The 60,660-nt window shown below is 32.9% G+C and overlaps 1 protein-coding gene across 5 annotated transcripts; it reads left to right on the top strand.

Moving 5' to 3' along the window:
* Positions 1-7,696: 7,696 nt before the first annotated feature.
* LOC133199460 (protein FAM149B1-like) lies at positions 7,697-54,152 on the top strand. 5 transcript variants are annotated; one of them, XM_061335263.1, is made up of 17 exons: positions 7,697-7,976; positions 38,033-38,137; positions 38,918-39,068; positions 42,721-42,860; positions 44,081-44,221; positions 46,132-46,299; positions 46,394-46,526; positions 46,871-46,922; positions 47,012-47,112; positions 47,204-47,307; positions 47,506-47,668; positions 47,760-47,783; positions 49,076-49,240; positions 49,492-49,608; positions 50,053-50,146; positions 50,277-50,402; positions 52,682-54,150. In XM_061335263.1, the coding sequence occupies exons 1-17, from the start codon at positions 7,930-7,932 to the stop codon at positions 52,747-52,749; spliced, it is 1,899 nt and encodes a 632-aa protein (XP_061191247.1). In that variant the 5' UTR covers positions 7,697-7,929; the 3' UTR covers positions 52,750-54,150. The 5 variants fall into 5 exon arrangements, with proteins under 5 accessions (XP_061191247.1, XP_061191245.1, XP_061191243.1 ...); XM_061335261.1 differs by lacking the exon at positions 7,697-7,976 and adding an exon at positions 16,706-17,737 and having other exon boundaries at positions 52,682-54,151; XM_061335259.1 differs by lacking the exon at positions 7,697-7,976 and adding an exon at positions 35,410-35,666 and having other exon boundaries at positions 52,682-54,151.
* Positions 54,153-60,660: the final 6,508 nt, after the last annotated feature.

Genomic DNA, 60,660 nt, shown 5'->3' with positions numbered 1-60,660 from the left:
TCAGTCAAGATTGCTATCTCTGCCTTCTCCCAATCAATTGCCGTTCTAAACTGTTTGCTTCTGGTGTCATTTCCTTTCCTGTTTGTTAGGAGTCTGGTTTATGATCTGCCTTTTGACGTTTCCTTTCTCAGTCACTAAATTCTCTCCTTATGGTGTACAAATTGCTGGTTAATGCTCGCATCTTCCATTCTACCTTCCTTGTAATTGTCTAGAGGATGTATCTTACTGACATCTTCATTAAAGCTGCCGCACACTACGTCTTTTTCTCCTTTTGGCCATGATATACTAGGTTTCTTTGAAAAATTGTTTTGAATGAAATATGGATATAACGAACAGTATTCAAGCTCAAAGGTCCATTCAAACAATAGAAATCAGGAACAGAACAAACACGGACCTGTAAAACATCGGATTGCCATGGGGGAGTGAGCATTCCCTGCCGTCCGGTCACTTCCGCCATGTGCTCCTTATGATCGGGGAAAAAAACGAAAAAATCCGTAGACAGTTCAGTGTATAAATAATGGCCTAACAATTAGTATGAAAAACGTCAGTCAGCATTTGACTTAATGATAGATTGTATTTGCTGATAAGGTCATTGTATCGACCATAAAACGTACGAAATGATGACTTTAAACGAGATTGTTGATATTCTTGTTTCATCAACTTGTTTGTCAATAGCATACCCTTCTGTATTGAATCAACTGAGAGACATAAACCTCATTTGCAGGTGATAAGGGTATATTGCTACATAAGTAAGGGAAGTTGACGATTTAAAGTTGAAGGCATCTAGTTTATCATAAAGCTTGGTTGTTAGGTTACCATTTGTTTGTTTTTTTCTAGCAAAATATCCAAATATGAAATAAATGTGTCAGACTCTGTGGTATCTTTTATTTCAAGCTCACTGGGATATATCCAGTTATTATATGCAGAAACTATTGTTAATTGATAATACGTTGTCGATAGCCACAGCTAGTGTTTTCTTCTTATATATAAGATTTTGAATAAATTCTTCTTCATATGAATACAAAAATAGGTCTGCTAATAACGGGGCACAATTGGTACCCATGGGAATCCAGACAGATTGTTGGAAGACCTGGTCTCCAAAATCTACATAGATATTGTCAACCAGAAACTCAAGCATCTTTTTAATATCAACTTCAGAGTACTTGTGTGTACAATCAGAATTCTTTTTTCACAAAATAATTTTGCAGGTGACCAATGACAAGGTAATAAATTTATGAGTTCCATTTTTATTGAAAAAGGAGCTGTCAATGATGTCTGGACTTTAATTCATCATGGGGAATGGTTATATAAATTGTTGAAAAGTCGTACGTTTTAATTTTGGTAAAATTTTGTGATTTCAAATTTTCTAAAAGTTCTTAGGAGTTTTTAAGTATCCACATCTGATTTACACATCTTCTCGAATATATTGTTGTACAGTACTCTTGAAGTTTTTCCTTCACTGCTGTTAACATTTTAGTGAGGAGTAAAGAAAGAAGTTGTAGAACATTTACTGGAACCCACTATGTATCTTTGTTTTTAATGGATTTTATGAAGTTCAGGAATTCCGTATATAGGTATGGTAATTCAAATTCATTTTGATTGTTGGGAATATTAAAAATATTTAAAACTGACCTATGATTTTGAAGAATGTCCTCCTTATAAAGGGAGCTATGGGTATAAGTTGTATTACCAGAATTAAATCCCAGTTCCTCTAAAATGCAATTAAAATAATAAGCCTTACAAACAAAGACAATGTTGTTACCTGCTTTGTCATCAGGGACCAGTAAAAACTGATCGGGTAGTCTCTCTAACTCTCTGAATTATTGAACACAGAAGCACAGATGGTTTTCATATTGCCTCTCAATCGATTAATGCGAGATTGCAACATTCATTTGATACTTTTAATCCATTCTGACAAAGTGTCAAGGTACTCTTTTTTCATGTTTGGCCCATCGCCTGGCGTAATCTTCCACAGAATTCATAATATTTATGAAATTATATATGACGCCAGTTGAAAGATCGCGGTTCCCTAAATTTTTAAATAATTTTTTTAAACTTTTAAACTTTTTAAAATAAGTGATTTAAGATCCTCATAGTTATTTTATTAACTATATTTACGTTACCAGTAATAACGTGTCCAGCAGGACTATAGTTGCAGGATGAAGAAGAACATGAACACGTTGGAGGATTATGTTTCAGGTGTTCGATATCTAGACCCTGAAGAGTTTTCTTGTAATTAAAAAGTTTGGAAGCAATAGTCAATATTATATTAACGGCGTCAATTCCTTTGAAGGACTATTAAATTTTAAGGAAAAACGAGTTGTTGTAGCAATATTTCCTTCCGTAAAATGTGGCGGTTCAAAAAGCCTATGATTTGCAATACCCATAATCACAGATTGGAGCCGGTATTCTGGTGAAAAATCCAAAATAGGGACTTTCCCTGACTTTTTCAAATAGACTATTCAAATGTTTCAAAGGGACAGTGTAAAGTTTGGTGAGAATGTGATGAAGACCTAATTGTTTATTTAGTTATTAGTGAATCAAAGGAGACATCGTGTATAATAGGTTTATTTTAACTGATGTTCATGACAACGCTTGCGTCTCTGTGTATTGTTTAAAAGCCCCATCACATTTACATTGCTACATTGTAGACTGAAAAGATTCCTTACACTATCGACATTGTCACTGCATCCATGTGGAAAGGCCGTGTCTAGTTTTCTAATCCAATATTCTTCTCGTTGTCTACGGAAAGGTGTGCTCAGTAATGGGCTATTAGTATGATGGTAAATCTTTTTTCTAGAATTCTAACATTCATTGATAAAATACAATGATCAGGTAAAATAAAGTACTTGTGGAGAAGCTGTTGGCCCCCATAGTTAATTTGAAATCTATGCCCCTACATTCTTCTATTAAGTGAACTCTTGGTTTCACCAACATAAATAAGCCCACAAAGATTACATTCTATTCCGTAGACAACATTAGAAGATTTGCAGTTCAGATTTTCCGAAGTTTTGGTATAGAAACTCTGTCCAGTAAGATTACTAGTAAAAGAAGTGTTAGTAATCAAAACATCACAGGTGTTACAGTTTTTCACAGAACATTTTGAAATAGAAGACCTGGGATTCTGAAGAGGGATCTCAAATATATCTTTAATAGAAACTTTACAGTTCCTTCAATTTCTTTTTGCATATAATAAGCCAAATCATGTAAATGTGCAAAAAGGTTTCGGAACTTGGATCTCTGTCTTGGGTCTCCCAAGAGGTTCATACCGGTATAGTTCCTTATGAAAGTTTCAGGCACGTAGTATCAGGGGGAGCTGTCCACCCCTTTTTTCCAAACACGACTTTTCACAGTTGAAAATGTTCATTGAAAGTCTGGTCGCCCCTTTTTGTTGTGGTATAGTTAAATCATAGTAATGTGTTTATGTATTAATAAAATTTGGTTGTGAAAAAAAGAACCTAACAAGCCCCCCTCCCTTTTATCCCCAACCCCCGAAATAAGATTTTGGATATAATTAATAGTTGAGACAGACCTTTGTCGTAAGATAGTCTTAAGAAAGCTGCCCCAAGCTAATAAATTTCTTTGCTAGGAGGACTGCTTAGTGAGATATTAAACCTGTCGATGAGATATTGGACCGCTATGACGTTTCTAAGGTCACACTGAAGGCAGGATCTGCCATCTCTTATCAATTATCGCAAACATGGAAGCCAGCGCAAGATATGTCAAAATAAAAAGTAAAAGGTATAACAAAACATTCATTGACTGTACTACGTGTTCTCACAGGGACGTATATACTAAGGAGATGGGTGAACATAGCGTGCAGAAAGCCTATAGCTTCAGGTATATAAAAATCATGTTCAGTTTGTGAATTTAGTGTTTAGAGTAAAGTTCTCATTATTGAAATTTATGAAATTATGATAAACAAAACTTTTCTGAGGAAAATTTTCTCGGCAAAATTTATTCTTTTATTAAAAAAATTAATGTATTCGTGGGTTCGAACCCTAGCAATAAAAATCCTGTCTGAGTGAGTATTATTTTCTTTCGAGACTTGCACGCTAACCACTAGACTACACAAGTCCTGATGAATAGTGGCATTTAAATCATGTTTGTGATATGACCCTTGACTTAATGGACTTCAAGTATTTCTCGAAAAGATGCGAATGTTATGTCATAAATGTATATTTTTAAGGTATAGTGGGCCATTGCTCCATATTTTTGGTAACCAAAAAATGTATATTTTTATGCAAACTTTGAGGATTAACTTTCAAAAAGGTGGAGCGAAGACCCACTCATATCGAAAAATAGTATTATAGTATGAGAAAATGACTCTTTTTGCCTGCTTTAGTGTGCGTCTAATGTTTCACAGGCAAATAATTTCAATCTTTGAGGGATTTTTGCAAATTATAGAGATTTTACAAAAAGTATATTTTAATGTTAGACGAAATATCAAGGAAAATTTTGATATAATTGAAATTTAATTTTTCATCTTCATGTTTGTCACACTATAGGCCTATCGCTCGTCATGTTCACCCATCTCCTTAGTATCTCGGGAAAATGCGCTTTGTGGACCCCTCGAACCATACTGTTTGCCTTCGGTCTAACTGTCTCGGACAAACAGTTTGGTCATTGGGTCCGACAAAACGCATATTGCCCTCAAACCCAGTGAATAAAAGTAAAGTACTATTTCTTTTGACTAAATGTTCAAGATGATGAAGGAACCACGCGTTCTTCCAAGGGGAGATAATTACGAATAAGTGAAAAATTAATAGAATCTTTTAAAAATCTTATCACGAACCACTGAGCCAAAAAAGTTGAAACTTATGAGGAACCATCGTCAATAGAATAGAAGATAAACGTACAGGGTAAAATCTTGAAAATCTACACAGCCATGATTAGTCATATTTTTATGCTCAGTATTGTAGATTCAGGTTTATTCAAATAATGACCCCCCACTTCCCCAGACTACTTTTATGTTTAAACTTCAATAATGACTGATATTTGCTTTTTCCTAGCCAAAGTTCTGAGGTGAACGATGTGGCCCATGGGCCTCTTGTTTTGTATATACCATATTTTGTCCAATATCAATCCTTTGTTACGTACAAACAATGGCAAGTGATTCTCTATTGATAAGGCACCATCGGCTCGTGGCGCAGTGGTTAGAGGGTCTGCTCTAGAGTCGAGGAGTAAGGAGTTGATCCTTACGTCGCGGGTTCGAATCCACCGTGGGACGTGGAGACCGGTCCTACGGATGAGACCGTATAAACCGAGGTCCCGTGTCGCAGTAGGTGTTGGTACGAAAAAGATCCCTCACTGCTCAATGGCCCCCAGTACCGAGTATAGGTATAAAATTGCAGCCCTCCATCGACAAGTGGTGGCGTCTCCATATGAGTGAAAAATTCTCGAGAGGGACGTTAAACAACAAACATAAACAAACAAAACCATCTACCACTGTATTGTCTCGTGATAGATTCATTGAATCCAGAGGGGCGTTCTGGGGGTTGGACCCCCCTTTATTTTTTGCCTTGTAGAGAGAGAAAGAGAGAGAGAGAGAGAATATTTTCTGGAATAGATATTTTTATACGTCAAGTACATTTTGAATATAAACATAATTCAAAATAGCTCCACCGGCCTCTCTGCTCATATTTCACTTATTATTGACAGAGTCTCACATATTTCCTTTCTACCATTTACATTCACCATTGCTCCCTTTCAACGTTTTTATTCATAAGTGAACGGTATAAAATATTATACTTATTTCAATATATTATAAGTAACATGCGAGGTTCAGTATATTTGAAATCAGATTCCGGCGATGTTTGACTACATACTATTTTCGTATTATCGTATGAAGGAAGTAACTTTAAAAAGTATTAAAGAGAGTATGGATAATATCACAGTAAACTAATCATTTGTTTTCCTGGCGGGTAAGGTTTTCAGGAAAATCCAGTAAAAACAATATATGTTTGTGAAACACTGATGTCCCCGTATGGCAGCTTATGGCCAAGGTTAAAGTTTCTCAAATGCAAGTCAAACTCCATGCAGGTCAAGAGATAAAAAATGTTGATACCCAAAGAAAGGTCTTGTCTCGAGGAATATACCTGTGAAATATGAAAGCCCTAATAAAAACAGTTGAAAAGTTATGGCGAAGGTTTAAGTTTTTTCAAAGTAAGTAAAACGGAAAGGTCAAGGTCAAATGGTGCCCAAGGGAGGTCTTGTCACAAGTGATACACATGATCGTGAAATGTGAAAGCCCTAGAACCAAACCTTCAATTATTATGGCTAAAGTTAATTTTTTTTAAAAGTTGGTCAAACTCCAAGGTCAAGGTCATTGCCAAAATTGTTGGTATCCAAAGGAAGGTCTTGTCACAAGGAATACACATGTCAAGTATAAAAGCCGTAACACCAATTGTTCAAAAGTTATGGCCAAGGTTAAAGTTTTTCAAAAGTAGGTCAAACTCCAAGATCAAGGTCAAAGGCTCAAAGTTGTTGGTATCTAAAGGAAAGTCTTCTCACAAGGAATGCATTTGTGAAGTATGAAAACCTTAGCACTAACTGTTCAAAACTTATGGCCAAGATTAAAATTTATCAAAATTAAAAAATTATTTACCAAGGCCTATGACGATTTTTCTCTCTCTGTTTGTGTGAATCTATGTTGGGGTGGGGGGGGGTGTATGTTCGTTCGCCCTTGACGCCGTTCGCCCTAAAACTTGTTCGCACAGGGTCCGTTCGCCTTATTTTTATTGCAGAAAGTTGAATAATGAACCAATGGATTTTTTAATAAATTATATGTACGCTGGTACAACAGACGTATGCCATGTATGCATGTGGTCACACTATAAATACCAGTCCTATCAAAGACCCGACAGACCAACAGAAATTAACGTCTCAGTCCTTTAATTGTTTTCAAAACATAACGCAGATTGTATGATCCCCTAAATTACAGTGACGTTATTAAGTATAATTAAACCAATTTAGCATGGTAAAGAGCATAAATATCAAACTTGAATTATTTAATTAAGATTACGGTAAATAAAAAAGAAAACTGTAGCAACATTTGGAAAAAAACACCAAGTCGTAAAATATTGAATAAAATTAATAATAAATGTTGATATTTACTACATGTATATATACATGTACTGTATATATAATAGGGCGAACAAGAATAATGGCGAACGAACCCTGCGCGAACGGACTCATGCGAACAGGTAGATAGGGCGAACGAACCTGATATCTTGGGGGGGGGGGGGATCCTGGATCCGCTCTGAGATTAGCATGAAAATTTGTCTTTTGTATGAAAAAAAGTGCTTTTAGATGGATATTCACTAGATCTGTACTTTTAATTTGAACGGATCCTTGGAATATAACGTTTTTTCCCTTTTCGTGAAAAATTTCGACAGTAGCAAAGGAACGAACGATAACTCTGCGTAAGCGATTGCTTCTGGCGCCGCGATTTCATAATTTAACGCTGGGATTTTTAATCACAAAACCAGAGATGTAATTAAAACACACACATCAATTTATTAAACAATATTACTCATATAGAATACAGAAATTTTTGCCGAGAAAGTCCTTCATAAAACAGTTTACACAGTTACCAAGCAACAGTTTCATTATCTAAATCTGTCTGATGTTATAAGCGGTCGCACCGACTCTACGCAGGCGTAGTGTGTGTTTTGGTGCATTTTGGGATCGGTACGCCATCTTTCCTGTTACAAATATAAACATAGCACGATAGTAGTCTGATTGAATGCTGTGTCAATAATTTAACTCGAAGTAATAGCACAAGCAAGAGCAGAAGAAGTAACTAGTATAAAACGCGAAGTTAATCGACAAAAGCACCACAAAGAGCAGTATTCTATAACCTGACACCATTGCATTTACTCTTAAGACTGTAGACAGAAGCATGACAATTTTTGACACATAGCAGATATGACCATGTTAGGAAGATATGTTAGAAGACAAGTGCCTCTTGAAATGTAAGTAATCAATCAATTAAAATTTGAATAAGGATAAGTCTAATTTATTATTTTAAATACATTTGGACATACTTTTTCATTCAAGTGTTGAACTTTTAACATTGAGTTTTGAACAAAGTCTATGCATATTAATATTATCATATGTCACTATTTGTCAATAGTATCCTTGAAATGAACAATGGATGGAATAGTATTATTGGAGAAGACTATGTGTTTAAAACCATTTCTATATATACATATATGTGGTGATCAGACGGATTCATTCACCAGTGACCAGTAACTGTAGCTCAGTTGATAGAGCAGTCCTGACTAGAGATTCAGGGGGACCAGGTTCGAATCCTGGTCTGGTCTGTTGCATTTTTCTCCTTTCCTGTTACATTTGGTGCCGTGCCATGCCTGGAAGTGCCTGACAGGGAAGAGCCGGGTAGTTAGAATAATCTAACTGTGTCTCAGGACAAGCCCTCACCACAGTTAGAATACGTCCCATATACTTGCAATGTAGCAAATCTGAGTGGATCCATTCCGAAATGACTTTGAAGAATACAAAAGGAGTTGCACTAAAAATAACTACCAAATTAATCATAACAAATCTTTTTGAGATGGTATATGTCTTTTAACCTGAAAAATAATCCATATAAATATGAAAATTCAACTCATTTTCTCAACGTTTTTTCCTCGCTTCAAATTTAACGCTATGTTGACATTCGGAACTCTCTGGATTGTTCATAGAAAATGCACAGAGTACGAGTTATCGCCCGTGTTTATTTTGCAACATTGCCAATACACGGAACGAATTCTATAGTTAAACCGGGTCCATAGGACAATATCATTTTAATGATAGAACATTCTATCTAAGAGCCGGGGTGTGTGTTTTTGGGGACGGAAGACCTTTAAGGAGGAAAGAATGTGGCAGTCAGAGGGGTTTGATCATCAGTGACCAGATAGCTCAGTTGGTAGGGCACGTGACTGGAGATTAAGGGGGCTGGGGTTCAAATCCCTGACTGGTCCATTACATTTTTCTCCTTTCCTGTTATAGATGTATAGATCAGCTTCCATTTTCATTACTGTTGAGTGCTGTATTCTGTATTTGTAGGCATGCAGAGAAAAGTTGGGGAATTTTGAAGCTCATAGCATAGCTATGGACTTTCACTTGCCACATGAGTGATATAACAATTGACCTATGAGTCAAACATGTCTTTTTTTTTTTTTTTACAATTTTTACAATTTTAAACAACAGCATGTTTATCTTAAATATTTGTTTTTTTTTAATACATTTTATTCCCTCAGACTGAAATGTAACACTTTCATTGGTTTAAACATGACACGTGATTGCTGGCTACCTTTCTTTGTGTGGCAGGTGAGAATTTATACCTGGCAATGTGGTCAATGCCTGAACATCTTGATACTTGGAATCATTTATTAAAGAAACCAAATGTGTATAACATTTTTCACATAACAAACTCTATAAGTAATAATATCCCTTTCTCAAAGTGACCTGAATGTATAGTTATGCCTTTGTTTGTCATTCAGCATTTCTTTCAGTAGAGATACTTGAAATTTGGGGGGGGGGGGGGTAGGTGGGAGGGGGCTGCAGATATTAAGTTGAACTTTTGAGTGTGCATGGTTCTGTGATGATGAGTTACAGATCAAAATTTGTTTTATAATCTTGATGTTCCATATTCAAGAAATTACAGCTCTTGAAATTTGAAATTTTTTTTTAGAAAATTATATGTGCATTAGCTTTTTTTTTTTTTTTACTGTTCTTGCTCATATTGAGCTAATTTTGGTTGAAGTTTGTTATATCCTTAAAGTTCAAAACTTTCATCCAAGAACATGAGTAAATTTTGGCCTGTTGAAGTTAATTTTTTTTTTATTATTGATAAATTTACATTGTAATTGTGGTAATTCAGCGTTTTTTTTCCTTATATAACTGGTACCAATAATTGGTACCGTTCCCAATGCCAAAAAACGTTAATTTTTCCCAATTTTGAGACTAAAAATTCCCAATTCAACTGCCAAGCAACAGACTATGATGACATCGTATTTCTTTTTAAATGAAACATTGTACATGTTGTACAAGTTGACTGTTTCACTTCCGCTTGAATCGAAAGTAGAGATTAGTCGTAATATGGCGGGACCTGTGGTGTAGACAGCGTAATGTCATATATCTTGACAAATTGAAAGCATGAAAATGCGAAAACAAGGGACAGTGATATGAAAAACAATAAATACTTGTTGTTTATTCTTTAAAACACAGGTAATATGTAATGAAGTTGGAATAAACTGAAAATATGTTTCATTTGTTTAAATGCCGGAAAATTCTCCTTTGATCTACTTTGATGCTATTTTTCCCAACTGAACAGGTACCGGACCCTTTCCCAATGAGTAGAAAAAAATCACTGTAATTGTAATACTGTAGTAGTGTAAGAAGAAATAGTATATATCATTGACCAGCTTCATCATTTAAAAAGGCCACATAAAATTCAATTTTCAGATTCTCATCTCAACCTTAAATTATCCTGCTGCAGACTGTGTTTTATTTAGTTTACAAAAAATTAACTAACTATTAAAAAGAAATCCCCGCGTCCTGCTTCCCCCCAAAATCATTGTTATTATGTAACAAAAATCATAGCTTTGTGAAATTAAATATCCCCTCTCCTTAAATGCTTTGTGTACACATGTTAGCATTAAAAAAAGGGGGGGGGGGGTAGCAATGATATAGACATTTCAAAGAATAAGAGATAAAATCCAACATAATTTAATGTACAGGTACAAGTATATTTTTTTTAACTTTACGTGATACATTTTTTGTATATTGTGGTATACCTATTACACAGTTTACACCCTAAACATCAAAATAACATACCACTAATTAATAGTGTATTTTAGGTAAAGCATTCCAAAGAAATGTCAACAGATATGAGCTTACTGTGATAGAGAAGTCAAGAGTCATTTGTGTTAAATATGTGTGGCATTTGTGAAAGTAAACATGCCCTCATAAATGGAAACAAAATTTTAATACAATTGTGACACTAAATAACATCTGGGCTCACAGACTAATTGATTGTTCAGTAATACTAAATAGAGTTACCTCTCTTTGGTCTTGCTATGAAAACTACAGCTAAATTCATTATGACTGCACATAAGCTACAGATTAATATGCTGCACTACTTGAAACTATGGAAGTCTGTTAGTCTGGAGATTTTTTCTTTACTAGGCATATATCAAAATTAACTCGCAACAAATATCTGTAAGGCGTGTGTATACTACTATAAAAAACAAAAAATTCTGACTCGATATCAAAAACACATTTGATTTTTTTTTAATATAGAAGAAACGAATGTAGTAGATTATCTACATGCCAGTTTAAACCTTGGTTAAAACTTCTGAAATGAACAGAAATGTGATTTACTTAAGGGTTAAGAAAGCACCAGCATAAAATACATGTATATAGGGCCAAGCTTAAAAAATTCCTCGTTTGCAGTTGCCTACCTATAATTTTTTAGAATAGATAAGTTGGTAGGGGTTTTTTTTGTTTGTTTTTGTTTTTTTTTTTTTGTGTTTTGTTTTGCTTTGTTTTGTTTTTTTATGAAAAAGATTGTAGTTTTCAGATTTTTGTTAGATAACAAAAATAGGCTAACTAAACATAAATAAACTCCACTCATTATAAGCCACTGATTGATGAAAACAAGAATAAAAAAAAAGAAAAAGAAAAGTTTCAATATCCTTAAAGCTTGAAACTTAAAAAAATAATAATACAAAATTGCTGAAAAAAAAGTTTGGGTTGGGTGCATTTTCAGTGTGTCGGTAGACAACTGCAAACAAACAAATTTTTAGTTTAAGCCTAGTTGTACACTTTACTGAGGGGTATATAAACTTAGTGCTGACTGTGTTACATGACTACTAACCTTTCTGTGTTTTTAACCTAAATTAGGAAAAGAGTATTCCTATTTTTATATTAATTACCACTCAACATTTCAAAAGAGATTTAAAAGATGAATCAGTTGCAATTTTCTTGTCTGCTGTTGAAATATTTAAAAGAGCAAGAGACAAGCCAAATGTAAATATGTACCATTCTCATAATGAATCTATTTAAATGAATCGAGGTCTCTTCAGTAATTTAGGTAATATATACAAAATGTTCAAGTTTTAAACAAAGGTGCTGTTGTCCATGAGATCCTGTTCCCAATAGCTAGTTTTCTATTATGTGCTTGGGGTTTCATTTCTATAATACATTGGTCTCCTTTATTTTACACTAGCTATACAATGTTACCTTACTCAAAGACAGCCAAAAGAAATGAGAAATTTATTATTTTTATCCTCTACTTTTTGATAAAGAAATCCTCTTTTTATGCTAATGAAGAAGAAACAAATTTAACCATGTTTCGTGAGATTGATCTTCTTTGGAAGCTTAACTCTAGAAAACTGAGAACAAGTAAACATTAATAAAGGGCTTTTCTAAAATAATTAAAATTTACAGTCAAATGTCTTGGTGCAGTTGGAATGTGCAGTATTGAACATGTATTCAAAGAGCTATTTAGTTGCCCAGGGCCATTGTTTGGCATTTGGTGCACAAACATTGTCCACAGAAAAGAAGCAGTGATGTGCATCTGCTCAGAGTATTCTAAGCCAATCCGAACTGCTGACCTTCATATCTCATTTGAATTGGCAAGGTTAATGAGAAAATCTAGCGTTACCATCAAAATGCACTTGATAACTCATAATACACACAAATCTTCAAAAGACCGTCCATCATGTTTATGTTATCTCACTCAATGTATCAAAGGCTTGTTTTTAAAATGCTGATTTTTATCGCAATACCAATATTTAAAGTGTCTCTTTGAATTTGAAATTATAAAGTGTTCAAATTTAGGTTCAAAAACATTTATAGCTCTTTCAAAAAACACTTTGTAGCAGAATATTATATTGGAGATCAAATGAAACATATTGTTTATATAGATATGTTTAAGATGTAGATTTAGCATGTAAATAAGGTGGAAATCATTGCCTTTTTCAAATGTTGCTGTTTTACTTAATTTGTCCAAAATATTGTTGTTCTAATGTTGTTTTAGTTCTTAGACTGGTAAAGTATGTATTACTTGAGAAGATTCGGTCTGCCCTAGCTGTAGACCCAGATTTTGGTTACCTTGTTTAGACAGGATTGTTTTTTCGTTATCATTAATGGCAATCAGGGATTTGATACTATCAATCCTTTACAACTAAACTAGTGGTAAATATAAAAACAGCCTCGTACAACCTGGCCGCGTTTTACAAAACTTGGAGGCAATGTACTGTGGATTTTAAAATTGCTGTAAATGTTTTGGATTCATCCCCAAACACAAAGAAAAATCCAATATCAGCATTGTTATTTAGTTTTGAATAAAAACAGTTCTGTGTGGTCTAAATTACCTAAAACAGATATTCTGATGATAATAAAGAAATTGACAAAAACATAATTTCAACACTTAATTTTAATTCAAAACTTGTGATGTCTTATCACTGAAGTCATCAAAATTATTGTTATGTAAATAGAAAGTATCATGTTAGTGGGGTCTATTATAAAAGCTGAAAGTGCTGGCTACATTATAATTACATGGAATTCTGTAGAGAAAACTAATTTTCTTTGCATTGGCCCAAACTTTTGGAGTTTTTCCTTTAGTGGATCTTGAAATTTGATATTTCTCAGTCATAAAGCAAAAAAAAATTTAGCTTTTAAAATAACTCTATGAGATACAAGGCAACAACTTCAAAGGTAAAGCAATGAAAGTTTTAAAAGTATATGTTTTATAAAATTAAAATATATGTAGTGTTAATTTGACATCCCCTTAGCTGGCACTGTATGAAACAGAAAGTGACCAAATTTTAGGGAAACCATGATTTGATTTTATTTGGATTTTTCTGTAAGTGGCTGGAAATATTACTTATATAAGTTTCCGCTCATTTAAACATCCTTACGTGAATGTAGATTTAAACCCTTAAAAAATAAAAACAAAGTACTGTAGATCACCAAATTTTAACGACACTTTATTTTCATGAAATTGGTATTTGGCCCATTTGGTGAATAAGTGAGACAAAATTTTCATATTTTGGTTATTGATGCAAGTAAATATTTGCAATAATGGAAGTTTTGCGAGCAGACAGTCTCACATAATTAAGTGAAAATAAAGTTAAATTAAAAAATAAAATGCTTTCTTTGGTTGTTAGTATGGGAATTAATGTTGCAGCTGTTGCAGAAAAAATACATAACCCACGTAAGCGGGTTATGTTAATTTTTCTGCTGCAATAGCTGCAATGTTAATCCCCGTAATAACAAAGAAAGAAAGACATGTTATTGTTTATATTTTTATCTCTACAAAAAATCATTTAAAGTAGGATTAAGTAGATTAAATAGTGTATTACTGATATGTACGTCATTATACGTTTCATTGATGGAACAGCCACTGCTCAAGAAATCTGTAGAGGAGATATGTTGAGCGGTGTTTATTGACTGATAAACAACAATGGTTTTCTTAAGAATTAAAGTGGATGTAAATATGACTTTATATTTAGCAAACTTATATGAAAGCTTATTATATTAAACATTGAAAGTTTATTCTTGACATAAGGATTGCTTATGACACCAAGATCATTTGGGCCAGTTCAAGTTTACTTGCAAAAAAGTGTAAAATTTATTTTAGATCCTTTATTTTTCAGAAGTTCATACTTCACACAAAGATTACTTATGACTAGAGGGTATGTCTTGATCTTGACCCAATGTCATTTGTTCAAGTTCAAGGTTACCCTTACCAGTACTTTCAGAAAGATTTATAAATCTTTCATTCCACTACTCTCTTATAGAAAAATATTGGAAGTTGATAATTCACACAAAGATTAATTATGACTAGTGGGTACGTTGTATGTTAAACTGAAGTCATTTTGGCAAGTTCAAGGTCACTTTAGAAAAAATTATCATTTCTGTTCTGGTCGTATCTTTCAATGGAGAAGCACATTGGAAGCTCATTTTTGGCACAAAGATATTTTATTAATTGAGGCTGTTTAAGGACCTTGATCCAAGGTCATTTGGGCAAGTTCAAGGTCACTGGGTCATTAGAAATGGTCACTCTCAGAGCATTTGGGTTTATCAAACACAGCTTGTTTTTTAAGGCATGAACGGGACATTAAACCTTGTTATTAAAACATGGACTTGACCTGATATGGTTTAATTATATTTATGACAAAACAAATAACCACATTTTTTAAGGAGAAATGCCATTTCATAAATTCAGTAGATCAAATGGTGAAAGTCATATTAGGAATGACTTATATAAAGTAGAATTTGTACACGTTCTTGCTCTCAGCCTGAGTTGCTCCTGACAGTAGGTGGTGTATAATGGGAACATTGCTGCAGCACTTGTCACCGATAGATTTGATTATCTCACCTTTACAGCTAAGTTAGCTTTATTTTCAATCCCTGCTCTTATCTTTTCATGATTTGGAAGCATTATAAGCAACCCTCGAGTTTTTACATCAGAAGTGCATTTGATTGTCTACAGGATCCTGTTTGTGATTACTGTGTAGTGAATCTTAATAGGATGACAACATTGTAAACCTTAGGTTGGTTGTGCAAAAAGTTAGCTTTCTGGCTCAGCATAAGTCAGTGACGAGTTCTTTCATCACATTAAAGATAAAGTACCTAGATCCAGAAATGAAATGCTTTGAAGTGGAATATATTTGCAAATAAATCTAGGCTTTTTATAAAATCATTCATTTGTTATTGATTGGAGATGAGCCATTTCAAAAAAGCAGTTGGAAATTCGCTTGATTTCTTTGATGATTATTCAATCATGAATTTGCCATAAATCGTCCAGAAATATATTAATATTGCACAGTTTTGATTTTTTAAATGTGGTCCTTGATTTTGAATGACGAACTGAGTTTTTATGGTGGTTACACAAACAGTATAGTTCTTGGTACAGGTCTTTGTATATATTGTATACCATTATTTACTTGTATGGAAAAGAAACTCAAATTGTTCTTATTTATCTTTTGACAGTTAATTGCTGTCATTTAGTTATTATTTCTTGCAAGAGATGCAGGGGACATTGTCTGTTCGTGCGTGCTGAAGAAATTTATCGAGTTCACAAATGAACATGCCTCTTCCATGGTCTATAATTTCTTTTTCAAACAATACAAAGAAAGGCATGGGGAATATTTCTGTATGTAAAAGTTAATGACATTCTCTTTCTTCTGAAAGCAAGTTAAAATATGGGCTGTATCTATTGATGCCTGTTTATCAAGGAAATTCAAAAGCAATTATAAAAATGATGAACTTTTGAGACAATATTAGTTTTTCCCAATTGAAAGATGGAACTAAACATCAAAGACATAATGCACTTAAACTCTCTTAACAAAGCCCCTTAGATGCATGTTTAAAAAAAATTGATTATTGTGGGTCTTATGATGAATTTACAACTTCGACAAGAGCTCAACACAGAAGTTTTATGTGTTGCAAAATATTTATAGAATTAATTCTGATATGTTGACCAAAAAAAGTTTTATGATCATTAATATTGACAATGTTCTATCAAAGCAAACCTGTGTTGTGTGAGAAATACTTTGAATGTCTCTTTTGCCTGCCAAATGTTCATATTGTATGGTCATCTTTCAAACAAATCTTATAAATTATATAGGTACACTGGATACATGCTAGACACTATATCAGCTGTGTATTGATCGAGCTTTAGGCCGTCTTACAGCATTTAGTCTTGCAGATCTTGTCATTTAGATTTTCCTTCCTTTGGGTGGAACACTTTGTTGGAACCTTATGCCGATCAAATTAAATGTCACGTGATTGTGTTTGGATTTTCTTGCAAGACAGTTTTTAGTCTTTGATGAATATACCCACATGCCTTGACTAAAACTTTGTATTGTCTTAAATGCCACAAGGCAATATATATAAAAAGATCTATTTAAATGTTCACCTTGTGCCAGTTTGGTGGAAATCGCTATAGAAGGGGCTTTTAATATCGGATAGCTGTTCTCTACAGAACCTCTGTAATGTTTTAAGAGGGAATTAAGTGAATGTCAAATGGTGTGTAAGGAATGGAGAGGCCAGGGTAACGGAACGCTATTGCCGATATAGAACACGGACGAGGGAACTTAATATGGACTACTGTTGGAACATTAACTGTGCCTGTATCTTTCATTAAATGAAAGGAAATTATTTAACAAGTGTATTCATGTGGTCTGTTTATCTAACAGTAGTGCAAATGTGTATTTATGAGAACATAATGTGATATTGGAAAAAGCGACTTTAATGTTTGCTCGGAATTGTTGACACAGTTGAAATTTAACGTCAAAAAAAAATTGTGTTGGGATTGAAGTTTCTCAGGCCTGAAGATTTATAGGTCCTTTCAAGAGACCATGTAAATCTGTTCATTCTGTAAGGTGTATGTTTGTTTGTTTTCATGTACTTGTTGACTAAGTTTGTCCCAATTATTGGGCATAATATAGTTGTTTTCAGCAGTGAGTTTTACATCTTTTAGAATAAGAAGTCTAAAAAAGGGACAATATTTTAGACCTGTTTGAAATCTTTTGACGTGGAAGGGAAAGTATTGAAACTTATTGTTATCTGCCGACATGTGAATTATGTTACATTTGGAAATAAGAGGCTCTAATCCTCGGCCAAATGTGCCGTCACGTATCGGATACACTGTGCCTGAGCGATCCCTGAGTGTCACCCCAACACCGAGACAGCACCGCCTTCTGCCAGTTACACCAGGGTAGGTGTGAAATAACACAAAATGTTTACAGGTCTGGGGTTTTCCAAATCTGATTTCACTTAGAAATGACTGAAAATAGAGGACATGAAATTGTCGTAAGAAAAATATTTTCAGTGTTTTCTCTGATTTTAAAAACAACTTAATGGGGAGAGTACATACAGATAATCTGTGTAGATAAAAACCATGTAGGACGTTTAATGAATACTTTATTTAGAGGAAAACTGTTACATGATTGAGAAAAAGGTATATCTTTCAGTTTGTATTGATATATTACTACTATACCCAGTCCTCAAGGTAATAAAGTTAAAAACATTGCACACATTAAATGCTGAAATTGATACCATCAAGTTGGTTTGTTCTGTCATGGATATCCTCTTGGCATGAACACAAAGTAGTGAACATTACATGCAATGGTTGGAATCTTGAGGCTTGTTATAGTTGTCTCTATATATTGTTATTTATGAGCTAGGCTTGTGTTTTATCATTTGACTACCAAGTATCAGAAAGAGATCTAGATAGTGGTATCATTAAACATAGGACTTGGCCAAATGGAATCATTTGTCATTGGTAGTGACATGATCGGGTTTAGAAGGTTTAGAAAAGCTACAATATTCTTTTGTACAGAGCAGATATGAATAAATCCCCTTGCCAGCTTAACCTATTTTAATATTAAGCTCATTTTTCACCAAACCGTAAAACAAGACCAAAAGCAAAAGCAGCTTATAAAGACTTTTGTATCCTGACTTTGTTCTAACTTGAAGATAATATGTGTAACTAATTAAAAAGTTATTTATATCAGTAAGATTGAAATGACCTGCGGTAACAGAATATTAACAGAACTACTTGTCTAAATTGACATTACTAGTAATATATTGCATGTAACTGAGGGTAACAGTTGAAAAAACACCATTGGCACACAATGCATTAGCTGAGGGTGCTAAGGGTTTTCACTGGGTTACAAATTTCAAGTTACCCTTAATTGCATGTACCGGTACTTTAAAATATACATATTTACACAGAGTAAACTACATGAACTGAATTTTTTTTAAAACACTCAAATAATGCCATTTTAAAAAGTATGATGGATGCTCACACATAAAATTTTTGCAATTTACAAGTTTTACAATGTAACTTGTAGTCAAGTTATGTAAGGGTAAACTGATCGCAAGTCGAACATAACCACAGGTCTAACACATTTCCAACGTCTCGTACACCTGTAGATAAACGATAAATGGTAGCATCTATTGGTTATTTGAATTCTTTTTTACTCTTTAATTTGAGCCTTTTCGAAGTCAAGCTCGTTGAAGCTGTTTAAATTATATGGTTTTGGATACATAATTACCTTAAAAGTAAACAAAAGGTCATTGAATTAATTTTGAAAAATGATATGGAGTAGAACATCTAAAATGAACGCAAATTGAACTGCAGTGTTTGACTCCAGAAACAACGACAAGAATGCTGCAAGTAAAAGAGAAAATAAAAGCTTTAAATGTGGGGAAAAAATGTTAAATTGTGGATTTATTTATACGTCTAAAAAATAGCTGTTAATCAGCGATATTTTAATTATTTCATGATTCAGGTGACAATTAATGTAATTTACATTATTTAACTTCAAAAAAAATAGTAAATGTCAAATTTAGAATTACATGAAATTAATTTGATTTTTTTGATTTGAACATATTTTATTATGAAATTAATTTGGCACTGACATTTAAAATCAAGTTTCACTGAATTTTTTTTTTTTTCTAAAATCTATACTAGATCTAAGCATATCAAATAAACATATTAAACTAGTGTAAAATAAACTTTTAAAATTTGAGCACAATCAACTCCCATATTGTACAAGTTTTTAATAAGATGAAGACCAATTTAAAAAAAAAGAGTCTATATGCTATTGGAATGCATCAGCAAGGGGAAAAAGAACTGCCAAGAGAAACCCAATGTTTTGCTCTCCAATAACATGTGGGTTCCTAATGCAGTGGCCATTTTCCACTAAAGTAAAAGGATATGCAAGGTCTCACATTTAAGAAGATCTGATGCCACGCAAGCATGTATTTTTCGGATCATAATCTTTTACTGTTAATATAGTATGAAAATCTTCATTGAAAAGGCTGCCCCCCTTTTTGTTGCTGCATGGTCCTTTCGTATTAATGTTTCTAGAATCCCACTCAAAACTATGCTATGTACCCACCTGTTCCAGAAAAATGTGAATGGACAATGCTACCTTAAAAAAAATCAAGGGTTTGTTGGAAAGATCACAGGAAAATTGAGACCGCTACAGAGAATTAACATTTGATTTAAATGTGAAAAAAGAAAACTTAGAAATTGCTAAAACTCATGTGGATGGTCTTCCATATGATTTTAAAATTTTCTGAAAAAATATATATTTCAAATTAAACTTGTATGCAATATATCGTAGATTGTTTTATGATTATTGAATGTTTAATGATTATGTCCAATTGCTTTCATTACATGGTGAGATTGTTTATATTTAAAATACATACTAGTATACAGTTGAACTTCGGCATTTCAAACACTGATACATGTATCTCAAATACTATGGATATATTGAAGTGATTTGGAAGTCCCAACCCCTTATCCTTTAAGTATTTTACCCAGGATATCTCAAATCCTCGGATATCTCGGAAGTTTTTTATCGGTCCCATTGAGTTCGAGATAATGAGGTTTGACTGTACTAGTATTTACAAACAATATTTTTTATGCTACAAAATAAGAATAACGGTAGTAGCCATTCAAGTGTCTGTACATAATGTGCAGCATAATTTAGGCAACAGTAGTTCCTTGAGTGATTATTTGTTTTGAACAATAAAATCCAACTAATAAATGTATTCCTATTACTGGAAATTGTAGAAGAAATGGAGTCTTGACCACTTACATTTTTCTGAAACATATTTTTAGCATGTGCCAAAGGTAACCATAGAAAAGGCTTCTACAAAAAGAAAACAAGCAGAACATTTTTTTGTCATAACTTCAGATTGGGCTTTCAATGTAAATATTAAGAAGAATAGAAAAAGAGACCCAACATGTAGAAAAAAGAATACAGAGAGAAAATAAGAAAAATAAAAGCAGAGGAAGAGAAAAAAAAGAAAAAAACTGCAGATAAAAAAGACTGTTTAAATGACAAGCAATACAGTAAACCTCAGTTATAAGGAACTCAGTTATAAGGAAATCTTGATTATTAGGAATTTTTTATGAATACCCTAGGTTTTGTTTGTTGTTTAATGTCCCTCTCTAGAATTTTTCACTCATATGGAAATGCCACCACTTGTTGGTGGAGAGCTGAAAATTTTGGCCTATACTTGGCACTCAGGGCCATTGAGCATTGGGGGATCTTTTTCGTGCCAGCATCTACTGTGACACGGGACCTTGGTTTATACGGTCTCTGACGAAGGACTGATCTCTACGTCCCACAGTGGGATTCGAACCCGCGACGTAAGGATCAACTCCTTACTCTGCAACTCTAAAGCAGAAGCTCTACCACTGCACCATGCTGGTGACGAATATCATAGGCAGATGTTTCACTATGTTCCTTATACAGATGTGAAGAATCTAGTCATAAGGAAGTTAAATTCAAATTCCCAGAGACTTTTTTATAAGTGAGTTTTACTGCAGAACTTTGATGTTGTATGAACTTTAATTACTATTGAAAAAATTATGATGAAAAAATTCTACAATTTTGTTTCTTTTTTTCAGTTTGAATTATCTCCAATTTTTGAATATTACATGTACCAACAACAGTCTTCCCTGAAATGAAAATAAGATTTAAAAAAATATGTTAGTACTTAGACAATGCAAATTGTCTCTAAGTTGGTTTATGAATCAAAATCTATAAAATTGATGAAAAAAGAAAGACAAGATAGATTTTAAAAACCTATGCAGTTACGTGTTGGTTAACGTCATAAAAAGCAGTTTCTATCCACAACTATGTAATCCGCACGATTCAGAGTAAATGGCATTCAACTTCATATATAGCTGTTTGACTTGTGGTCAAATGTGTTCGACTTGCTATCTATTTAGCATCTCAGGCTTTGTCTTTAATAAACAACTGCTTCATTCAGTTGCCAGAGTTTAACAAAATGCTAAAATGATGCTTCTGGTAGACATTTCAATACATCTCTAGATTCATGCTATGCATAAAGCACTATGTATTCAACGTTGTCTGTGAATATAAATAGGCGTGGAACTTGTGATCATTTTACCCTACCCCTTGTCACATTATCATCTGTGAAGGGAGTCATACTGGGTAACAATTAAGGAATGTTTTTAGGTTTTGTGTGAGTTATTGGTGTGTAAATCACACAGACTTGTCACGTAGGCATATTTCATGAAGCGCGCTAGGGCTTCATGAAAAATATGCCTACGTGCAAGTCTGTGTGATTTACACACCAATAATTCACACTAAACTTAAAAACATTCCTTATATTTACATTTTACATGTTTAATTGTGCCAAAAATATACTCAATGTTTGAATTTCTCGCTGCCCTATCACGTCATATTTTATTAACGTCTCTGTAGCCTCATTGTGACGTCACTTTAGCGCGAGGTTCTCCATGTATATTTCTACGCATGAGTATACACAAAAATGGCTTTCAAATCAATTTCACAGTTGGCTTAGTAGAAAAACACAACTAATGTAAATATTACATTTTTCAAAGATTTCTTGACTTTCAGATTCAAATGATTTGCTTGAAAGTGTAATATGAATAAAACATGACATTTCCCCCCTAGTTTTTTAATAATTTGTAATATCTTTTTTACTATTTTGGTAAAAATATAAAATCTATTTGGAGGTAATGTACTAGAAAATGTTTGATTTTCATTGTCTGGGGGGTGGTCATTTACTAAATGTATGAATTTAAAAAAATATAGTCTGTGTAATCTGAATTGAATTTTACTTAAACAAATGTAAGCAGGTACTAAGGTAAATATAATCTGTTTTAATGTTAATCAAAATGCAAATGAAATATAACTCGAAAACAGTATTAATTAAGTCTAGAGTTACTATCTCTTCATAGACTTTGAAATAAGGGGGGGGGGGGGGGGGCAGAAAACAAAAATATCAATAAATATATTGTTGTTGTTATTACAGTCATACATTCTTGATTTGAAATTTTTCACTTTGTTTTTTTTTTAAATTTTACATCTGATAATTACGTAAATGTTTTCCAAAGACACCAATATAGACAACAAATCATTACTTTTCAGTATTATTATTACTTTCTGTTCTGAAAATATTGACATTGTAAAGAGGATTGACATAAGTTCCAACTAATTAGATAATCTCCTCCTTTTTTGACTAAACACTTGGTGCATGTTTATTTTGGTGTAACTAATTAACCAACATGCTTGAAAACAGATATACAAGTGATTAAGATATGCCTGTGTGATTTAATTTATTTTGACGTGAGTCTTAAAGACTCTCGGGGGAATTCCTTTCTATTCTTGTGATTGTTCTCTGTCAATTATAAGCAATTAGTAGTGTAAATATTACCAGTGTCACCGACAGGAAAATACTCTCTGGAAAGATGTAACCTTGAGTCAAGTATTCATTGTATTCAATGCACAATGAATCTGCATTTCTAGAGAAGAATTGAGGAATAAATACCTAATGCTGGAATACAAATTTACTGATCTGAAGGATCCTTTTAAACAAAATAATAATGCAGAAATTTATACAGAACAGCTAGTAGATCAAATAATAATGCAGAAATTTATACAGAACAGGTAAAGACTCTCTGAGAAAAATTTTCAACCAATATAAGGGATTCATTTGGCTATGAGGCAGCTAGGAGACTGAGTTTGCTTGGAGGATTCCGCTATTAGACTTACTGGCTATATTGCAGCTAATAAACTTGAGATTGAATGAAGGACTATGCTAATTAATGTTCTAATTGGCTGTGAGGCAGACTAGATCTTGCTTGGAGTACTCTGCCAATGTACTAATTAAACCATCTTTCTGAATATTTGAAATTAAGTCATGCAGAGGTACTTGTATCATCTAAAGAGATTTTTCTTGAAGGATCATTTCTGAACATTAGCAAGTCAGGCTATATTGTGTTAAGTTTTAAGGTCAAAAGAGATGTTCCTTATTAATCATGTTAATATATAATTTTTTCCTAATAATTTGTGACAAATTGCTACTTTAAAATGGGGAAAAAAGGGAGATAGAGATCCTAAGATATTAATAATTGTAAATATTTATATGTATAACAACAGATACAAAATCAGAGGAATGTCTCATCAGACGTTAAGGGTGGCTGTACAACTCTCAGAGAAAGATGATTTTATAATAGAAACATTTTAATGTAGATATATTAAGATATTTATCAGAAAAGAGTTGTGTTTTAGTAGCTGATAACCAGAAACAAGTACTTCAGATCAGTGAGATTGGTAGGCATTATTGTAAGGAGTAAGTTAAGGACATACGCAACGTACCTTACCTACTGATATTTTTTCAAGATATTCTTAATTTAAGATTATAGTGCCACCAGATGTTCGTAGACAAAAAAGCAGCATGCATTACAAGGGGTTTTGAATAGATAACAATTGATGAAAATTCTTGTATAAATCAAAGAAAAATATACAAAAATTACAAAACATGTATTCTGGATGTTTTGTTTATCCAAACATGTTTTAGAAGAAGTGTACAACAGCATATTTAGACATTAGATGTAGCACACAGTTCCTTTCAGTATTGGAACTCTTCAACTCCAGGGAAAAAGACAATAAAGTTCAAACTACGTTGCGTATGTCCTTAATTTGACTAAAAACTGTACTTCCAGATCAATGAATTTGGTAGGCATTAGTCTAGGGAGTTGTTAGCGGCTACCTTGGGTACAAGTTAGAGCAAAGTGTTTAAGGAAGTTGGTGGCAACCTTACAATGATGTACGACATACATTCTCTGATAGTAAACATGGTCTATTGACATGGTAAATAGAGTGGGTATTCAAAAAATACCCCTATCCATTATGATCCATTCTGCAGTATTATCTGATATTGTTGAATTTGATGTTTTGAGCAATGAATTAAAATTGATTCCAGGGTTAGAAACTCCCTAAAATTACAACTCGCAAATAATTGCGAGTACCAAGAAAGTGAACTCGCAATTTTGTAAGACTACTCGCAATTTTCATATAAAGTTAAATTTATATAAATTAAATACATGTAACTTAAGGAAAAAGTAACTACTGTACAATACACAAAATACAATTACAGTGTGACTTTTATTTAAATTACTGAATTTAAATCAAAACCATTTTATTCTGTCATATTATATATTTTTCATAGTTTCAATGCCAAAAAAATCAACTCGCAAGTTTTTGCGAGTTACCTAATTTTTAACTCGCAATTTGGGAATTCTAACTCGCGTTTTGCGAGTTGTATATAGTGAATTTCGAACCCTGGATTCATTGTCCTCTAAAGGTCAGTTATTTGTTTGGGATTTCTTCAGATTTTGCTCAAACCTTTGAGCTGATGATTTTTTATTCTTCTATTACCACTACTATTAAATTGAACTTATTTGATAAGAAGATACATACAATGTACCCCCAGTCTTTTTTCTGTAATCCTTGAATAATTTGTTTCCAACAAAATAATACTCCAAAAAAGTCTTCAAAAAAACTTTCAGGTACTCTGCTTGAAGGTCATGGAAGGGATTTTTTTTTCCTTTGAAATGGGGTACCATTTTGGTGGGTTCTGGCATTTATGAAGTCATTTTGTCTTCAATTTTTACATAAACAAAATCTAGCAGCATTCTTTTACACAGATAAATAATGAAATCAGTTTATTTTGTTTCAAAAAATGATTTATGTATTTTGAGTGATTTTAAAATGATTGTGATTGAACCCAACACACCCTCGCTGGCCCAGTGCTTCACTGAATAAGGTCCTTATTGACCAAACTTTAGAATAAAGATGTCTAACTTAGAAATGTTCATTTAGGTTTTCAGCTTTCACTTTAGAATTATTGTAATCACGGACAAAGGACTATATTTTGTAATAGCTAATGTCTGTCCCCAAAAACAAACTTTGATGGATTAATCCTTTATTATGTTCTAAATCAGGTAGATATTTGCAGATTTCAAAGCATTGAGTATTTTCATCAACTTTACGACATCAAGAAAATTAGGTAAATCAAAATTTCAATGGCTTTGAAAGAAAATAGTGTATTTTATGCAGATATTGTGATTAGAAAATATCGAGTCCAGGTCTGCTCAGGCTTCATCTTTTGATAAAATGGGTAAAATGATAATATCATTAAAATATAGACAAGTTTGCGCTCTGTAAATGTTTTACAGTTGAAATTGAACAAACTGTGTGCATTCTATCCTCTTTATTTTTTTTTTAAGAATGGCAAATCTCAATAGTTTGTGATAAGTCACAGAAACAAAAAAAGCCAATTATTTGTTTCCAATTTATATTTTGTTGATTCAGATTTTTTAATGCAATTTTGCACATTTCAAGAGATTTTAAAATTTTTATTATTATGGGGACAGGAATATATATTTACCTACAAAGTTCTTGATCAATCAGGCTTAATCCTGCATACCATACTTTTCCTGGTAACTACCATGATAAAAATTTGTCTCTCTCTTTTTTGCCTAAGTCATTTCCACTTCTAATCAGTCTTTTCTTTTAATAAACATTTATTCAGACTTTATTACATGACAGAAGTATTAATCATAACGAAAAAAGGAATCCATATATTTGTCAATTTTTCTCCAATCACTATAGATGATATGGTGCAATGTATATTTAAAAAAAAAAGGTTGACATGTATTTTAGAGTATTAACTGGCAAAGGCATATGGAACTCTTGGTGAGACATTCCTTTTCAATATGAAGGAATTTTTAAACCTTTTTTTTCCATTGTATGTTCCTTTAATGTGAGTTTCTTATCCATTAGTTGCTGTGAAATTGAAGAGTATCTGTAAGAAATACAAATTCTTGGAAGTAATCCTCGGGTGTGGATACTTAGACTGATAAGAAGTCCTATGTTTACCCTTGGATGAGAGCATGTGATCTCTGGCGACTTGTCATGCCTGTTGATGGGATCTGCATTTCCCTTGACATGTCTGGAGCATTAGTTTGTTTGATCTTTGGTAATTAGGCTCTAGGTCTCCACACTATAGTTTAGCTTCCTATTTTTTCTGGCATTTATTTGTTTCAAGCTCTGAATTATTCAGTAATGTACCATCTTCATTTTGAGTTTGGTGATTATTACTACAGATTTTCTGAATGATTCAGCAAAACCTGCTGATAATTAACACTGCTGACATTTGTCATTACATGTATAATGTTACGTTACATATCAGTATATATATATTATAAGTGTATTATAAGTAACACGCTATATCAGGTCAATCTTGTATTTATTTGTATGAGGTAAATTCTTTTTTGTTATTCATTTAATTTCATTGTGGAAAGTACTTGATAGGAGATTACTTGATTGAGATTGTGTACAATTATCTTCACTTAGCCAAGGATTTTTGGTCCACTCTGCTCCCCACAAACATCTTCACTAGGGATAAGAAGAATTGTGATTTGATGCAGGAGTCTTGTAGGGATGACCAATGATAAATTGTAATGGAAGTAAATTAGTTGAGAAAGATTAATATTGACTAGAGGGGATGTGGTCAGAAAAGTCAGGTTCATGATTGAAATTGCTCTCAATTTTTATTACTGTTCAAAGGACTTTATAAGCTTTAGTGTCAGTATTAAAAAAAGTTGAGAACGTTGGAAAGTTAAAATTAATGGTTACTAAAAGGAATGATAATCATGCTCAATTTTGGTTTTGAAAACAAGTAAAATTTTGATGTAGTGCTGTGGAACCTTGTAATTACAAGACCCTGGTTGTCCATGGATCAATGCTGACAGATCTGTCACATTGTCTTCAGAATTGACAATGCAAATAATACCCTTTCTTTATGGCTCTCTATTGACAGGTTAAAAAGATAGCTACCTTCAATTTTATTATTATGCACACAGAAAAATGTCAATACAGGAGATCTGGAAGATATGAAATGTGGGACAGGGAATAGTAAAGATAAGTCTTTGATCCTCAGGGCTTAAAAACTCACTGGGTTGAAATGTTTGAAGAAGAACCCTACCTTTTGTAGGAAAAAACAAACAATTTTCACACTGTTATATATGTTTTTGAAATGTAGCACCTGTAAAGTTCAGGATTTTAGAACTCCCTCATGTGGTTTGAATGTGATTGAAGTACTTTGATGATCTTAAAATAGTTCTATTGTATTGAGGATAGTTAATACAACATCAATATCATTGGGTGTTGTGCAATTCAGTATTCAGATATTGATTGTTATTTTACTATTAGATATGTTTTCTTGAGTTGAATATAAAGTTGTTGAATATTTTGAAAAAGAAAGTTTTTTTCCTCATAAGGAAACCAAGTCCCATTGTTTACGAATTCTACAAAATCTTAAATTTATGTGCAATTTAGGCAATACTTAATTGGAATGGGATATCATAACTTCTCCATTTCTTATCTGCATTTCAACTTTTTTGATAGTTTTTTGAAACTAGTGATATTTAATTTGTATATTGTATTCATTAGACAAATTCTTTTATATATAATCCGTTGTTGTTTGTCAGTCACTAGATACTCATTACTGATAGTAAAATTCCTTAACAACCTACGCTACTTTTGAAAGTGCTAAAATTTGTTATTATCTGAACTTATTTATTCATTGGCATATGAGGAACTTTGTTATATTCACTATTGAAAGGATGCTATAAATTGATTGATTTTACAAATGAGAATGGCTTCAATTGTCATATTTTCATCAATGAATTTGATATAATAAAGCACTAATTAAAATTCATAGAGTAATTATTTTGCTTCTAGCAAATTTAAATCATTGAGGGATTTTGTCATTAGCAGACAGTACTGTTCATGGCAGTGTAAATATATTTTTAAAAAGTTGTATGATTATTGACCTCTACCAGGCTCCATGTGTTAACGTAAAGGCAATACCCAAACTGTAAATATAGACAATAAATACGCAAATTGTAAACAAAGTTTTATTTATAGAGAGCTTGTCAATATAAAATGTATGTGCCCCCTTTCATCCTGTTGTAATTAAGATTGCACAATCTCTTTGAAGTTTTTGTGATATTTTATGAGTTAAAAAACTTCTGTTTACTAGATACTCAAAGAATGATCAAATATTAACAATTTTGATTCCCTTGAGTGCTTGTAAATTGAATCACCCGAAATAAAGGCCTTGGAACACATGATCATTTAAGATGATTTGATTACAAACATAATATCATCAATATCTATAATAAAGAAAATCATTTTTTTTTTTAAAATCTGATTGTTGCTTGGGAAAACAAATCTGTCAAGAAAGATAAACTTTGGAGCTAAAGAGTGGAATAGAAGTTGCCTCCCTTTTCATATAGGCAAAAAAAAAAAGAAAAAAAAAAAAAAAAAAAGGAAGCTCTCTCGCTCTCTGATATCAATGTATTTTCAAAAAGGATAGAATATTAAATACTGTAATTGATTGAAAGCTGATTTGCATTTTGCCAATGGTGAAAATTCAAATGACTTGTATTTTGATATTTACTGAAAGTGGCTGTGACAGTTTAACCACTTCCTGTGGAAGGTTTAGTAACTTTCATCATGGCAGATGACAGATACATCAATATTTTATGAGAAAATAGCAGGATATCCCTGCTGTTGTTGTATTTAGTTTCTGCTCAAAGGCACAGTGTTAGACGTCAAACAAAGCATATTTTTTCCTCATTAGTTTAGGGCATACTTTGCGTATTTTGCTGAATATTTTATGCATTTGTGTAAAATATGACCCCCCTTTTGTTCCTTTTAATTGGGGAAAAAATGAAGTTCGGTTGTAAAAATTTGATGAAGCAGTATAATCTTGACTTTTTATATCACGGAAAGAGCTAGGTTCTCTTTGTCCGTAAAATGGTCCTGCCCATATACTAATTAACTGACCAAGTCCCAATGTCCCATTTCAGACATCAGTACAGTAAAACTCGGTTAAAGTGAAGTTCAAGGGACTTGCAAATTTACTTTGCTACATCCGTAATTTGTTATATCCATATAATGAATTCGTTAAAGTATACATAGTGAATGCGCAATAAAGATTTTTTCCTTCAAGTATGACTACAAAATATATTTAGGGAAGTATAAAATACAAAATTTACCTTGGAGTTCAAAAGTTTTTGGATGAATATAGTTTCAAATATACATACATGTTCTTACAAAATTGATGTCATTTCAATATTTTGAAAATTAAGATCTTTGAAAATTCATTATGAAAGATGTAAATTTCATTATTTTTAACTTCTAGGGGATACAGAAGCAGTTCGCTATAACCGTGTTTGTTATATCTGTAAAATTTTACAAGGAATTGGAAAGAATTTCGCCGGGGATTTCCCTTCGCCATATCTGTGAATTTGCTATATTCATGTTCGTTCTAAACCAGTTTTACTGGTTATAATTTAGAGTCTTATTTCTTTCATTTCCTATAAAAAAGTTTCCTCTGAGAGTCCAGGCTCCAGGGCCATAAAACTTAGATGAGCTCACTTCTGATCTCAGTCTCACTTTTCTACTATTAATTCTTTTGGTAAAAGTGATCCTGAGATCAAAAGTGAGCTCATCTAAGTTTAATGGCCCCGGAGCCAGGTATTGGAAAACAGGCTTTGTGAAATTGTAATGTTCTTGAATTTTGAAGAAAATTTGTGTATTTGAGTACCTTCAGCAAAGAATTAAAATATGAGCCCACCCCTCAATCCAAAAAATAAAACATGTATTATAATTTTCTGAAATAGTTCTTCCATTATATAATTGAATATTTTGGATTAGAGGTTAGAATCTATGCAAAATATTGAAAAACAGCTTAAATTTTTGGCCATTTTTGAAGAATTTTTTAGGATTTTAGGATAATGATGCAATTCATGACATTATAATACAAGGACTAGTGAGAAAATTGTCATTTTTAATAGATATGCAGTCACCATGGGTCCAAGTGAAATTTAATGTATTTTCAACTAAAACTGAGCAGTTCTTTTTTTTTCAGAAATTCAAAGGGCTGAAAAAGACCCTAAGTGAACCTTGTTCTTTAATGTATTTTCAATCAAAACTGTGTATTTTTGATTTTTCAAAAAAAAGGCCCTAAGTGAATCTTGTTCTTTTCACTTGAAAGAAATATGGGTCAAAATCCCATTGTGGTGTACCATTCTCACTCCTATCTCACAAAAAAGTATCCTACAAAAAAAGTGTGTATTATATCTGGCAAAATACAGTAGTAAAGAGACTTAAAAGAATTAAATTGTTCATTATCTTGTTAAATATCAAAGGACCACACACTGTACATGTACGACAAAATATCATGTAGAGCAAGAATAATTTATTTAAGAGATTCAGTTTATAACTTCAGAAGAATTGACTGTCCTATTCAACCCTCTTGTAGTTACTTTAATCATTTAACTATTATAAAATCTGTTTGAGTTGGAGGCTGTCATATTTTAATCTGACAATATGAAGTTTTCAAAACAAAATATTCAATCAATAAGACTCATAAGTGGTTTACCTGGTAACCTCTTCAACTTAATATTCTGAAAATATTGTGGATCCTAAAAATGTATTAACACCACCATGGAAGAAGATTTTTGGTGCTGACTGAGATTCCAGTCGGTGACCATAATCTTAGTTACCACTTTATTTTTGTTGTGACAAATTAGTTTTATACCAAACCATGATGTATAGTGTGGTTTTCATCACAAAGTAGTTTATTAACTGTGTTTCTGCATTGGTAGATGAATCAGTTAATGTTTAGTAAAAATGGGGATAAAAACAGCCACAGAAGTGGCAAAGCTTAGTGTGTACCTACTACATGGGGGTCCTGGTGTTGGGGGTGGGGTCCAGAGGGGCTTCAACTCATAAAGCTTCGTCTTTTTAAGCTAAAAATATAATATTGCTGACCACAAACCCTTGACAGATTAAACCACTAAAACTGTGTTCATTATTGTATTCTTTCCAAGCTAGACTCATGGAACACATGAAAATTATGTCACAATCATTTAAAAAAATTCCAAACTAATTTATTATACGATTGAATAATTCCTATAGCTCTCTGCTTGGCTGAGAACGAAAACTGTGAAGAAAATATAATGTTAATTTTCATCTGCACGTGACCTTCCAGGTGAACATAAGGATTTATTTTTCCTACATTGGACTAAAAATAGATTTGGATCTTCAAATTTATACCGTTTTTGACAAGTAATTTCATTTGCACCCGACTTCAATTCAGGTGAATAATATGTTGATGATGGGAACGTTGGGGCGAGCTCAGATGTGTGTTACTGGATACCTATTCAGTTTTAAGTTTGATCCGCTTCTTCAAACCGAACTAGACATGTCACATGATGTCATATGTTAGTTGCATTAGAAAATGAAGTCTGAAAAGTGCAAATTTTAACAAAGATCATTTAATCTACTGTTTATCTCCAATATCCATTAAATCAAGGTGAGTTTATTATTTCAATTGGCGAATTTTGCTCTTACCATGAGAATGTAGTTAGCAGTGAGATCCATTTGTTTTGCACTGTAGATCTCAAGGTAACTGCGGGAAAAAAAATAATTTGGATCAATGTACAAAGTCTGAATTTTCTCTTCTCCCAGGCATTGCTTTAATAGCTCGCTATAACATTCAGCCACACTAAGAATTGGGGGTGGGGTGAGGGCATTCAGGGGGCCTGCCTCTTCTCACACATTTTATCTGAATGTTAATCTTTTACTATTAATCCCACCCTAACACCCCCCCCCCTTCCAAATTTGATCCTACATCTAACATTTACTTTTTCATATTGCACCTAAAATAGATTTTAAAATTCCAAATTAATACAATGGTTATGTTTATTTTAACCCCACTTCTCTCATTGCATTTGGTTAGGACTCAAGCAAATAAAAACAAGATCAAATGGTATCAATAGCTTAACGAGTTTATATCATTTAATCATATACATGTAATAAATTAATTATGGCTATTTTTGAAGTTAATGTGATGATTTAGCCACCTTCAAGGTACAATATTCACTTCGCCCTTTGGGCTTGGTGAATATTGTAATCCTCAGATGGCTAAATCATCATACTGACTTCAAAAACAGCAATAATCATATGTTATGTTTTTAGTCACAAAACTCCCTCCTCTCCTCAAATTTTTTGTATTTCACTAAAATCATAAAGATTATTGAATTTTTTGGAAAATTGGCATAAAAAGCATTGAACTACCATACAGCAAAAAATCAGACTCTGAAGAAAACATTTATTGTAAGTAGAGATAAATTATTTGATGGTGGGTTAATTCTTCTTATGAATTTTTAATGCAATGTTCTTCACAAGTTACATCATGTTCATTAATTATTCACAAGCAGGTTACAGAAACAGAAATCTCTAATTTATACAAGACAGCTGTAATTCAGTTTCTTGGGAGGTTCTAATTTAAGTAAGGAAACAGAAATATGTTCACTTTATAAAGGAGGAAGTCTGTTCGCATGTGTTAATTTCAAAAACATTAGGAATATTTTTTAAAGCTCTAGAATACTCTTGGATAATGTACACTGGGCATGCAAGTTTCTTTGAGTGATTAAATAGATTGTACCAGAAATGTAGTTATTGCCATGACGATTCCACACCTTCGATTCCAAACATGGAAATCACTGGACAACATCCTCATCATTAATGGGTTAGTATAGGGCCAAGCAAAAACATACGTATATTTGTTTCCTATAGTCTAAAATGCTATTTTATAATAAATATGGATTTAATGTTTTGTCCTTTATTACCAGTTAATTTGAGAGAACTCATAGTTTTCTGCTCTGAATATTATAAACATTTTACCAAACTTAAATTTAGTAATTGGACTTTATTTGACCTTAAAAAAAATTTATCAAAATCCAGACAAACGTAAGCTGGGATTTTTTGTTATAGCTTGAAATATGTCAAAGTGTACAGTAAAACACTCTTATAGTGAACAACTTATAATGAATTGACACTTATAGTGAAGTGATTTTCATTCCACATGACTTTGAAATATAAGCAAAATGGTCACCCATGGCACTTCATTTTATTTAGTGTGTTTTATTGTATTTAGAAAAACTAAAAAGTAATGAATTTTGCACAAATGGTGAGCAAGTTTGACCAGCAAAAATAAGATATAAGATTTAAATATTGTTTCAAAAACACAGCAGGGTTTCAAAGAAAGTTAAAGATTATATATCTGTATTTTTTTCCCTTTAAAGCAAGCACTTCATACTTACCAATTACATGTATCATGTTTTTCAATTACTTGGCTACTATTGCAACAAACATACATGTCTGACACATATTAATGGGGGAAAACAATTTGTTTTGCTGAAGTAATTGAAACTTGCTATATTAATTTATGTTTTCTGAGGACATGCATTCATTGAAATATGAATATTAAAATTTGTGGTAAATACATACACCAATTCCTGCTTTTTTTTTTCCTTTTTTTTTAATACTTATTTAATAAATAAGTAGTTAACATTTGGATTAAATTAAATAACCTTTGATCGCCGTAAACATATTTTCCTTCTGAAAATCCCTTTGTGATATTTTAGAAAAGGATGACAGTAATAAAATAATTAAGCTTGATTTATTCATTAAATGCCTAGTGTCATGTATTGAGCTGAGGAGAAACTGAATAAATTGTCATCAATATAGCAGCTTTATTAAATTCTTTTCCATGTGCCAATACATCACTTCTAATCTCCAGAAAACCTAGCTTTTCATTTGCTCAGATTTGTATTCAGTTTCATTTTCAGACATATAAAAGAAAAGATGCTAAGAAGCCATTAACTTGACAAGATTTGTGATTCGGCCATACAAACTTCCTATAAATGCATGGCATTTAATTTCTGATAATAGATTTGTTCTTTGCATCAATAGGTGATATTTGTGAAAATGTCAGTGCAGATAATGCTAATAACTCCCAATCCATCTTATCACAAACTTCTCCTTACCAACCAAGATAGTGTTATCATGGCTTGAAGCTTTCAGAGGAATATTAGCTTCCATTCCAATTGATGTAGGGAGTTCTGCGATTGTCAGCAAGTGGTTTGTCGAGTTGTTCGTTGATGACAGCATTTGCTACATGTAAATGCCCGTATAACTCCGAGATAGTAAAGCTTGGTCTTTCAAGTCGTCATTGTTTGTTTGTGATAGTTTTCATTGGACAGTCAATAGAAAGTTAAATTGACTGCCAGTGTAGGCACTTTCAATATTGAAGTTGGCCACGCTTCATTTGACAATATGAATATCACATAAGAAATGATGTGCCATTTTATTTTGGATGGCTTAATACCTTTGTTTCAGGAATGTACGTGTAAACAGAAAACTGGAAATAGTTTATCATACCTGATAATTGACTCACCGATCAGTGGCAACATATCTGCACTCACCTTTGTTTAAATATAAACATGTAATTGGATGTGTTAACAGAAATAAGGTGATATTTATAAAGTGTTCTGTCCAGTGCTTCTTTCCTCATAGAGACTAAAGGAGTAACTTTCAATTATCTAGCAGAAATTTTAGGAAATTTTCAGAAAATAAGTTGGATTCTGTGAGTGAAGTAGCATGGCTTGATCTTGTTATGAATTAGTAAGATGGGCCTTGGTGGATTTGTATTGAAGTTGCAGTGACAGCTTTAGGAATGGGTACAGATGTGATGTTAAGGCATGTTCATATGTCCCATCCAAACCCTAAATACTGGAAGTTGAGCTTGGATGTTAAGTCTGTTAGCAGGGGTGGGGTAGGACAAAGAACCATCAAATTACCTTACAGACGATCCTACGGTCTCTCACGCTCTATTGTATGTGTCAGTGCAAAAATTCACAAAAGGTAAACTAGTCTCCATGCTCTCTTGTTTCATTTGTGAAGTTTTTTTTTTTTTGATATTGAATTGCCATTTAAAACTGTGATTTTCGTAGTTTTTAAAAAAAAAAAATTCCAGGTAAAAATCTATATTAAGATTTTGTAACTGAATTTCCCTCCATATATTTTCAATCTTGATTAAAAAAGAAAAAAAAAACAAGCAAAAATCATTTCATTTTGAAATATTTTTTTACAATTTATTTTATATTTTAAAAGTGTGATAGCTATATAAAAAAAATGTGCACACATGCTTGTATTTTGAATAAACTTAAAAAATTTCCTTAGGGTTTAATACATTTAAAAAAAAAGGTTACAGAAGTCTTATTCTTGAAGTTAAAATGTTATGAATATATGTATATATGTGATAATGAATGTTTTTAAATTTGTAAATGTTTAATTTTCTTTTTTTCTTTCTTTTTTTAAATTAAATGTTACTTTTTGATTATCATAATGAATCTATGGTATCTGCCATCTTTTCCTGATCCCAGCATTGGAATATAAGTAATTGTCTGAATTTCTAATTTTTATTAAAGAAATTTAAAGAAAAAAAGCATAACAAAATGTTGATACATGTATTGTTCTGGCGAAATGAAGTCTCGCAGTTCAGAGAGGGGTAGAGCCTGGTTTTAGGAATAGATTTGTCATTTTCTAATTGATGTAAATGTATATGGTGAATTTTATGCTGACCAAATTTACCTGAAGCAATTGTAAAAGTTTATAGCTTGTCAATGAAGTACTTGAAATTGAACAAGGGACTAATAAAGATACATGACTATAATGTTAAGGTAAAGTTCTAGGGATTCAACAAATCTTTGTAGAAAAGATTTCTCAACACTGAGAGAGATATGAATATCAGAATGAATAAGGTCTTTAGAATCAAATTTAGCATTAAATCTGAAATAACCTATAGGCTGATTAAGTTGGATCAATAGAGCTTGTTCCATTTCAATACAGTTGTTTTGGAGTAAGTTTGCACTGGACATTGTTGGTTTACACTTAAACATTGCGTACGTAGATAAGATAGGGTCGTTATTGACCAAAAGAATTAAGTCAAATACAAGAATTAGTGCAAAGTTTTATTAAAGGTAGGGACATAAAAGTGGTCAGCCTGGGAAGAATGTTTGGACAGAAAATGGACATGTTGCCAAAGCCTTTGTGCTTGCTTATAACTTATAAACATGATTGATTTCTATTATGGAAGTCAAGGTGCCCCCTTGAGTCAAAGATACCATGGGTATTGGGAAGGCAACTTAATTTGATTGACCATTGCCTACCTCATGATCTAAAACTATTTGATAAATAATTATATTAAAATTTGTATGTGTGCTTGTCAAAGCTTGTCATGCATTGCAAAGTTTGTTGACAAGAATCATAAAACAGTAAGGTGATAATATGTAGACTTGCTGAGATGTTTACCCAGTAGTACATCATTAGTAAATTGATAATCTGGAGATGGATATTGTAAAAGGGATGAAAAAATTGTCATCCTGTTAATTGGTATGATAAAGTAATAACTTATATGGTCTTAAGCATATACAGTCACATGAGTATCAATCTGCTCTTTGCAATTTATGCTTCAATATTTACATTTCCAATGTCTTTGTCCGAGATAAAATTACAAATTGTAAAAATACTTTATTTCTACATAAATCTACTGGATCATCGATAGGCGCGGTTAAAAAAAATCACGTGCAGGGCGGGACAAATAGAGACAGAAGCGGGGCTATTAGCACGGGAATTTGCAGAATCAGGAGCATGTAAATATAAGGAATAACTGTCAGATTTTTTGGATTCATGACGATGATCAATCGATTGGCTTGCGTGATAATTTTATGCATAAACGCCTTCGGCGTTTATGCAAATTATCACGCAAGCCACTCGATTGATCACATCATGAATCCAAAAAATAAGACAGTTATTCCTTAAATATTTCCAATTTGGTTGGATTAATTGACAAAAGATTGTTCAGATTCATACAGAACAGCTGTGCACAGTTTTACAGTGAATATGAATCTTAATAAAGAATTGATAAAGAAAGATGCTGTCATAAAAGTGTTAGTCTAATTTTGAGAAGAAGAAAAATGGGGTCAGTAATACAAGAGTCTTTGTTCCAGTCATTTTGGTACACAGAGATAGACTGTTCCCTTGTACGTTTCACAATATTATCCTAATAAATCAAAGTTGATGTTAGCCTTAAAACATTAACAAACACATGCTTTGGCATATAAAAGTAAACAGTCAAAAGATGTATTTGTTGACTGTTGGATATAGCATCTTGTCTGGAATTTATTTCACAGGTATGGCTGTATAAAGGTGTTATTGTTTATTTTCAGACGAGGCATTCCTCAGGGATCCCTCAATGAACCATATTCTACCATCGAGACTCAGCAACCAATCCCTCCAGAGTTCCTGGATACAGTCACAGAAGCCCTAACAAGGCAAGCCAAACCTCTTATTCCTGTAATTAGGAGAAAAGAAACATTTGCTCCAAAACACTATTTAGCTCTTAAGGCCTTGTCATGTTTTGTTTATAACACAAAGAACTGGTTGAATTGGTAGTATAAATAATTTTCTTATCCCTCCTTAGTGAAATCTTTGAACAAATAATTTGGACCTGTTCATCTATGTAGGCATTTACATTATGAAATGTAGTTTGTGGATGATACTATGCTCCGTGAGATAAGAAAAGGACCTGTCTTTGGTCATGAAGTAAAATGTCAAGGTCTCAATAGCAAACTTTTGACAAGTTGAATTTCTTCAATTCTTTTATTTTTATACTTATTATTATTGACATTTATTTATTTATTTTTGAATAGCAGTTTTTCATCTTTGTTGAATTTTATCTTTTTAGCAAGTGAAAAATTTATTTCCAAGATTTCCAAGGTCAAAAAATCAATTCTTATGAATGTATACTTTCCAATATTTGGAATAGGCCTGACGAAAGAGATTCTCCTAGTTAAATAGTTTTGTGATTATAAGACAATGATTTGTTTCAAGAAACTTTACCAAATTTGTTTGTTATTATGATAAATTTTTATGGATATTAATTTTTCATGATATTTTCAATACTGTGCGCTTATTCAAAGGTTAAACATGTAGTATCTAACCAAACTATAAATTCAGGTGATATTTTTTTAACAGGACTAATGATACAATGTTTTCAATTTGATCAAAAGTGAAGAAAAAATCCAAATAATTGAATTCTTGTTTCATTACAGTTATCATGGAACCCCGTCTAGTAGTGGTCGATCTACTCCTACACTAACAGAGGCCCAGAGTGCCCATCCTGCCAAAGTGGGGGAATGGGGGACGGGAAACACCACGGAGAGGAGCAGTACAGGCTCCACATCCACCGGATACTCCTGGGATGTAAGTCACAGTCCCAACAAGTTTGGTCTGAATCGGTTAAGAAATGACCCCACTAGTCTTTGTGTGCTTATACGGAGAAGGCTTCAATTTGGAATTTAAATGACATGTATCTAGCAATTTGGAATCCGTCAGAAATAAATCAAACACTTTTTTTACTTTATTATTGGAGCTTTAAATAATATTTGTATGTTACCAGCATATTTTTTTTTCAGTTCAGTCTGTAATTTTATGGTAGGATTAGTTTTTTTAAGACACATACTTTGAGGAATTTAAAAAAATTAATCAAATGTTTTCTTCTTTGTAGAACTATTATGTTGTTAGGTTGAGTAGGGAGATGTGTGGATACATTTTGTGATATAAAGACCTATTTAAAAAAAAATGTCCCAAAGATTTTCAATTTGTGACCTTAAACACTTCTAAGTAATGTTGATGTGAATTATTTTCCTATCAGATATCAATAATAATAAAAAAAAAAACAGATACTTTGTGCAGAAATGATTCATTATCTTGGAAAATAATTCAGAAAAGTAATGGGTGCAAATGTCACATTAAGATACTTTGATTAACATTAAATCTTTGGTGTGTTGCCTTTGATAAGAGCAAATATGTTAAAAAAAACAAAACAACTAAATTAAAAAAAAACAACTTTTGATTATAGCTAGGGGAAAAAAAATGAAAAGCCCTATACTCATTTTTAAGACCATTTACTTGAATTATTTAAACAAAAAATGCATAAAATTGTTTTTAAGAAAAGAGAGAGAGAGATTTTGTGATGAATAGAGGTTTGATACAAAGCTTTGAGTTTTGATGTTATTAATTTCATCCTTTACTGAGATGCAGGGATGTTAATAGGACAATGGATTTTGATTATCATCTCATATTGTGATGGCAACTGTGCCACATCTGGAATCACTCAGTCCTTTTGGTTAGAAAGATGACATCATTTGACAGATTGATATCTCCATGGTGATGAAAAAATATTATGGAAGCTGTGTTAGAAATTAATATTTAACTAGCAGATATCTTGTGGACCTGTTTAAACAGAGACTACCTGGCCATTTGATAAGTGATATAAGTTTACTTGAGCCAGCAGCAGTGTCAACAAACATTAAATATTTGTTATAAATTGTTCTCTTAATCAAGATTCAAGTAGAATCAGATGCCTGAAATCTTCAGATATTCACCACACTTATGTTTTGGTTTTCAAGCAACATCAAGGAATAGTTTATCTTAGATTTATAGTCATACCTTCTTTGGCATTGTTGATTTTTTTTTATTGACTTTATGGCTAGGAATATATTTTCATAAAATTTGTACATTAAAATTCAAACATTCATCATCAACTAAACCCAAACTTTTTTTTATATGGGTGGTCCCCACATTTTAGGGGAACTTTACTGAAACTAGAAATAGAAATTTTGGAAAATAGTGATATCTGCTTGAGAGTGACCTTTCTAGTACCTGTATAAACTTTTTATGAAATATCATTAGTGACATGAGAAATGGCAAGCTTATGATAATATCTTTTTTTAATATGTCTCAAACATCACACAGAGTTTCCCTGATTCCTTGAATAATAAATTGAATTGAATCTTAGTTTGTATTGTTTTCTAAGAGTAATTGGGCACATACTCAGGTCCAAGCAGGCACACAGTCTGTAACAGTATATTGTTTTTGTCTTCAAGCCTAAGATTATAGAGATTTTAATCAAATTTTTGCTCTTTTGAAGATACAAATTATTTTGATATATACAGCAATTAAATCTTTGAACTTGTAACATTTAGAGAATGGTGTCCTTCTTCTTACCACCTTGAAACTGTTACCTGGCAAAACTTACAGCCAATTTCTTTTAATGCAAATTACTTTGTTTTTAACATTAAATTCAGAGTAATTATAAATTGTTAAGATAAAAATGCACTTTACATAAAGTGGTATTAGTTCTTGAAAAGATCATTTTGTGTGAACTCTTGAGACACAGAGTGGAGATGGTTCTAGTTTATAGTCCATAGAACGTCTCACTTGATTGTGATTGTATAAGGTTAAGGATGACGGTAGGATTTCTGTGTAAATGGATGGGACTCCTCTGATAGATTGATAAACAGAAAGTAAAGCCTGGATGAGTTTGTTAGATTCCCCATAACAGATAGGAAAATGAGACCAATAAAAAAAGTCAGTGGCAGTCCTTTTATGAAAATTAATGTTGCAAGATGTAAAAGCTTTTGTGAAGTTTGTCAAGCCTTTTAAAGATCCCCAGCTTACACAAATGAAAACAGCTCCTTGAAAATTATGCAACAGACAGCACAAATTTCAACTTAGTTAACAGCTTCCTTGGCAGAAATTGAGATTTTTAGTAATAACATCTTAGTGGAGAGAGAGGTCGTTCATCATTGTGACATATAGAAGTACGCTACAGCTTTAGGGCCAGGGTATTCTGGTTCTAGACTAAGTAGATTATCACACTCTCCGTGCTTTCTATTTCACATTCTAAGTGTTCTACCAATAACTGACGGCGTGATCATAACTTTCCTATCCTCTAATCAATGTGCTTTATACCAGGTAGTATCCCTGGGTTAGAAGTGGTTGACAACTCTCGGATACCTGGGATCTGTGTTGATTTATCCTGGACAAACTTTATTACTCCTCTTGCATAAATCAATATAATCAGCAATTTATGGCAAATTAATAACAAATTTTCTATTAGTTTCGGCATAATATTGTTTACAAAATGTTAAAAAATTCAAATCAGTTCATCCGTTTTCAAGGTGTTTTTTATTTACCTGAAATTGTATTCAATGCTTATTTGGCCTGCAAGTTCTCTTTAAAATGACTTTGTTAGGTGACATAGTATTTACATAACTTCAAATTTACAAGCACCCATAATTCACATACCTAAGCTTAACAAATACATTGAAGAATTACAGAACAATCAAGCTAGAAACCACACTGAGGTTTCACATTTGAACATTTAACAAATAATGTTTTTAAAACATATAATTTTCTGAACATCTTAAGTTAATTAGTTGTAAGAAAAGTACAGACAATCTAGCATATAAGAAATTCCCAGGAACTGCATATCTGATTTCCTGATATCAGAGTCTCCTAATATGGACGACTAATATCTTTCACTTAATATCCATGAGGAAGTTCTTCAGACTGCTATTATGTATAACAGAGTTCAAATAATTTTTTTCTCTTTATTTCAATACAAATCTATTCACCTTACTTGTAAATAATGTATACCTGCTTTGTTAAGAAAAAAAATTAGAAAAGTAAAATTTCACACCATTGATATGTTGATTCCCCCCCCCCCCTTGAAATCATAACTATCTATGCACCATTAAAGGACAACTATAGAGGGTCAAAGTCTCACAATAATAATATATAGAAAAGAAAGAATTTTTTATCAAAATTTTTAAATGATTTTACATAATTATTTTCAAATTGATTATGTTTCCTTGTGAAATGTAGATTCAGATCTCATCTAGCCATATATAGCCTTCAGGACAGAAATAAGGTCACTTTATGGGTTCAAAATTTACATATAGTTATAAATATGTAGAAAGCCTTTTATAAATAACAGGTCTCAAAACTTCCTTTTCACAAAAAAGGAATATATATTGAAATTATTTTACACTGATATGTTTATTTGCAGGAATTTGACAAACAGGCTGCAAAGACAGTACAACATTTGTTTGAGGAGATAGATTCTGTGTTGTTTGAGCAGAGTCGAGGTGCCCCGCCTTATATTCACAAGGAGTGCCAGGAATGGGGGACCCAGTTTCCACATCTCAGGTGTGTAAACATGTCCCTGTAGTTCTCAAAAGAGGGTTATATATCACTCAGTCTTGTCCTTTGTTAGATTATGGTGCGTAACAAGAAATTTGATCAGGTTATCATGGACAAACATTCATAATCAATTTTTGAGAATTTGATATTTGAAGACCACATTTGAAAATAAGCTGCAACATGTCTCAATTTTGTAATTTTGATAGGAAATATGATCACATTTGAATAGCGTACTGCTGAGCATATAGAGATTTATCCTGTTCAGTATTTGCACATTAGAAATGAAATTTAGTTTGAAAGCTTTCCCCCATTACTGTTCTAAATTTTCAGGGTTTCTTTTGGCTAAAATATGCTAAAAGCAAGTACCCTTGTAATGTTTTATCAATAAAAACATTGCTAGCTCAAGCATACTAAATACATGTATGTGAAATTTTAATGCATCATTTTGTTCTGTAGATTATGTGTTGAATAAGCTTGTAGAAATCCCTTCATTTGATTAGATGTTAGTAGGGCTCTGCTCTTTGGGTGCCCTGTAGTAATCAGTTGGTTTGTATGTCTGTCTATTAGTCTGATATCAGGCCTGGAACATATCCTCTTACTTTCTGAGATTCTTACTCAAACCTCAGAGTCATTCAGGTACTGAGTAAATTCCTTGTTTGGAGTAATTTTTTTTTCATTTTTTTTATTCCCAATCTGTTTCAAACTTCACTTAAAAAAGGTCCGTGGGTAATAAGTGTGCTGGAAAATGGAACCATACTTCTAACTCAGAGATCAAAGTGAAAAAAAATATCTTAGTATAACAACTTTATTCAGAGTATACATGTATATTCTCCCTTCTTGGCCCTCTGATTTAAATTTCACCCAAAGATGTGTCCTAGGGTAAGGGATTTACAATGACCTTGAGCCAAGTTTAGGATCAAAGGTCTAGGTCACTCCTCATCTTTTCTCCTTGGCTTATCTACTCTCTATCCAGGGCATATATTTTATTAAATATTGTAGGATATTTTCCTTCTTTTGGCCCACCTACACCCTTAGAATGTCCCAAAAGATTTGCAAAGATAAACCAATGGTTAAGAATGAAGTCTTTGTCAAGTCTTCATTCTTTCTTCCCTGTCCTATAGTTGTTTTGTCAGATTATATTCGTGTGGATTTTACTGTTTAATACATTAATTTATATCAATATAAAGCCAGAATTTAATGCATACATCTTATTTTATATTCCACAGAATACTGGGAAATCAGCTAATGAGTCCAAAGGACCAGGGATTTCAGCTGATTGAACGAGAGGGGTCACGACCTATGACAGGAAGTCTTGGATTGGTGGATGTTACAGAGACTGAGATTGCAGATACTCAAGATATTCAGGGGTCAGTTAATATCCACTGTCCAGATACACAGTATATTAGTTCATATCCACTGTCAATATCTAGTAATATATCAGGATTAAAACTTCACTATCTATGCTGATCAATAGCTATTTTTGGCAGATCACAAATTTGAAGGATTTCAGGTTGGTGGAAAATATTTTGGTGAATTTTATTCCGTTTATATATTGGGTGCATTTGTTAAATATGTTCTTAAACCCTAAAAGGTAACAAAGTTTACATCAAATATATACAAGTATATACAAATGTGTTATGCATGCATATTCACCAACATACTGCATTCACATCTCAGACATATAGAAAATTGCCCAGTACTTTCTTGATTATACATAAACATGGAAAAATCAAGTGTATATGAAATTAAAAAAAAACAAATTCGATGATTTTTATTTTGGTAAATTAATCTTTACATATTGCCGAAATAAGCCCAAATCCCCCCCCCCCCCCCAAAAAAAACAGCTAGATGGTAAATTTATACAGGAGACAGTGTGGTTTTAAATCTATAAAAGTATCCATGGGAACCTTCAATCTATTGATTTTTTCATTATTGATTAAAAAAAATGAAATTGTATCTCTGTTATTTAGTGGTCATGTATGAATAAATCTTAAATGTCACAGTAAATTTCATATTTTGGTTCCAATTAATGTACCCATGATAATGAGGTAAAGTTCCTATCAATAATTAAGCTTCCAATGATTAGATCATTTCTAATTCAAACTTGCTACACCATAGAGTTTTCTCTAGTCATATTGCATTACCCGAGGTAGATATGATCAACTGGATAACTTTACAAGGATGGAGAAAATTAAACTTTAAATATTTATTGTTCCTGTTTATTAGTTTCCATAGCAATCATTCTGCATAATTTTGATAAGCCTGTCTGAATTAGGTTGATACATTTAACAACTTGTGGGAATTATGCGGTGCAGTCAGATAACCAATATTTGATGTCCTTTGTACCCTGGGGAGAATCATTAGTCTGTAATGCTGAGTCACTTTGCTATCTCTTCTGTGTACATTGTGCATACATGCACAAATGATTATTTTTCTCATCTTCTGGTGTATGTCCTAAAGCAGAGAAATTAAGTAGGTCTGTGCCTGGAAATTCAATATTGATGAGTAACAAGTGAGTTCTGAAAAACTCATTTCTTTCTTAAGCTCACATGGACCAAAGATCTAAATGAGCTTATACTCTCCAGGGCTCTAATTGGTGACTAATTTAGTCGCCATGGTGCCTAAAATTTTTGATTGGCACCTAAAAATCTTCTATAAGTAACCAAATTAGCGATCATTTTAAATTTGCATGGCGATCATCAAATTCCGTAATTTTTAACATTTTCAACAATTTTCCTTGTTATAAATGTATCTTCTCATATTATCATTCCAAACAGGGATTGGTTGGGGGGGGGGGGGGGGGAGGCAACAGAGATTCTCTTGTCACAACCACTTTCAAAAGTGGAAGGTGCACTAGACATTCCCCTCCTGTGACTACCCCCTCATGGATCCCTATATTGATTATTATCAACTATCAAAATTGGCACCCTAAAAAATTGCCTGGCGACTAAAAATTAGGATTGGCGACTAAATTTTTTTGATGAGGAGCCAGCTGGCAGCTAAATTTTAGAGGTCACTTAGAGGCCTGCTCTCATTGCATGTCTTTGAGCACCTCTAATTGTAAACTTTTCAGGAAAATCTTTTCTAAAACATTAATGGCATTGTAAATCAAACTTGCTCAATATTAAGTTTTTTAGTGGTAAACTATGAAAACCGACACTAGCACTGAGAGCCACACATCAAAAGTTGTTAAAAGTGTTTATTCAGGTACCTAATGCTAAAGTTTAGAAGCCTTCAAAGAATTGCATCAATGAATGTTGCCTTATTTCTTTTGTAGATTATCATTATCAGGGAAAAGTGTTCGAGTTAGGAAGCCACCTGTTGAGGCTCGCTCAAACAGACATGGGGTGGATGCTCCTATTACTGAGTTCACTCATCTAGAGGAGGAAATCTTTGAGCAGGAGGGAGAATATGAAGAAATCATAGCAATTGAATATAGAGATCTGTAAGTCTTTTGTGTCTAGATGTCACATGTTATAGTTAAGGTCACGTATCTTATATAATTAAAGAGTACAAAAACCAATATGACATTTTTGTAGATATGAGGACAGTTCAAATGACAAGAAACAGTTAACCCCCAGGAGAAGAAGGGTAGGCTACCCTCCCATAACCCCCAATGCCAGTATCAAAGACAGTGTGATCAGCTCTGCGTTTGACAATATATGGCAGGAGGTAGGATAAAAATGTCAGATCAGAAATACTAGTATGCCTTTTTATCCCCCTCACAATGAAAGTTGGAGGGGATATAGTAATGTGCTTGTGTGTGTGGGTGAGTGAGTGAATATGTGCATATCAGAATTTACAAAAGTAGTAATTTATATCAGAATTGATGTGTTCTATAGTGAGGGGATGCTCCACTTTGCAGAGCCCTTGTTCTTCCTGGACATAAGTAATACTGTATCTTTTCAGCAACATGTTTTGTTGAGTATTGTCCTTATTAGTGGTCAGTTTGAATCTACAAACTCTTACAATAGTCCTTTGTCAGTTGCTTTCAACAAAAATGTATTCTTCTACAGATTGTTTCATGGATGCAGCCACTTACAAGAAAGTACACAGCTATGGTTCTTGGTAAGTAAGATATTCACAGTGTTGGATGTGATATAAATAGTATTACTTCTGTTTTTTATGCTATAATTTATTCGTCTTTCGTTCTGTAGATGAGAGTAAGCCTATTCGAATTCCAATATTGGAGCAGATCCGTCCTGATCACCTTTTACCCCCCTCCCGGGAAACGTCCTTCAGCTTCCTTAACAACAAGGTATTAGATATTAAGCTGAAGCTTCAGCTAATCAGTTGTACACAGACTTTTCTTGTTTGTAATATATAAATACCTTTCTTGTTTTGTACAGATTCAGAGGTCCAATACTACAATAGGAGTGACTGGTCCTCGATTAGAGAATGTTCTTCACATATCTACAAAGAAACTACAGAGTCGGGAAACTACGTCTCTCCAGTAAGCCGTACATGTATTTACAAAGAAAATGGCAACAATTATGACTATTAAGTGATTAATTAATATTTTTCAAGTTCATAGGATCTGTTTATTTACTTTCTGATAAAATCAGAAGCTGAACATAAAACTCTGCATGTAGATCTGTGTGTTAGAAATTATAACATTTTTGAACTTATTTATTTACGTTGTCTTTTGTAGCGACTCTGACCCAATTATCAACACAGCCCGTCCTGCCTCTAGTGCTAACCCTTCTCTGAAGACCCCCAATCGTCCCTACAGCGTCAAATTGACCCAACAGAGAGGGACACGCAGTGGTCTTGTCAGACTTGCCCCAATAGACAGGTCCAGAACTCCCAATGTGGTAAGAGTTTGGATGACCAGGGTATTTTCAGTTTGTTTTATGGATGCTGTATTTTGTTTACCAGTACTTAAGATATGTTTTATTTGTTTAGCTTATCAGAGAGACAAAACACAGAGTGAGTTTTCTATTGTCTTTTTATTCCCTATATTTCTGTGGTTGGAGGGTTATTTATGGACATGGCAAACAATAATATACAAAATCATGCCATATACCAATTTTCTTTAGTTATAGAATATTTGTGAATCATGTTACAGCTACTTATTTCTACTTGACATAGGTCAATAGAGCTAAAGGAAATGGGAATTCTAACAGCTGAAACTTTAACATAATCTTAAACCATATGTATAATGTTAATCTATGAATCCATTTGTCATTTGTTGTTGGGTATGTGCTCCATTTCTCAATTTTCTGTCATCTTTTTAACCACATTGTAAAATGATCTAGATGTGTATTTGTAGACTTGTCAGCATAGTGTAAATGTACTACAATGTATCTAGTTAGAAGCTAGACAGATAAGTTTCCAAAATGAATACATTTGTAATACATAGTTAACTCAGCTAAGAATTCCTACTTTACTTTTTCAGACTTCACTTATTTAAATGTCTGTGAAATACATAATGATATTTTCATAAAAATAAGGGAGAAAAAATTTGAATTCAATTTAATGGTGGAGTAATATTAGCAATAGAATGGAATTATTGTTAAGGTATCCGACCCATAATAGCTTCATATTCAGTGAAATTGAATGCTTAACAGATATACATGTATATGGGCTGAAGAATCATTATACATGTATTTAGGCATAATTTTCTTGTTTTAGTATCAGTGTATAAGAGCAGAATGTGCCAATTTATGATATTGTCCTGTCCTTGAAGAGTTATTCCTTGGTTTTTAATCAATAAAAATCAATTCTAAAAAATTAGGTTTCAATCATTTTCTATTCCTAATGATTAAATACATCTTTCCAACACAGCATTTATTGATATTCTTAATGTTTAATTTTCTATTTTTAAAAATTTACTTGCCCCCATAGACCTCAAGGCAATCTTCCTAGATCAATTACTGCTTAGGTAATTATATTTTTGAAAAATTTCCCTTGGTAAATCATTTCCTTCTTTAAGATGCTTTGAATTAATATTGGAGTATTTTATGTTTGATGGATATTTAAGGTTAGAAAATTAGATCCTAATATGGGTCGGATACCTTAATTATACTCAACATGTGTCGGACAGTTTCACAGGTGCATGAATATTAAGCATGCAGGTAACATAAAATATGTCAAAAGCATTTGAGATTAAAAGTGTTGGGAACGATATTCATAAGTCATCACCTAGAAGTCAAATTTCTCATGTTGTCAATGTTACATGAAGAAAAAACAGGAAAAGTATAAATAAGCTACATTTTCAGGAGGATGAAAAACCTGGACCAAGTGGTGCACTGAAAGTAACTCGTCTTACCCCACAAAGTGAACGTCTCTCCTCCCCACCCACCCATCACCAAAGAAATGGGACCCTGCCCCCACTAGGCTCTGAACAGGATGTAGTTGCCAGTCCTAGTCAGAGCAGAACACAGGTACTGGATCACAAAGATTTCAGAAAATCTTATTCTTCTGTCCATGCTCTTTAGATGTTTTGCTCTGATGTATGTTTTATAAATGTTTATTTATCTTTACTGTTGAGTAGATTACATACTTTATTATAGACTTTGTTTATTTATGTATGTTTTATATATACAAGACATCATGGTGAATGGATTTTTTTTTTTTACCGCATCTGTACTCTTTTTTTTTTTTTTAAATAAACCACGTTTTTGTTTGCTTTTAGAAAAAAGTGTATAGTGCAAATCGTGCAAGTAGTGCTGTAGATAAGGATATCCGAAGCTTTAGAGATAGGTACCCAATGCCGTCTGATACCCGACCAAGTACAACCCATGCCATGCGGGTAAGTCAGGGAAACAAAGTCCTATCTCCCGTCAGTCTTGTCAAAATCAATGTATCAGTTCTCATCAAAATCAGTCCAGCTATGTCAACTCTCATCAAAATTAGTCTTTGCTTTATTTCTAGGCTTCTTATTAAAATGGGAAACTTAATATTGAATAACTTTCAGTATTTATGTTTTATAGAAAAATATATTGACATTGTAGCTTACTCTGCTTATTTAATCTTGCTATATATCTGTCTTCTTTGACACAGTATGTGAGTTCAGTCAATATTTTTATCATGAATTTTCTGCTTTCACTTGGTTTAAAACAAAGGCCTGATGAATCCTTGAAGAGTGCCATTTATATGTAGATGGTTATAAAGTATAAATATCAAGTGGACAATTTTCCTGTTTTGGCCTTGTTGATGAAATACATTACACTTATATAACTTATGTGTCTTGCAGTCTGATACACCTTTGGGAGGAAACACCTCACGGAGAGCCTCCACTCCATTTGGAGGGTTCAATCCTGTCCCCCAGAGGAGCACCCAAATGATAGGTAATCAAATTCCACACTGCTCCATGTAAAAAAGCACAGAAAGATGATTGAGATTATTCTTCGAGTAGGAAATTTTTCTTTCTTTAATATATTTACTGATCCTAATAAGTTTTACAAAATTATTTCAAAGGTGCATCCATGTTGGGAATAACGGGTAGTGGACTACAACCTTCTTCAGAAATAGGTCACCTGACCAACTATCCCCCAGACATAATGGAGGATGCAGAGGTCAATCTAGACTACCACAATCAGTGGAGTAAGTCTTCTAACAGTATCGGTGATGGGGATGTTTGTTATTTTTTACTGTTCTAAATAATGTCTTAGAGTAGAAAATCTGTCATTGATAGTATATACTGGTAGTCATTTTCAGCAACATTATAAACAAAACTGAAAAAATGCTGCACACAGTTTACAATTTGACAAACTTCCAAGTAGGATGAACAACACATTGAATAGTAGCATGTAGAACTAGGCCTGATGGCTGCAAGTTGTGTTGTCACTGAGACATGAAAATGCATGTTGTTTGAAATATAGAGAATATGTTTACAACTGAAGATCCATTAATAAATAATATTATACCTCTATTAAGAATACTCAAATTTGATTGGCTTGTTAGAAGGCTTTTAAACTCAATAATGACTCCAAAAAGTACCGTTTACAGCAATAATGACCTAGGAATCATTGCACGTGGGGTATAATGACCGGTCAATAAAATTAATGACCGCTAAAAATGACCTGTTAATCCAAATTCCATTCAAATTAAAAAAAAAATATGCATACAGTAATGATTGTACATTACAAAAATTGCCGTTATAAAAATATGTATAGTATTTTTAGGATACGGAACACGATTGGCCTTTAGATGCGTCATAACATTTATCGTTTTCATTGAAATTAACTTTCGTTACAATACAATGTCAAATTCAACGAACGCAGACTCGGCTCTCTTGTACAGTAAAAGTCTGCACCAGATTGTCATTGTAGTCGGGAATGGTATCTGTGAATTTATAAAAATGCAATGTTACTGACAATCACAGAGTGTGTTAATAAATCGGTGGTGCAAAAACTTACAAGACTAGCAGCCGAAAAGTAAACAACTTCACTAGCGAATCCCGATCCCGATGGAACACTGATAACAGTTCGTAGGTCTTATACATGTAATTGATTATTTTAGTAATTAAGCTTACAAAAATTGCCTTAACTTATATCGGTATAATAAAACAATTGATTACCCCTTATGAGTTCAACATGGTAAAATAAGGACCCTCGACCTGGCCCACTTGCTGACCTGACCTGATCTCGGCCGCTACGCGGCCTCGGTCAGGTCAGGTCACCTCGTGGGCCAGGTCTCGGGTCCTTATTTTACCATGTTGACCACATAAGGGGTAATTAATTGTATAATATTTGCTTTTAAGGAATATTAGTTTAACAAGCTTATTAACAGTTAGTTGACTTTTATTGTCAAGTGCACTTTAGTTGTACAGAGAGGTGAAGGTCTAGAATCACAATTAGAAACCTCTAATCTCTGTCACCTAGTACTTTGTATTTATGAAAGTATTAGTAAAGAGTTCAAGTGATTAAACCTTGTTCCATTTTGATTTCATTTTTCAGCACCACCCGATAAGGGCATAGACACTGCCTGGGGGGTCTGAGGTAGCCTATTCACTGTCACCACACCGAGTGCAGAGATATCACAAAAAATATATCACTATTATATTCTAATGTTACATTGCATGAACTTTTCAGCTTTGCTTTTTTGACTTTCCAGAGTTGTCAGTTTTTGGAGTTAAAATGTGTTTCACAGTTTCTTGACTTCATATCGAACTCAAAAATAGTCAGATTTTTAAGAAATTGTTAATGCAATAAGAGTCTGATTTAGTTAACAATAAACTAGTGGATTGTTCTGTTACAACAGGTCCAAAGCATCTTTTATCACCAAAATTCCCAGATAGCTGAGGTAAAGCCCCGCCCCTCACTCGTGGGAGTTACCCAAATGTTTACTTCTTGTTTACTTGACAAGAATTTCTTTTTTTATTCCATTAACATTTCTTATTTGCAGTTTGATGCACCATTAATTGTGTGACTGAACTTATTTGAATTTCATTTCTAAGTTAAAAATTTCCTATATATCATGTTATTTAAAATGTTTGTGTTAAAAAGAATTGTGAAATTTTACCTGTAATAATTAGATGTGCCTAGAAGTGTGATACATATATATGTATTTGTAGAAGTTTAAGATGGTGTATCAATGTATTTCTCCTTCACCTTGATTCTGGTTCTCCTCTGTCATTCCTGTGTGATTTTTAAAAAAAAATTATTTTTAAAGTCCTAGCTCTCTCCTTCACTTGGAAATAACAGTTACCCCTTAAACAATAATAGGAAATAAATTTATGAATTTTTATCTTTCTAAAAGTCGTTGTAATAAAGCTTATTCTTTCAGATGATTGTATAAACATATATCGGTGACAAGAATTATACATGTATTTGGTACTGAAATGATCTATGTTGTATCCATTTTGTTTTTATCCATTGTAGCCCCCTCTCCTCCCAGTCATCACAATCCATACAGACGATATCGGCATAGTTCTATGGTGAGATCTTAGCCACAAGACTATATCCCTGCCCTAACAAGTGCCAAATCTAAACCAGACAGTGGAGACAAATGTCCTCCCTCTCAGTAGATCTGTCCTGCCAGATCTGGGTACACACTCCCCTCCCACGGGAGAACTGTTTATTCTGCCACAATGAGTGAATTCCAAGGAAAGCCAGCATTCCCTGGGGAGCCCAGGAGACATTCAGGAATGAACATGAGAAGAGTTGTAGTATTGGCAATTCACATTTCTTGTAGTCTTGTTATGATTTGTTGGATTGTGACAATAGTGTGTCTTGTAATCAAATATGGTGCAGAATCTCATACCCAGATAATATCAAGCATCAAAAAGCCACAAGGAATTGCTTGGAAAGGGAACTAACTCATTCATGTCCTCCACATGATCTCCATCGTTTAATGTTTACTGTGATATATATATACATATATATAACTGTTTGTGACTGACCCTGTAGAATAACTGTGTATATAGACCACTCCCTGTGCATTGCTTTTAGATATTGAATCAGGCAGCTAAGGGTTTGATCTAGAACTTGGTGACAATAAGTCTCTACCTCCAGTTTTAAGTTCAAAGCATCCCCTGTGTTACAGATCTGAAAGTCAAATTTTCTGTGATTTTATTAATTTGAACACGTCCATTCCCATTAAAAAAAATCATCATTTTTTTTATTGGAAATATTTTTACTCAGACAGACTTGTGTTGTCGTTTACATGTTAATACATTAGGCATGCCTCATCACTGTGATAAAATGGCATTTATATTCTATGTATATTCAGGTTATGATTTATATAGCTGGGTTTTGTTTGATTTTTTTTTTTGGCCAAAATTTAAAAGGATAGGCACAATATTTAACTACATGATATTCATCTTTATTGAACATGTCACTTTCAAAGATCAGGCATAATCTTCATCCCAGCATCCAGATTTAGTGGAGTTTCTATACAAAGTCTCTACAATGATTTTGTAGCATTTTTTGTTGTTTCCTTAGAGACAGTTTTGTTGTCATGGTGTCTTTGTAAAACTGTTACTTCATACACTGTTGATACATGCTGCCATGGAAACACGCCATAAACATTGTAAACGTAATCTCAGGGTTTCTGTAAATAGTTATGCAATCATATGTGGATTGTACACAGAATTGTGTGCATTGGCAGTTATGATATAGAAAATATTTTTTTTTTAGTCTGTGCAGGCTTCTGATGTATAACAAACTTAAACACTACATCATGTTTCCACTTCTTTTTTGCCACATTCCATTACAATGTTATACATTTTTATGATGATTTTAATTAAGACAGATCACTCTTGCGATATTTATTTTCGTTATTTTGATTTGAAATAATTGATTTAAATGTCTAAGTAAGACTAGTAATAACTTGAATTCTAATTCTCTTCAAAACCCAAAAAGTATTCATTTTTGAAATAAAAAGTATGAAACTCCTTATAAATTTTCATATTTAATTTTTAAATTGAAACATGTACAATTGAGCCTGTTTTAGAGTGGTCTAAATGATGTGGGTGAGCGTGGACAAATACTTGTTGTTTATTTGTTGTTTGTATGCTATTTTCCATGAAACATATAATGCCAACATATTAATTGTAGCTATGTGCAATATGTGATCTGCTACCAATAGCTGTAAATAAATAGGACTATTCTGTCAAGTACAAAAATCATATTCTTTTTTTTATAATTCTGCCTTGAAGTGTGGATTATTTGGGTCAGTGTGTTAGTTCATTTGGAGTATAGCAAAAAAGTTCATTCACTTGACAACATATTTATGCCTTGCTGAAATATCTTAAAGTTCTATACCTTTATAAATCTGGGCCAGGATCCATTACTACTGGGCATGCTAACCTTGATCCATTACTACATCTCGAAGTTAAGGTCATATTAGTCTGAGCCTTATACAGGGTTGTCCAATAAAGTTCATGGACAATGACATTTTAATCAAAGTGAAGGTCCTAGATATACTTATTGTATACAAAAATAATGTATATACTCGCCTATAAGTCAGTTTTTTGGGAGTTAAACTTTGGTCCAAAAACCCTAGTCCGACTTATAGGCGAGTTATAGAAATATTGGAATTATGGCGGGTCAATCCCATTAATGTAAGCATAAAAAATACAACTGACTTATAGGCGGACCGACTTATAGGCGAGTATATACGGTATTCGTTATGAAAATCCAAGTCAGAATAGTTTGGATTCGATTGTTTGAAAATAACATTTTTTTATTTAATCAGGGCCTTTAAAAGTCACTAGTAGATGCACGGCCGAGGATTGAAATGTCATGCGCTTTGAAATAAAGTTTTCATTTTAAAATATTATTTTCTTCTTAAATCAAGCCAGAACTTGGAAAAAATTGAATGTGTCTCAAATGAAGGGTTTGTCCACATTTTCTGATATTTTAAGTACTGGTTATTGGACTGATGTTTCAATAATTGACAGAAAAAGCAATGTTGGCCATTCAAATGGAACAGCATCAAATCATAAAATTATGTTTTTGATATGTTTGAAACGATTATAGCATGCACGTAGCATCAAAGGGGGTGGGGTGCCCCCTTTTTTTCCCAAACATATCTTTTCACTATTGAAAATGTTCATTGAAAGGCTGGTTGGTTCCACCACTTTTTGCTAGCTCACCTGAGCTGAAAGCTCAAGTGAGCTTTTCTGATCACCTGTCGTCCGTCCGTCCATCTGTCCGTCCGTCTGTAAACTTTTCACATTTTCAACTTCTTCTCAAGAACCACTGGGCCAATTTTAACCAAACTTGGTACAAAACATCCTTTGGTAAAGGGGAGTTTAAATTGTAAAAATGAAGGGCCAAGCCCCCTTCCAAGGGGAGATAATCAAGAAAAGACAAAAATAGGGTGGGGTCATTAAAAAATCTTCTTCTCAAGAACCACTGGGCCAGAAAAGCTGAAACTTATGTGGTAGCATCCTGGGGTAGTGTAGATTCTAAATTGTTCAAAGCATGACCCTCAGGGGTAGGGCGGGCCACAATAGGGAATCCAAGTTTTACATTGAAATATATAGAAAAAATCTTTAAAAATCTTCTTCTCAAGAACCACTGGGCCAGAAAAGCTGAAACTTATGTGGTAGCATCCTAGGGTAGTGTAGATTCTAAATTGTTCAAATCCTGACCCCCGGGGGTAGGGCGGGGCCACAAAAGGGAGTCTTAAGTTTTACATTGAAATATGTAGAAAAAATCTTTAAAAATCTTCTCAAGAACCACTGGGCCAGAAAAGCTTAAACTTATGTGGAAGCATCCTGGGGTAGTGTTGAATCTAAATTGTTCAAATCCTGACCCCCGGGGGTAGGGCGGGGCTACAATAGGGAATCCAGTTTTCACAAAAAATAAATTGGAAAGATCTTTAAAAATCTTCTCTTGATTCACTGGGCCAGGAAAGCTGAAACGGAAGTGGAAGCATCCTGGGGTGGTGCAGATTCTAAATTATTCATCAAATCATGACCCCTGGGGTAGGGCGGGGTAGGTATTACAAGGGGGAAATCGGGTGAAAAACAGCAATACCAAAGTTTACTCAGGTGAGCGTTGTGGCCCATGGGCCTCTTGTTGCAGTTTAGTCAAATAAAAGTAATGTAGTAGTGTATAAAATAAAAATGTGGTACTGAAAGAAGTTTGAACTTAACCCCCCCCCCCCTCCCACAAACACACACATGAAAACAGATTGAATAAGTTCTTGATTTTTTTTTTTTCTGGTCCCCCCTGTATCGAAATAAGGTTAAGATATAAAAGCAGCAGAAGCGACGGAAAAAGACCCAAAACCCAGTGTTAAGTCAGTCATTCTACAAAAACATGACCAATTAAGAATTTTTTATGTCGCTTGCAAATTTACTGTTGTAATATCTTAATTATAAATTTAAAGGTCGATATCAACTCTAAGACTTAAAATACACATATGGTTTTGTAAATATTCACCGATATATATGCAGTTAAAGTTTTGATATGAACATAATGTAATGTTGAAAAACGTATTCCACTGCAAATCTTAATGTCGCTTCATTTATATACAAATTTCAAGATGAAATTTTCAGCCGTAAAATCGTTCCGAATAGAGTGCAATGTATGTTAAAAATGTCTTTTATCCTATATAAAAAGAAATCAAACCACTTCTCGCAAAGAAATGCATAGATCTCCTTTCATGCGAATGTATAAGCATGTCGCTTAAAATCGATTAATTTCCGTAACGATTTTGTTTTAAATTTCACGCATAGAACGCAGACTTCAAAAAGAACTGAAACTTATCTGAAAGTGACCACGGAACCTTATATCATCGATTCTAGTTGCAAGTCGGCTATTTTACACGAACACATTTTCGACATAACAAAATGAGTTAGACAAAAACAGTTGTCTCTCTTAAAAATTTAACTTCCGTAACCGTAATTCAGGAAAGTTTTTGCATTTAAGGTATAATTTTTTTTTATTATTTTGGGAGCGAAATGCTTCATACTTTTGTTTAGTATCCTACAAACAAACTTTGATTTTAACTATTGAAGAGAATTTTAATAACTTTTTTTGCTGGGAATTAACTTCCGTAACGATATTTTTTCCGAAAATTGCAAATTTACTGTTGTAATATCTTAATTATAAATTTAAAGGTCGATTTCAACTCTAAGACTTAAAATACACATATGGTTTTGTAAATATTCACCGATATACATGCAGTTAAAGTTTTGATATGAACATAATGTAATGTTGAAAAACATATTCCACTGCAAATCTTAATGTCGCTTCATTTATATACAAATTTCAAGATGAAATTTTCAGCCGTAAAATCGTTCCGAATAGAGTGCAATGTATGTTAAAAATGTCTTTTATCCTATATAAAAAGAAATCAAACCACTTCTCGCAAAGAAATGCATAGATCTCCTTTCATGCGAATGTATAAGCATGTCGCTTAAAATCGATTAGGCCTAATTTCCGTAACGATTTTGTTTTAAATTTCACGCATAGAATGCAGATTCCAAAAAGAACTGAAACTTATCTGAAAGTGACCACGGAACCTTATATCATCAATTCTAGTTGCAAGTCGGCTATTTTACACGAATACATTTTCGACATAACAAAATGAGTTAGACAAAAACAGTTGTCTCTCTTAAAAAATTAACTTCCGTAACCGTAATTCAGGAAAGTTTTTGCATTTAAGGTATAATTTTTTTTTATTATTTTGGGAGCGAAATGCTTCATACTTTTGTTTAGTATCCTACAAACAAACTTTGATTTTAACTATTGAAGAGAATTTTAACTTTTATTGCTGGGAATTAACTTCCGTAACGATTAACTTCCGTAATGATATTTTTTCCGAAAATTTAATCCGTAACGATCTCCGTAATGATATTTTTTCCGAAAATTTAATTTACATTCGGATTCATGCGAGACTTCATGAATCATACTTTAGAGTTCTTTACTTAACATCAGAAACGAAAAATTGGTCAAATTCAGCTTTATTTAAAAAATAATAAGGTTTGATCAAGCATGAACTTCCGTAACATTGCCATAAAATCAATGGTATCTTGAAATTGTTGTAAAAAGTTAACGATACCAGATTTGTGGACAATTCTTTGTTTTCAAGTTCCCTGATAGGTCCTTTAGAGAATTATGATGTTCATTTTGCTATTTGAAACAATTTTTTTTTTTATTTTTTTTTTACTCTGAATTGGTCCATTTATCGTAGAATGACTGAAGTGCAGTTATCCTTTGTTTTTTGGCGCAAATTCCGAATGTCCTTAAGTGCAGTCACCCTCTGAAAAATTCAGACATACACAGTAAAACAACAACAACAAAACTTATGAACATTGATTTTTTTTAATGTGACTTTTTCCGAGAAATTGTTCTCTCCCATAGGTCAATTCCTTTAAAATTGTGAATACATCAGATCCTTTCGTTTATCTTTTTGAAATAAAAAAAAATACTCAGTATGGTGTATATGTAAATATTATCGCAAACACTTAGCAATGTGGCATGATAAAGAAAAAAAAAATAGGGTGTGCCCACGATTATGTGACCAGAAATGGAAATCCATATTTTTTACCAAAACTAGCTTAGACTGGGCCGTGTGGCTAGCATATACAATCTATTTAAACCTGTAACTTTTGTAAAATAGTGTGTATTGTGCATTTATTAAACCATGGTCTATATCAAAATAAAATCGTACACATTTGGAGTGTGGTCGTTATTCAGAAAATTAAAGCAATAGTCTACAAACTTTATGGACAGCCCTCGTATTAGGAAACACAAAGGAGAATGACTTTTGCATTTGTATTTTAAAAGATTCTCAAAATAAATAAATAAATAAATAAATAAATAAATGTCAGAATCTTTATTTTATGGAATTCCGTATACGACAGTCAACTGCTTATTGCCCACTGCTTACTGCCAGCTGCTTACTGCCAACTGCTCACTGCTTAATGCCAACTGCCACTGTTCATAGATATTGCCTGTTTTGTTATCTTTAATATCTTTAAAGCCATAATTATATGGCGTATTTTTCATAAGTTCAGACTAACAAAAATTAAACAGATCTTTCTATTTATTTTATTACTTTATATAGAGACAGGACTTTCCTGTAAATTACACAATTTAAAACAATCAGTTTCAAAGATATAAGAGATTTAAAACAATAACCGATTTATTTACCGACTCCGCATTTAATTAACAGACACAGTTTAAAATCAATTCAACTATGGAAACATGAGGTTATTCAAGTTCAAAACCGGTGAAAATTTTAATTTGAAAATAAATAACATATGTCATGTTAATCTATACTCAATCTCGTATTTTTATTTTTTTTTTTTTAGCTCAGATACGCATGCATGAATAAATTCCATGATAGCAAGAATATTACAATAATAACAAGAATTGGCAGATTCAGGAATTTTGAAACGGTGAAGGCGAGGAAGGAATTCATAGGAGGAAGGAGTATTTCTACATTTCCTTGTAGGCAAATAATTCATAGCTTTTTTGACGGGGGGGGGGGGGGTTGAAGGCTTATATAACGTCAGAAATGGGGGGATGTAGGATCCTGAGTAACATTTGTTGGTATACACTTTTATACCAGAAATACTAATGAAGAATCATTATACAATGCATAATTTTATTCCATGTGAAAACAGTTGACCTCAGGCAAAAATCAATTTCCGGGAGAGGGGGGCTTGACAACCCAACAGAAATCCATTGACAATTTACAAATTTATTGGGTACAACCACAACCACCACCACCACCAATGTTTTTACAAATGTAAGATTATCCATTAAAACGATTTAAATAAGACATGTATAAAAAAAAAACACAAATACAGGTACCTTTCATAGGGTAAAAAGAAGCACTAAAAAGGACAAGATAGGCTAAGACCCCTTTTTGGCCCCTGGTTTGGCGTGTCTTTTAGAATGATGCAAGAGTTTATCAATAAAAACCTGTTGTCACCCCTGTCTCAGAATGAGTCTTGGTTCTAAGTTATGGGATACACAGAGGTCACAGAAAGGTCAGAAAATATGTCAATTTCCGAATTTCCCCATTTTTCTGCAAATTTTCATCGATTTTACAGCACATTTTGTTTCAGAAAACATAGAGCACAAGCTTGCCTATCTATGAAATTTATATATTTCATACACTAGTATCAGATGTATCTTATGTATAAAAATCTCAGATATGCAAGCTTGTGCTCTATGTTTTCTGAAGTGAAAAGTATCTCAAATTTGACGAAATTCCACCAGAATTGAGGAAATTCGGGAAAATGTCCTACTTCTGCACCCTCTTGTGGCCTCCGTGTAAGCTTTGAATCAAAATTAGTGCTGGTTTTAAAACAAGCATCATTTTAAGTTCTTAACTACAAACTATCACAATTTTAACTGTGTTCTGATTTTTACATCAAATAAGGGGCCAG

Source organism: Saccostrea echinata, unplaced genomic scaffold (genome assembly GCF_033153115.1).
Source record: "Saccostrea echinata isolate AGI-Se365-2 ecotype Australia unplaced genomic scaffold, CSIRO_AGI_Sech_v1 ptg000034l, whole genome shotgun sequence".
Taxonomy (NCBI): Eukaryota; Metazoa; Mollusca; class Bivalvia; order Ostreida; family Ostreidae; genus Saccostrea; species Saccostrea echinata.
This window is presented reverse-complemented; position numbering and strand designations above follow the sequence as displayed.

Excerpts from the sequence above, each read along its gene's own strand:
- LOC133199460 (XM_061335259.1), top strand. The coding sequence starts at position 35,479 with ATGGGTACAGATGTGATGTTAAGGCATGTTCATATGTCCCATCCAAAC. Across the intron at positions 39,069-42,720 it reads CCACCGGATACTCCTGGGAT|GAATTTGACAAACAGGCTGC; the intron begins GTAAGTCACAGT and ends GTTTATTTGCAG. Across the intron at positions 47,113-47,203 it reads TCAGCTTCCTTAACAACAAG|ATTCAGAGGTCCAATACTAC; the intron begins GTATTAGATATT and ends TGTTTTGTACAG.